Here is a 72,089-nt window from a genome sequence, read left to right as displayed (position 1 = left end):
GGGGTGTCACTTTGACACCCTCTAGCACCCCCAAAAAAGGTTCGGGGGCCATATGGCAGGCATACCTGCCCTAAGGGCAGGTCTGCCTGTCATATGGCACAGGTGTGCATGCACACATGTGCATGCACACCTGAATCGGTATTTCACCATCAAATTGAATTTGATGGTAAAATACCGATTTCTTAGGCCTTGTGGGACTCATAAGAGTCCCACCTACATATCGATTTTACCGATTCTGTGAAAATACCGGTCGGTAAATTTACCGAACGGTAAATTTACCGATTCTGCCCCCTACATCTCAAATTCCTTTTACCGGTCGGTAACGGCCGAATTCGGCCGTTACCGACCGGTAAAACCCTACCTACATCTGGCCCTAAGGGCCAGATGTAGGTAGGGTTTTACCGGATGTAGGTAGGGTTTTACCGGTCGGTAACGGCCGAATTCGGCCGTTACCGACCGGTAAAACCCTACCTACATCTGGCCCTTAGTTTAGTTAAAAGAAATGGCACAAGAAAGCCCTAAAAATATTTTATGAAACAAATGAGCATCGTATGGCCCTGACAGAATACAATACTGAGGCCAAATTTCCAAATATTGATTTCTGTAGAGACCAAACAAGAGAAGTAATAAAGTGACAAAAATAAGGGATATGCATGCTGAATGATACACTAGTCAATATATTTTGGAAAATGGAAAACTCACATTTCGTAGTAGAATGTTATCACAAGCAGCCTGAGAATCAATGTTAAATAGATTACATTATAATCTCCATGGCCCCAGGTTTAAAGCAGAACATTAATGATTATAGATTACCCAGATATGTCTTATGGTATCGAGAAAATGGTGGAATAATGAAAAGTATGTTCAGAAAAACTTAAAGTGACCAAATATACGCATCATGGTCAAAAACACTTTTACATTACAATTGAAATGCTGTGGATAGTTTAGATGGGAATATTGTTTGTTTCTTGTGGGAGTACTTACCAAAGTATTTGAAGGTACCCAGAATACAGGCTCAAGAGCTCATCGTAGGTGTTTAATTCGAATCAGAACATCCAGATATAAAAATGGTTCATGCTCATGAACTGTACTCCAACATGGACATACGCTCTTTTTACTAAATGAGGAACACATCCTTCATTAAGGTCCAGGATATTCACAGTTAAACATTAAGGGCCAGATGTAGGTAGCCAAATACCGGTCGGTAACAGCCGAATTCGGCCGTTACCGACCGGTATTTGGCTACCGAGATGTAGGGGCAGGTAAACTGGGCAAATCGGTAATTTTACCGATTCTGTAAATATACCGGTCGGTAAATTTACCGACCGCTATTTTTACAGAATTGGTAAAATTGATATGTAGGTGGGACTCTTCTGAGTCCCACAAGGCCTACGAAATCGGTATTTTACCATCAAATTCAATTTGATGGTGAAATACCGATTCAGGTGTGCATGCACATGTGTGCATGCACACCTGTGCCATATGACAGGCAGACCTGCCCTTAGGGCAGGTCTGACTGCCATATGGCCCCGAACCTTTTTTGGGGGTGCTAGAGGGTGTCAAAGTGACACCCCCTGCACCCTTGCCAAAATCGGTATTTACCGAATCGGTAAATACCGACCGGTAATGCCCCAATCATTCCTATGGGCTTCAAAGCCCATAGGAATGAATGGAGCATTACCAGTCGGTATTTACCGATTCGGTAAATACAGATATTTACCGAATCGGTAAATGGAACATCTGGATGTTCCTACATACCCCCCCTTCTTCTTTACCGATTCTTAATTACCGAATCGGTAAAATTCGGTAATTAAGAATCGGTAAATAAGTTTTACCTACATCTGGCCCTAAGACTGTTAGGATAATGAAGACTGTGGGAAACATATTTGGGAAGTGACTTTTCGAATGAGCCTTGCTTAGTTCTCGAAAAGATGCAAAACAATAAGACTATTTCTTGGGAAAATACATAGTGCACGGAGCATACCTCACCTCAGCAAAAATTAACCACTACTTCTGGTGAACAGATGTCGACTGTCCCCGTTGCTCTCCCGTAGATTGCCTGCACAGGACGCTTGGAGATGCACGCTTGAGAGGTGTGCATTCTTGGGCTCTATCTTAGGACCAAGAAAAACAGTGTCACGACGCCTTTCCTTGATCTGGGGCTGATCACGGTCAAACGCCTCATCACTTCTGCTGCTCAGTTGGCCCCCACATCAGATACAAATTTGCCACTGCATCGATCAGACTAAACAAGGCACTAAACGCCCTGCTGGTCTATTGGAACGTTAGGGACTACACAACACATTCTCCGCACGCGGTTCAAGGTTACCGACTGAGCTGCTTAAAATGAGAGAAGAAGATTTGCTATGGGGAGGAGGGGTACGAGCGAGGGGGAAAGTCAGGGATCTTTGTTGATATTAATGTCTTCTTTTTATTCAGTTCACCTGTTTGTTGCTAAATACACAATCGACCCTATTGTAGGATAGCATTGGTTATTACGCACACAATTTGTCTGAATCCATAAAGCTTACATTATTGCAGGGATACCTGATAGGATTAAGAAGTAATCAGACGACTCTGGCAACAGATGAATATAACAGCAGGTAAAGCACTATATTGTACTTCGTCCCATTACCACAATGCATGTTGAGTATTATTTCGCACCACATGTGCTAACAATGTATGCAACTTGTAAAACAAACTTCAATAAACAGATTTTCTTTTGTTAAAAAAGACAATTTCTTGGTTACACAGTATGTACCTTCACATTAAATGATGGAGAGAATATTGGGAAGCATATTACCAGTAGTTGGTCAATTGTTGCTCCCATGAGTCCTGGAAAAAGCTCACCAAAAGAAGAGTCAGATGCAATACTACAAGTGAGGTGTGAAAGAATTTCCAACTGTGGTACTCCTGGCTGCGAATGATATTGGAAAAACAGGCATCACCCCGTGAGAGACCGAGCAGTCAATATCAAGTCAAAAAGACAGCAGACACAAAACTGGGCAGTTCCTCTAAGCAGAGTGTATACAGGTCTGTGAAAGAGACGACCTGGGCCCAGATGTAGGTAAAACTTATTTACCGATTCTTAATTACCGAATTTTACCGATTCGGTAATTAAGAATCGGTAAATAAGAAGTGGGGGTATGTAGGAACATCCAGATGTTCCATTTACCGAATCGTTAAGAATCGGTATTTACCGATTCGGTAAATACCGACCGGTAATGCCCCATTCATTCCTATGGGCTTTGAAGCCCATAGGAATGAATGGGGCATTACCGGTCGGTATTTACCGATCGGTAAATACCGATTTTTGGCAAGGGTGCAGGGGGTGTCACTTTGACACCCTCTAGCACCCCCAAAAAAGGTTCGGGGGCCATATGGCAGGCATACCTGCCCTAAGGGCAGGTCTGCCTGTCATATGGCACAGGTGTGCATGCACACATGTGCATGCACACCTGAATCGGTATTTCACCATCAAATTGAATTTGATGGTAAAATACCGATTTCTTAGGCCTTGTGGGACTCATAAGAGTCCCACCTACATATCGATTTTACAGATTCTGTAAATATACCGGTCGGTAAATTTACCGACCGGTAAATTTACCGATTCTGCCCCCTACATCTCAAATTCCTTTTACCGGTCGGTAACGGCCGAATTCGGCCGTTACCGACCGGTAAAACCCTACCTACATCTGGCCCCTGGTTTCCAGAGTCAATAACAAGTCCCTGAAGCATAACAAGTCCAAATCCAAGACTTCTGCGCATATTGAGAGAAGTACTTGTGGGGGACCAAAGGAGAGTGGAGATGTCTGCTAAGTTTCAAATTATGTTTCAAAGTAATAGTATTCCAGAGTGCCTTGTATTACTACATGGATAGAAGACACTCTTGAATATCTTAAATTAATGCCATCAATCGGTGTTCATGAAATATTGCAAGATATTTGAAATATTGGGACAATTCAATAGAGAAGAGGTGGTGTACGTTACTGTTCCTTTAAGAATGACTATGCATGAGTCATACGAACTGGAAGAAGGAGTAGCTGGGAATCGTCTATGAAGACCGTGTACACCTTTATAACAACCAATGAGCTACATGCTTTACCAATCAATAGCCTGAATCTGTCCACTGTCTCGAGCTTGTGAAACCTCGATGCATCATAGAGATGCCACTATATAAAGGTATAACAGACAGGGACATCTTAAGAATTGTGGGGGCCCCGGGCCAAACGTATTTGGGGGCACCTGTTTGGAACAGTTTTGACTTTACGATCCAGTTTCAACTCTTTCATGCCCTCTTTGGCCAGGTCACTGACAGTGCAAGGGCACACTGGTCCAAATTCTAAATGTGTTTGTATCACATATACATGGATAATGACCTGTGTTTTCAATATTGTACACAGCACCTCACTAATATTGCAAATAACTACCGTGACATCCACCCACTTCTCATAGGCCGGTCTCGTTTTGATCTAATAGATACTTTTTTTAATGGATGTTGCATGCAACATACACAACGTTTTTCTGCGAAAGTCTGTGTAGACTCGCAAACACTTCCCACATTCAAAATAAATGAAAGATAAACGGTATTTAAAACAATTTATTTTAAAATTATTCAAGGTAATCAGGGCAAAACTCTGCAGAACAGAACTGGGTCTATCAGGGGCCCCCCTGAATGTCTGGGGCGTTGGACTAGAGCCCACTTTGCCTCTGCCTTAAAACGTCTCTGATAACAGAGGCATCATCCTCAATAGGTGTACAACAAACATGTTCTGAGCATTTGCCTTAGAGACTACCCTAGAATTAGTCTTCGCCCATCAAAAGAAAGTGTTATATCACTGTTTTTGAAAAGATGCACAAATGTTACCACAACTAACATCGGTGAAGATTAAGTCTGACTCACAGTATTTTGATTTCACACCTCCCACCATCTTAACTCCGGGGCACACAACTTCCTCTGCTCGCCGCACGTGTCTTCTCCGGTAGTAAGGGACCTCATACGTACTATATCACTGTAGTTGTGTTTATCCAACACAGCACACACATCTGTCTCTCCTAATTCTTAATAGACCGGGAATCTAAAATTAGGAATGCATGCAGGGACCGGAAGTTCAATGTTTTGTGTTGTGCTAGGTGGGGCCCTTCCGGAATTTTCATCACAACAAATAGACACATTGTGGTTATTTTGTTTGATTGTATATGTAATTACCTTATCACAAAAAACAGAACCTTTTAATTATAAAAAAAGTTGCTTCTCTTTATTTGTACCCATTAAAGAGGCATGCTTTCCATGACACTACACAGCATACACCAGTGGATCTTAATCTTATCAGTTCTGTGGATCCCCGCGGAACCATTACTGGAATCCGTAGACTCCCTATTTCAATATTGGAAAGCGGGGACCCCAGGGCTAAACAATTTCTATGATATGAACCACAAAACAGTACACAAAAATAAAAAAATAGTCATCAATCAAATGTTCAAATATTGAAATATTTTGCATTGCATTCAAAATCAACATAGAGAAAGTTTTCAAATTTGCAGTTTTGCTTCTTTATTTGTATATACATTATTGATTGTAATTGATTAATTTTAATATTATTTCATTTTGTAGAACAGACGCAGACCCTCTGAGTTGGCCTCGCTGACCCATAGGGGTTGTAGGACCAAAGGCTAAGGACCACTGCCACCCTTTATAAAATAGAAACTACTCCTTCAAGTCATGTAAGCTTTCTTAACTTATACCCAAAATGGAGTACTGAGAAACTAAGGGGCATATTTGCAAGAACCTCGTTAAAATTATCGCTGATAATGGGCTTGCTGATATGCATTATAGAATTCCTTGTGTTGTGAGTGGACCACCAGTTCCTGTTTTAAATTTCACATCCCTACACATCATTATCACCTACACTGACCTAGGGCCCTCACACGCACTGCAGCCTACAGCATAAGGAATAAAGATCTCCGCCAAGAAGGCCCCATCACGGATGCCGATCGGGCATTGGAGCGCCAACCCGATAAGGAGCCGACCCGATGATGAAGCAAGACACCTAGCTGGCTGGGTGTGTGAGGGTCTTTTTCCGAAAGGAGGAAACTCTTCTCCTGTCTATTGATCATACATTTCCATGTACACCCCCAGATCACATACAACTACCTGCGTTGTACAATAGGAACTGCATACCACTATTGTAAAGATATATTGATGGGCATGTATGCTGGACGTGGATAGAAAAGCCCTAGCTTCCCTTCCTTTGATTAACAGTATGATGTGGTCTCATGCCCAATTAACGTGTAAAATGATTTCAATCAATTGTTATCATTACCAGGGTCTTTGCGAAGGATTATTTGCCAGTATATAAAACAGATCTCCTGTGTCTCTGATGTAAGAGCTTACATTCTTGACTACTGGATGCCAATCATGGCTTGATGATCATTTAACTATGCTGGCCAAAGTGAAAAACAACCCTCCATATTGGATTGACAATGCAAAATATCTACCACTTTATGCCAATGCTTGGTAATGCAAAACAAGGCAAGTCGCTGAATATCATGTTTGCAGGGTGGACGTTTCAGAATCAGAAACATGGATTTATTTGTTGAGGGGCTTTTAAAGGACTTACTGGTATCTGCTCAGTTTGTAGTAGGCACACACCCTGTCACATATACTCGTGTAAAAAACACATAAAAATGTTGACACCTTATAAAGGCAACCTAGCATTTCAGGTTGCTTGGGTCATGATGTTAACTAATAATAGAGCAAAATAATAAACTGCTTGTTAGTCACTTGTTGAGGATGAGAAGATTTTTTAGAGAAAGTAAATTGAACTAAGCTATCTTGTACTCTGAAAGGTTGCATATAGAATAAACTGGCAAGTCTCAAATGTTTTGGTACTCATGAGTTAGAAGCTGAGTTTATTGAGAGAAGCATCAGGTGGAGGCACAGTTTGAACAGTAGCACTCCTATACACCAATCCTTGTTTTCCAGTGACTCCTGGTAATTGGACACTGGAACTTTGGCTCTCTAAAATTAGTTAATATTTTTTATAAATAGGGAAACACAATTCATGTTTGACTAGTGATAATGCGTGCTTTAAAAATAGTTTTCTGAGCTATGAGCGATTTTCAGGCACTCCATGTCTATGCCTCTTTGAAAAACATTATCCATTTCACTTATTAATATTTTGATAGTGGTGGCTTGCTCTGTAAGCACAGTTACATTGTTTGAAACTATATCTAAGCTGGGGCCAACTGTTTTGTTTTGATAAACACCATTTAACTGACCTACAGGTCCTACTTGTAAAGAAGGGCCTCTTATTTTCTTTAAAAAACAGCTCAGCTAGACATCAGGATTAGTTTGTGCAATTACATTGTCAAACTATCTGAATTTCAAATCTGCTACTACTTCTTAAATTAAGCCTTGCGCGCTCAACATTGCTACTTTAGGTGTACTAAGTATATAACGGACATAACTTGGTTATCCAATTGGATTCCAATACTCCCAAAAGATATTGGACACAGTGTTAAACAACCGTATCATAACTTACAAAACAGAAGTGGTAGAGTTAAGAGTTATTTTAGAAGTTGGAAGGTCTAGGATTTAATCCAGAAAAGTATTACAGTTAACATTCCTTAAAAATCACTTAGCTCAATATTGATACTGTTTACCCATGTCACTACCTTATAAATAACATTATATGAAAGGTTTGCGGTACAGCAATTCCCTCATGAAAAGATTGTTGACTGATTTAGGAATGGTTTGAGGAAATCTATCTAAATATAGCTGAACAACGTGAAGACAAAAGGCTCCCTCTTATTGACACCAGCGAGAGCCCCAGGAGCTCGTTGCAGGTCCCATATACACCATTGGAGAAATGGCCGGATCTCAATCCATCTTCATTTTCGTTACATCTGGCTAAAATTAAATCTGGCTCCCCAAATGACCCTTTACCAGTCTCCGTGCTCAGACTGTTGGAAGAGCCTCAGCTCGACTGGATTTGCTCCACGCTTAATGCCTTAATACATCAGGCCAGCGTTCCGACATGCTGGAAGCATGCCATGGTTTCTCCCTTCCTAAAGAAACCTATGGCAGACCCTAAAATCTCTGCCAACTTTAGGCCGATTTCCTTACTCCCTATCTTTTCCAAAATTTTGGAGCGGCACATTTACCAACATATGGCATGGTTCGTTGCGGATAACAATCTGCTGCATGACTCGCAATCAGGGTTTCGCCCTGGTTTCTCGACGGAGACGACTCTCTTAGGTGTCATTGAGAATCTCCGCTTGATGCTTGACAGAGGGGACACAGCCGCGCTGATCCTATTAGATCTCAGTGCGGCCTTCGATAACATCTCCCATGCCATCTTACTTAGAGCACTGAGTTCTTTAGGCATCGGCGGAAAGGCTCTGAAATGGATTGAATCTTTTTTGTCGGACAGGTCTTTCCAAGTCTTCTCTCACTCCTCGACATCTAACGTCCATGCCTCTCCATTTGGAGTCCCTCAGGGCTCTATCCTCAGCCCTCTTCTTTTTAATCTGTATGTCATCCCATTAGCCCTTATTGCAAAACGTGCTGGCCTCACGTTATTTTCCTATGCGGACGACTCACAGATAGTCTTTTCCCTCACACAATCAGATAGGTCCCCCACCTCTCATCTTCAAGCTGGGCTTAGCGAAATAGCCTCCTGGATGAGTCAAAATCTGTTGAAGCTCAATGGGGAAAAAACAGAGATTCTTATTCTTGGAGGTATGCCTGAACTGAGGGGCATCAAACATTGGCCGGCGGAAATGGGACCTATCCCCCCAGCATCAACACACGCTCGCAACCTGGGGGTCATCATAGATCAGGGCCTAACAATACAGACGCAAGTAACAAAAGAAGCGGCTACCTGCTTTTCAATCTTGCGCTGGTTGCGTAAGAGACTGTGGATGCTGCCACCGGAAACTCAGAGGTCCGTAGTCAACGCCTTGGTGACCTCCCGGCTGGACTACGGTAATGTGCTCTATCTGGGAGTTACTAAGGCGGTTACCCGCCGCCTTCAAATGGTCCAAAATGCTGCGGCGCGTCTACTCTGTGGCTGCAAGAGGAATGAACCCATGACACGACATCTTAGGGAACTCCACTGGCTCCGAGTGGAGAATTGTGTGAAGTTTAAAGCTTTATGTTACATGCATAAAAAAAAAGATGGCACGGCACCAAGATATCTTCAGGACTTGGTGTCAACATATTCCCCTGCCCGCACATTGAGATCATCCACCCAAGAACTTTTTTGTGTGCCCAAGGTTAAATTTGTCAGGATGGGCGGGAGGTCCTTTGCCTCTATGGGTCCTAGACTCTGGAACTCCCTCCCTCTGGTCATTCGTGCAGAACGCTGTCTTAACCGTTTCCGAAGGGCAGTTAAGACCTGGTTATTTAACCAGTAATCTCTCCTTTTACCCTACGCTAGGTTAGCCTTCATTTTAGCTCCGGGAAACCCTTTTTGGGTAGCTGTCGCGCTTTACAAACTGAAAAAATAAATAAATAAAATAAATAAATAAAATGGTGGAATTACTAGATTCATTCATACGCTGGAGATTTCCTCTGAACGCATTCTAAGGAGAGTCTGTTAATATGTGCTCTCCAGTCACTGTAATGAAAAGTATTTCCCCTATTTCTACTGAATAATACGGGCAATATCTTAAATGTGGAATCTTTATCATTCTCAGTGTTTGCTCTTAATTTGTGTAGCAAAATGTGATTTCTATCTATTTTACTTTAATCATTAATGTCATCTCATTTGACCTAGGAAATTCACAGATAGGAGCCATCTTGTGAATGTTACCTCCTTTTCCTGCTTTTATACACACACAAGAATAAAGACAAGAAATGAAGTAAGCACCACGGACACAGTGTGTGCATTCAATGACCCGTTTTTGTCCTGTGTAGTGGACATTCTATGACCTATCTGACCCTGAATCAGGCCATGGTTAGAGGAATCAGACAAAGCTGAAGCACCATTAAAGAGGATCTCCTACAAAACATATCTTTAGTGCAGCGTGTTAATCTAAAAAACGAATTATTTAGAAACCTCCAAGAGCTTTATTGGACTAGAATAATTGCTAATTAAAAAGGGGTTGTATTGTGATATTGTCAGTGTTGGTACACTATTCCATGCAGTAGGTGCAAATATTCATTAATTACTTGGTTTATTCCTGTACCATTCCTACACCTTTGTTTCTAAAGAATAACTTTTCTGAAAATCTCTTTCACATAATGTTGCTTGCAGTATTTGACATCAATAATCATCTGTATGTTCAATGGAATGGGTGTTCTGTCTGTGTGCAACTATGAAGTTTCCCAACTAGTAATATAAATGTCCTCCGAACTACTTTGGTTTTGTACAATATGTGTAAAAATGACAGAAAACATCATGAACACTGCCCAGACCATACAGATAGCTCTAGTACAGGGGTCTCCAACCTTTTCTGTATTGAGAGCTACTTCTGATCAGTTGAAATCGCTGTGAGCTACTGAAGGCCAAGGTACTCACGCGTTGCTACCAGGCACCCTCTCGCCCACCTTTAAACATAACATCCATGGAGCCTAATACTATGGTTTGAACAAAATAATGTGACATGGGGTACTATGATAAGGCTGCCATGTGCTTCAGTGAGTGCATGGTCTGTAGGGATGTATGAACATGTATGTGAATGAATAGGATATATGTGAATGGGTGACTGAGAGCCTGGGTCATATCTACTTGTGGGACAGGGCATACCCTTCGCCATGTGTGGCACTGTTGCATGTACAACACAAACATACATCCTTTTTTAAATAGGAGAAATTTAAAGTGTAGAAAAATGTTCTGCCATATTTTTCTGCACTTTAAGGGCCCGATGTAGGTCGGTCGGTAACGGCCGAAAATCGGTATTTTCGGCCGTTACGATCGGTATCGAGCAATCGGGATGTAGCAGTCCGAAAACCGCCCAAATCGGGGAAAATACCGATTCGGAAAAGTTACCGAATCGTTAGAATACCGAATCGGACATTACACAGATTCGGTAAATATACCGAATCGGTAACAAACCGAATCGGTAAAAATAGGGAATCGGAAAAATCACCGATTTGGTAGAATACCGAATCGGAAAAAATACTGAATCGGAAAAAAAACGATTCGGTAAAGTCATCAAATCGGTAGAATTACCGATTCGGTATAAATCCGATTTTGTGTGAAAAACTGAAGATTGAGATGTAGGAAAGCTCTGAAATACCGAATTTGCGTCAAATTCGGTATTTAAGAATCGGTAGTTACCATAGATTGGAATCAGGTGGTAACCAGGTGCAACCTATAAAAATGGATCCAAAATGCAATTCTTCTTGCACCATGGCGGCATTTTATGTCATTGCAAGACGGCTACGGCTACAGCAGGAAGGAGAGAGGGAATGGCTGAGAGAGGAGCAGGTCTACAGAGAGAGGATCACCCTGGCAATGCTGACAGATGCAGAGATCCTACAGAGGTACAGGCTGGACTCAGAGACCATCTTAGAGCTCATTAGGGACCTCCAACCCCTGTTGCAGCACCCCACCCCAAGGGCACACGCAATCCCAGTGCACGTGCAGGTGCTATGCAGCCTACACCTGCTTGCGTTTGGCAGCTATCAAAGTGTAGTTGCTGTGGCAGGAGGGGTGACCCAGAGCAGCCTGTCAAGGTTCTTCCACAAGTTCCTTGACGCCATGATACAAAGGATGGACCAATACATTTCCTTCCCTGCAACCCATGCAGAACTGGTACAGACAAAAGCAGACTTCTACCAGATGGCAGGATTCCCCCACATCATTGGCTGCATAGATGGCACACACATTCCGAGTTGCCCTCCTGCTGACACGGAATACGTATACCGCAATCGGAAGTCACGGCACACCATAAATGTGCAGGTGATTTGTAATGCGAAGTGTGTCATCACTGACGTGGTAGCAAAATTTCCAGGGAGTACCCATGACTCCTACATCTTTCAAAATAGCGGAATTTATGCACGGCTGATGGCAGGGGGATTCAGTGAAGGATACCTCCTAGGTAAGACAGTGTCAGACCCCCAAAACCTCAATAGCAGTGTGAAGTACATGTATGCATGTGAGTAATGTTACCCCTTTTCCTTCTAGGTGACAGTGCATATGCCCTCCGCTCATTCATTCTCACCCCCTACCTCAACCCCTCAACACCCAGCCAAAGGAGGTATAACCGTGCGCACAAAAGCACAAGGAATGTAGTCGAACGGACCTTCGGCATCTGGAAAAGCAGGTTCAGATGCTTGCACAAGAGCGGAGGTGCAAGGCAATATACCCCCATCACCTGCTGCAAGATAATTGCTGTCTGTGCAATGTTGCACAACCTTGCGGTCAAGAAGGGCACAGAGGTAGAGTTGTCTGACTACGAGGACCCTGACGATGACATTGCTGTGCCACAAACACAACCTGCTGGAGTGTCTACACCAAGTGATGGCAGGTTCAGACGTGAGGAGATAACAGACAACTATTTCTGCGTGGATACAGATGCACAGACACGTTATGTATGTGAAGTAAAGCAAATTTAAATTTTTGGTACAACGTTACAGCACTGATGTGCAACAAATGAAAAGATAAACTACAATGTGGGGACAGGAAAAGGGCCGGGTTGCGTCACCCACACTGGCAGTGTCATTTCCTGCTGCGCTTTGCAGACCCACTGGGATGCGTCTCCCCCCCTTCTGCATGTCCGGCTGCCTCTGCGGAGCGCCTGGAGCTCCGGCGCGGCTCGGACACTGTGCTGGCCGGACTGCTGCGGCTGCTGCTGACCCCAGCCTCGGCCACGTCCAGGGCAGGATTCACCACTGTGTTGGAAATTATGAGTGTCTCCATGGCACTGGTGATGCGGGCCATGCCCCTGGTCACCTCCGCAGTGTTTTGAGTGAGGCACTCTTCCATATTTGCCCCTCTGCGGCATAGCAGGGCTGTTGCTGCAGCAAGCCGGTTAATTGCCCGGTTTTGTACACGGGCATCCCTGCGCCTTATGTGCTCATGCTGGTCCATCTTGGCACACAGCTGTGTCATGGCAGTTGTCATTCGACCCATTCCTGTAGCAATTTCCTGGTTACTTGCCACTAAATCAACAATTCCCTTTGCCAACTTCCCCATCTGCAGGTTATGTTGACGCAATTGCCGGTGGCAAGCGAGGATGGACTTGGCCTGCATCCGCTGTATTCGGACCATGCTCCCCTCAAGCCCTTGGAAGACGCTGCCCTCCCGTGATGGAATTGCACTGCTGGAAGTGCGTGGAGGGGGCCGATCGGTGCTGGTCTGCTGGGTGGCCTGCTGTGCCACAGGTGTCACAGGTGTGGGTGTGGGTGCTGGTGCCTGACCCGCAGCTCCCTCCATGATGGACAATGGGGCCACAATACTCCTCCTGGCTGGAGCTGTGTCAGGTGCTGGCTGGGACCGTGTGGGTGAGTTCTCTGGTGAGAACTGCAATGTTGGGGATTGTGACAATTGGGGGGAGTGGGGAAATAAGAGGGCATGTCCTGAGTCATCCTCATTAGCCATGGCACTGCTCCGACAGATCCCTGCCCTCACCACGTCTTCAACAAGGCCGACGCTGTCATCGCACCCCACCTGCGGGACATCTTCAACACCTCCTTCGACACCGCCACTTTCCCGGAGAGCTGGAAGCACGCTGAACTCAGCGCCCTTCTCAAGAAACCTACAGCGGACCCCACCGAACTCAAGAATTACCGCCCCATCTCGCTCCTCCCGTTTCCAGCCAAAGTCATCGAGAAGACCGTCAACAAACAGCTGGCCGCCTTCCTCGAGACGAATGGATCCCTCGACCGCTCACAGTCTGGCTTCCGAGTCAACCACAGCACCGAGACCGCCCTCATCGCTGCCACCGATGACATCCGAGCCCTGATGGACAACGGAGAAACAGCGGCCCTCATCCTCCTAGACCTCTCCGCGGCATTCAACACCGTCTGCCACCGCACCCTAGTGCAGCGCCTCAGCAACGTCGGAATCCAGGAGAAGGCACTGGAATGGATCGTCTCCTTCCTCGACGGAAGAACACAGAGAGTCCGTCTACCACCGTACAAGTCAGAGGCCACCGAAGTCATCTGCGGCGTCCCTCAAGGGTCCTCGCTGGGCCCCACCCTCTTCAACGTCTACATGAGCCCCCTCGCGGCCATCGCACGCCAACACAACCTCAACATCATCTCCTACGCTGACGACACCCAGCTGATCCTCTCCCTGACCAACGACCCCGCCGCCGCCAGAGCCGACCTCCACGAAGGGATGAAAAACGTAGCCGAGTGGATGACGACCAGCCGCCTGAAACTGAACTCGGACAAGACGGAAGTCCTCATCCTGGGCTCCTCGCCCTCCGCCTGGGACGACTCCTGGTGGCCCCCCGCCCTGGGCACCGCACCCAAACCGACAGACCACGCACGCAACCTGGGCTTCATCCTGGACTCCTCCCTCTCCATGACCAGACAAGTCAACGCCGTCTCCTCGTCGTGCTTCAACATCCTGCGCATGCTACGGAAGATCTTCCGGTGGATCCCAACCGAGACCCGGAAGACGGTCACCCAGGCCCTCGTCACCAGCCGACTGGACTACGGCAACTCCCTCTACGCCGGAACCACCGCCAAGCTACAGAAAAGACTCCAGCGGATCCAGAACACCTCGGCCAGACTCATCCTCGACATCCCACGACACAGCCACATCTCCGGACATCTAAGAAACCTGCATTGGCTCCCCGTCAACAAAAGAATCACCTTCCGTCTCCTCACCCACGCACACAAATCCCTACACGATCAAGGCCCGAGCTACCTCAACAACCGCATAAACTTCTACGCTCCCAAACGCCATCTCCGATCAGCCAATCACGCCCTCGCCGCCGTCCCCCGCATCCGAAGAACGACAACAGGAGGAAGGTCCTTCTCCTACCTGGCCGCCAAGACCTGGAACTCCCGACCGACCGACCTACGACTGACCCAAGACCACCTCTCCTTCAGGAAGAAGCTCAAGACCTGGCTGTTCGAGCAGTAGCAGCACCCCCCCCAAGCGCCTTGAGACCCTCCGGGTGAGTAGTGCGCTATACAAATGCCTTGATTGATTGATTGACTGCTGTCCTCCACCTCCTGCGAGTCATCCATGCTGCTTGGCCCTGCCACCGCACTGTCCGCTGTTGCTGGAGCTGACACTTGTGCAGCTGCTGCTCCACTACCTGATGGCGCCCCTAGGAATAAAGTAGCATTTGTCAACTGAGTGGAAATGTCTTCCTGTCACTACAATAAATGCATTGCACATGTCATTTTCATTACTCTGATTCTTTCGTAAGGTGCATTGCAGTTTTATGTGCACTGTTAAATGTTCCTACATTAGCTGTCTACATTTCCCATCATGCATTGCTCATTTATTTTGCTAGCTGTACTGGACTGGGGTTTGGCTGTACATGGGGGCCAATGGGGAGGTGTCTGGTAGGGTGTGTCATGCTGTGCATGCTTCTTACCTTTAGCTTTGGCTCTGGCTGAGCTGTCCATGTCCCCAACTCCAACCACACTCTCCCTCTCAATCGTTGTGGACGCCAGTTCCTCCAGTTCCGTGAGGGGGGCGCGGGGTTCCTGCCGCCACCGGTCAGTCCTGCCTGCTTGTTGATCTCCGCCAATTTCCTCTTGGTGAGGCTCCGGATATCATAGAACCTCTTCTTGAGGTCATCCATGCTCCTGGGGGTCACACCGACAGCATTGACCCTCTCACTGATGGCACTCCACAGTTTCCTCTTTGTTGACTCAGGGACTGAGAGGGACAGCCTCCCATACAGCTGCCTGTGGACCCTCACCACCTCCTCCACCAATACTTGCAGCTCCATGCTGCTGAACTTGACCTTGCGCTTTCTGTCAGCCTTCCGGCTCTCAGAGCTGCTTGCCATTTCCACTGTGTTCACAGATCTCCAAACACTCTCTCTGCTACTCACTCTCACTGCTCAGCTCTGGCTGCCTCTCCAGAAAGGTCTGATGAGTTGCACCTGCCTGGGTTGCCACTCCCTGCTAGGGTGGGGGAGGGAGCTTCCACCTCATTGGCTGCTTTCATTAGTTTCACTTCCTTGTTTGCCGATCACGTGTTTAGCGATTCGGTATTTCCCGAATCGGGAAATACCGATTCGGGAAATACCGATTCGGTAAATACAGATTCGGTTTTGCCAATGCATTCCTATGGGCCTTTTGGCCCATACGGTTGTATTGCCATTACCGAATCGGTATCTACCGATTCGGTCAATACCGATTCAGTAAGTGCCGAAACACGATATCGAATGTTACCGAATCGGTATTTTTCCAATTTTTTTTATCTACATATAATTTTCCGATTTCAGAATACCGATTCGGTAAAAATCGGTATTTTAAAATCGGTAAATGACATTTACCTACATCGGGCCCCTAAATGTCTCCCATTTAAAAGAAATAGCTGTATTTTTCTTTTATAAATATAGCACTGGGTCTACCAATCACGAGGAGCAATATGCCTGCTGTTTGTAAATGTGACACTTTAAAAAGGGAAAAAGTTAAAATGAAGAGTTAACCTAATTATTATGTTAACTCTTCATTTTAATGTTATCTCATTTAAAAGCACTCAGAAACATCATGTTGTTCTCCTGCTACACTACTGAGTTAAGAACAACTTATATTTAAGAGTTAAATACCTCAGTGCTTCACTTCCTAACCTATGTGACCCACATGGGTCACAAATCTGAGTGGAGCACTGATCATTATCAGGTTTTTCTGTCTGCACATGATAATAATGTAAAATAAACATCGACTTTTCCTATGATTAAAAGGAAAACACAACACTTATTTATTGCAGTTCTTAGTTAAAAATGACCTCAAGGATGGGAGCTGTACTGAAGGCTTCTGCAAGCTTCTAGTAGCTCGCAATTGCCTGGATGGACACCTGCTCTAGTATCTTGAGAGCATACCTCATATTCAGAAATTGTGTACAGTTGTCATTAGTCCTTTAAGGAACTTTAAACTTGGCCTCTTGCAATCATCTCTTGCTTGCAGTAATTTTCTATTTCCTTTTTTTATTGAGATCCATCAAAAAGGTACCTATTCATCCATATAATGCAATATAAATATCTGATAATAAACTTCATAATAGCGAAATGCGGCATAAAAAGTCAACAAGAAAAGTACACAGTCAGAATAAAATCCAGAATGGCCTTGGACAAGTGAAGATATTAGAGACCAAATATAGCATCATTTCAACTTTGAACAAACAATGATTAAAGTGCCCATAGTGCATTAAGATGAAAATCCGAGTAAAACTACAAAGTATAGCCAAAAATAAAAGGCTGCAAAAAGTTTTTTTACATAAAAAAAGGACCAAATGCAATGTCACCTGCCTGTTTTAGAAGGAGCTACGGTGTCTATAGTGTAATAGGTACATTAGAGTATACAAAAATATCGACATGTGTGGCATTAGATAATGTTTTGTCATATTAACACGCCATCGGCTGCCTGTTAAAAAGGAGCTAAAGTGACTATAGTGGAATAAACTGCACTAAAATGAATGTCTATCGCGCAATCAAGTACAATAGGATATACAAATATGTCAACACATGAAACATCAGATAAATGTTAGCATATTAGAAGTAGCTTTAGAATTTAAGCTGGTGTTTGGAATTTAGTTGAAATAAGTCTCTCAGACTTTTTCAAGTTTTCTAATCCCCCCACTTCACAGTGCAAACAAGCGCTCACTATTTCTAACCTGCTTCATTTTCCGTACGCACTCATGTTTCGTCAGTACCTGGCCAGATTGCCATCTTTGAAGCAGGGGTGACCTTACAACCGCCATTGCAATATATAATAGTTTAGCCACCTTATCAGATAGGGGTAGAGAGGGATCATAGCCCAGGATTTTCAGCCAATTGTTAGAATCCAATTTAATTAGGCGTTCAGCCTCCAGATGGCAAAAAACATCATTCCAGAACCCCTGAATTAAAGGGCACTATGATATGATATGCATCCAATTGGCTGTCAGGTGTTTTGAGCAGCGAAAACACTGACTAGTTAGGCTAGGATAGACCTTGGATAAAAAATTAGGTTCTATATAGAAGCCATTTACTGAAGAATAGCATCCGGCGCCGGTTTGCGCCCTGTAACATACTGAAGTTAAGCTTATTTACTTCGGACCACATACTTGCTGTGACATCCAATCCTTCGTGTTTTTCCCATTTTATTATTGCTTTCTGAGCGAGATCCAGACCTTTGGTAGGGGCTTAAAAAAATTTACACTCCCCTGGTTTTCTCACTGCGATTTCTTCGAATACTACGTACACCAGATTTTTACGTTCATTGGTTCACCGAAAGGTTGAGGAAATGTAGGCAGGTTTGCCGACAGCAGGAAATAATATGGTGCCGTGAGCTTACCTCAGCCGAAAGGGACGTGCATTAACTCAGACTGAAGGAATATAGGCTAGCTATTAACGAGGAAAAGGTCAACTATTATTCCATGATTGACTGAATCCATCAAATCCCAGAGGGAACTCTTCACTATGATTAACTCGCTCTTAGCCCCCGCGGCCTCTGCAAACACTGAGGTCTCCCAGGAGCTATGTGATAAATCAAGGACATATATTCCTCCCTGGAGATATCCAATATTGGAGGGTACAAGGTTGATCTTCCCTCGGATTCTCTGGTAGCTCCTTCAAAGGATTGCTGCTTGAGCGCCTTTCCCCCTATACTTCAAGACACGGAGCGGATGTTAAGAGGAATTAGTTCTGGCTCCCCTATGGAGCCCTGTCCCCTGAAGATCCTGAAACTAGGAATAGAGGCCAGTGTGCCTCCTTTGACCGGAGTTCTTAATGCCGCTATTACTTCTGGCCAGTATCCCATCGCCTGGGAAACGGCTGTGGTCAAACCTCTCTTAAAGAAGCCCTCTCTGGATTCGGCAGAACTAAAGAACTACCGGCCTATTTCCCTGTTGCCCGTCTCAGCTAAAATCTTGGAGAAACACCTGAACCTCCACCTTAGCACCTATTTGGGGGATCATCCGTTGCTAGATGGCTCGCAACATGGGTTCAGAAGTGAGCATAATACTGAGACGGCGTTAACCGTTGTTTTTAACAAGATTCGACCACAGGTCAACGCAGCTCACACCACCTTACTGATCCTTCTGGACCTAACGGCAGCCTTCGATACAATCTCTCCCCTTAGATTGGCTGGGAGGCTCTGGGAAATAGGGATTTAGGGCTCTGCCCTCTACTTGCTTACATCTTTCCTTATGGAACGGTCTCAAAGGGTTAAAATGGGTCAATTCCTTTCTGCTCCAAAACGGCTGTTCTGCCGACTTCCCCAGGGATCCTCATTGAGTCCCACCCTTTTTAACCTTTATGTAGCACAGCTTGGTAGGGTTGTAAGATCTTTTGGCCTAGAAGTGTTATCCTATGCTGATGACACTCTCATGATTACCATCACCGAGAGTGTTGAAGCTTCAGCAGCAAATTTTAAAAGCTGCATGCAGGTAGTAGCTGCATGGATGGTAGAGAACTTTTTAAGACTCAATGGGGATAAAACTGAGATTTTAATTTTCGGAGACAATCAGGAGATTTGGTCCAGGGCCTGGTTGCCAGATACACTTGGACCTAGCCCTTGTCCTGGCCTCAGTGCCAAAAATCTGGGCATCATAGTTGATATCTCCCTCTCCTGGGGCCCTCAAATAAATTGAACAGTCTCCACTTGCTTCGGAATGATAAGTACCCTTGGAAAGATTTGTCAATTTCTCTCCCTCTCCGCGTGGAAACAGGCAGTGGTCTCCCCTGTGTTGTCCAGATTGGACTACTGTAATGCCCTTTATGTAGGGATAAATAAGGGCCTCCTACACCGACTCCAACTTGTGCAGAATGCTGCTGCAAGGCTGGTGAGGTGTCTTCCTAAATTCCACACTGTTGCAGCAACCATCAGGAGCCTTCATTTGCTTCCTTTGGGTCGGAGAATTGAGTTGTTTGGTGCCCAAGGCCTTTTACAATATGGGATCCGGAGGAATTAAAAAACTGTTTCGAGATATGTCCCTGGCAAGCAGTTAAGATCTTCCAGCAAGAATCTGGTGATTGTGCCTAGATTAAGGAAATCTAGAAGGGGGAAGGTCCTTCTCGCTGGCTGCGGCCAATTTGTGGATCTCCCTTCCTCTCTCAATTTCGAGTCTGGAAACGCATTCCTCATTCCGGAAGGCCTTGAAGACCTGGTTTTTCCCAATACGCATCAGTAACCCCTCTATCTATGGATCATGATCTCTATCCATAGCGCCCTGATGCCCATGGGCTAAGTTCGCGCTTTATAAGTCCTATATTCATTCACTCATTCATTAATCTGTATCAAATCCAGATTACTATGGAACTTGATAGGATAGTATAGGACCCGAGATGAAGAAAATCATTTGGAATTAGCTCATACATTTCTGAAATGTTTAGCCACCTATCTATTGTTATAAAATCTGATATTTTCCGAAAGCCTGCCTTGGCCCATTTTTGAGTAATTTCAGACGATTCTCTAAACCCGAATACTGAAGTGAGTCCAGATAAAGGGGTTTAGGTAATAAATACTGGGATTGAGTATCTTATATAGAAGTCCTGACGTTTACGAAAGAACCACTGTATACACTTATAGCATACTAATTTGGGTGATTTCGAGATTTTTTATGGACCGCGTACCTGGTGCTCTTTGCAGATTAAATTCATTAAAAAATGTATGAATAGTCCTGTATGCAATTCCGACTTAAACCTAGGCATATATTGCGCAAAGTATGAAAAATATTAATCCCTGAGATTAGGGAGGGCTAACCCACCATTCTCCAACTCCTCATATAAAGTGCTAAGTGCAATTTAGTTTTTTTCCGCAAAGGAAAGATGTAAACTTGGACTCTAATTTAACAAAGAAAGGTGCTATACAAGCACACTGAATTGCTAGAAAAAAATGTTAAACAATGGGAGAACAGACATCTTGATCAGTGAGACCCTCCCCATGATAGTTAACGGGAGCGAGTTCCAGCGGTGCAATAATTGCTGTACTTTTGACAGAAGCAGAGCAAAAATTAAGTCGTACAGGTTGGAGAATCATGACAAAAAATTTGCCCCCCACATATCTTTTGGGTTTAGAATTTATATATGACAAAATATCAGTGTGTAGGACATCGGGCTTGTATCCGCACTGGAATATTTTTGTTTTCATTTTATTAATTTTATACTCGCCGAACGATTCAAACTGGTCAAAGACCTCAAAGACTTTTGTATGAAACCCCTTATCTGTCAAGGTTTTATTCCAAACTCCCAGGATCGGCGTGTTGCTCAAATGGGTCCACCTCTCAATCATTCCACCCTCTAATGCTATAACAGCGCAGAGGGTAGGAATGATTAAGCGAGGGAAGGGAAGGGTGGGGACAGCGGAGAGGGAGACCTACAACACAAAAAAACACAATTAAAGGGCTGTTCCAATTCCTGTAGCAAATGCTCTGAGATACTAAACATATACTAAGCTTTAACTATCTGTAAAAACAAAGCCTCAATCATTGATGTAGGCATTGTATCATAGAAAGGCTTTTTATATGCAAAAGAAGAAAAGACACCATTCCATAAGTATCAAACACACCTTGGGCACTCACAACACACACACTATTCTCACCCCACACAGTACCCACCACAATGAATGTAGGAACTTGGGTCACAGGGGGGGTTGATACTCAACTCACACCAGAAGCCCCTGCTAGGAAGAAAAATCACAAGAGCCTCAAAGAGTCTTCAGTAATACATATCACCATAAACTAGATGAATGGTACTGGCATTAACCTCTCATGCCCTGCACATAGTTGGTTGTTTAAGCACAGCAATTGTCATAAGTGGAGAATCCAGTAAGGAATCACATCTTCTGTTTGTAACCGATATATCACACACACTGGAACTTTGGCGGTAGTAAAATCCCCCCTCCTGATTGTAATAGTCAAAAGAATGAGCACAGTGTTCCTCGATCACTTCACTTGAAGTGGTAATACTTGTGCACGAGTGGTGACAACGGCACCCTTCCGCCCTGGTAGTAAGCGTCCAAATGCCAAGGATTCCTCTCCAGCGTAGCTCTCACTCTCTTCGGCGTCTGCTAATTCCGAATTTGCAATACCGCACGACCGCCCGGATTAAGAGGCTTCCGGGTAGGCGCGTCATCATTGCACGTGCGCGTCTACCCGGAAGTAACAATCATGGGAGTTGTAGTTTTGGGCATGAAACGAGACTCTTCAACCACGTTTGTTTCACGCCAGGGAGTTAAATGGCTGTTCGGTGCCGGGGAAGTGTGACATTATCGCAATCGATAATGAGCATAACATAGTCAGAATATAATTTAATTTCCCCATAAGAGGTAAAGGGAGATGAATATATGCATTATCTCGGATGGCAATGGCCAAAGGCTCAATAAAAAAAGTGAATAAAACTAGGGGATAGTGGACAACCTTGTCTGGTCCCACGTTTAAGACTAATTTGTCCAACTTCTGAAGCGTTGACAATAATATTGATACATTCTCTGAATCAACCCTGTGATCAGGGGGTATACCAAACCTAAAATGATGTGCAATAAGGTCTTCCAGATCACGAGGTCAAAAGCCTTCTCTGCGTCTAACAGAAGGACCAAGGCTGGTATTTTATTAGTCTCGAAATAATCTAGTGCTTCTGCTAAATAATGGGTGTTCGTCCCAAGCTGTCTCTCTGCGATAAAACCATTTTGATCTGAATGGATCAGGTTTGAGGCTATTGTATTAAATCTGTTGGCTAAAAGTTTAGTGATGATCTTATAATAAGAGTTCAAAAGTGTGATTGGGCGATATGAGTTAGGGTCTTCAAAGTCTTTTCTCTTTTTAAAAAAAAGCTAACTCCATTCCCTTTTTGGAACAAGACCGGTATCGGGCTCCCTCCAGGATTGAATTAGCGATCAGCGAAAAATATTCTAAAACAGCCCCTGAGAATGTTTTAAAAAACTCCACCGGGAGACCATCCGGTCCACTGGCTTTACCATCGGGAGGTTTTTATAACATCCCCCAGTTCTTCTTTAGAGAAGGGGTGCATCATATTAGTTTTATTGGTCTCTGAGAGAACCGGAATTTCCTGTTCCCAAAGGAAGATGTCCAGGGATGCGTTATCGATTGCTTGTTGTTGACCATAAATACGCCTAAAATGTTGCAACATTATGTCCCCTATACTAGGGTCCTCACTTTGAGCTCCAGTTACGGGACATCTCAATATGCTAATCCTGTTACTTGCGGCCTGATGCCAATCCTGCCATGCTAGGAACCTCCCAGCAAAATTACTCTCTTCATATACCTTTTGCCTATAATTACTATTAGAGGTTTCACATTTTAAATAATAGGCCTCGCTAAGAGCCCGTTTGGCCTGATCAAGTTTTCATTGGTTGGGCACCACTGGGCTTCTAAGTAGGGTATCATAACACCTCTGAACCATCTGTTCTGAGATTTGCTTTTTTTCTTTCTCTTCTCTAAAACTTTCAGCATTTTTAGTTATTGCCTGACCACGAATATATGCCTTGAGGGAGTCCCAGACAAAATGGGGAGGAGCTGTCCCATAATTTCTTGCAAAAATTCCTTTATCTCTGTTTTACGGAATAGCCCCCAACTCTCATCCAATTGGTATTGCTTTAGAGTCCATCTCTTAGAATGAACCGAGATTTTGCCTAACTCGATCTCTAAAATAATCATGGCATAATCCAAAAATCTGTTCGGAAGCATTCTTTGCTGACCAAAATATAAGGTCTTGGATATAAGAAAAAAAATAATACGTGAGAAAGTGCAGAATCTGCCCAAAAAACAAGTATATGCGACTTTAGTTGGAAATGCTTCCCTGCAGGGGTCGATTATATCCAGTCTTACTTTAATTTTGAATCATTTTAAAAGTTTTAGGTTTTAATTGCTTTTTGGAAGTAACTGAGGAATCAATTTTTGGGTTTGCTAGAAACTTAAAATCCCCACCTATGATAACTTCACTGGGAATTTGTATTAAGGATTGAAGAAGCTCTTTGTATGACACAGGATTATCCTCTACTGGGGCATATATTCTAGCAAAGGTGAGGTATCTGTTCCCCAGCTTACAGGTCGTCCAACACCACTTTCCTCTCTAATCACTCACAAAATTCAGCACCTCTGCTTGAAAATTTTTACCCAAAAAGATCACCGTGATGTGTTGGGGAAGAAGAGGAGAAGCCCCAATATGCTGCCCAGGATCTAAACATAGAGAAATCTGCTAACTTTCCATCCGGTATATGTGTCTCTTGAATTAAAATTGCAGATGGGTTTTCCGTCTTAATCCATGATTCAATAGCCCACATTTTCTTATTATTATGGAGGCAGTTGACATTAAAAGAGACCACCTTTAGGATTTCCTTTTTACCCATTAGCATGCTGCGCTGTTTGATCTTAGAAGGGTAGCAAAAGTAAATTGACCTTTGCTGAGGGGCCCATCAAGATATATCGTTAATACCGAACTTGCTCTTACAGGGTATGGATTTACGGATAGAATTCGGATGTGTCTAGATTTTAAAAATTGATCTCTTTTTTCCCTCTTACTTGCCATTCCAACACACCCCCTCCACCGTACACCCTGTGACGCCCCCCTCCCCCAGAAAAGCCATGGTGAGCAGTTCACCCTTCCTGCTCACGCCTGACAGGCGTATCCCGCTCCCCAATAGTAGAAAAAAAAAAAACAACCCCGCCCAGTGGATATATGGAGGTCCTTTTAAAGAATCCTTTTCATTACACAAAGAGTGACACTCAAGGGTAGGAGCCAGAAACACATGAATGTCTATCAATTAATTTTATTGATCTATTGCTTTTTCGGGTTCATTCTGATACAAAAAGAATCTCATGATGATTTTCATAAAAACTTTTTTTTCACACAATAAATATAGGTCATGTCAACAGTTTCAAGAGAAAAGTTAGCGGTCCCACACACACCGTACCACATTCAGATCACATCACATTCAGATCTATCATACAGTCATTCACACAAGGTTTCTCTCATTTATACAAATAGTACACTGGAGCCAATTAAATGCAACCAGGATGGATACGGTTGAGAAGACAAAAGTATAGGGGGGCACACTTAGGTGTTCAATCGTCTTGTTCAGATGAAAAACTGCCTCCCTTGGGGAAAGCGCCAACGCGCGTTTCGGTGTGGGCCCAATTGGGGCCGCACCTTCGTCAGGGCACAGCGGTACCACAGGTGGGGGGACACATAACACTGAAAGATAGAAGTACAAGGCCCATCAACCCCTGGAATCAATCACAAAGTCTACACGTCAATAAACAGGGGTGGCTGCTGTAAAGGATAATAAAAAGGTTTCACATTTTATATTTTAAACAAAACAACACAGAAACAAAGTCCGAGGTAAGACTGTTGGGGGGGGGGGGAAGCCAGCCAATGAGGCTGATCTAAGGAAGGATAAATCCTAAGGGGGTGGAAAGAAGGGCCAAGAGTGGATCAGCAGACTGTGTGGTATAGGAGAAGGATGCACGGAGTGCGAGGTCACGGAGACAGAGGGACAGTAGCGGGATCTACGGAGGGGGGGGTACAAATCTCTCCTCGATATGCATTCCACTGACACCACACCTTCCCCCACTTCCTAGGCCTACCACGGGCGATATACACCGTTTTCTCCCTAAACATACACCAATCCATGCATTCCATCCATGCCGACGCCGAGGGCGCCCTCTGGGACCCCCACAATTGAGCTATGTCCCTTTTGGCAATCATGTTGCCGAGGGTAGCCCACCGAGTCTGCGCCACGCTATAGTCATTGGGCTCCCAGACGTTCAGAAGGCACCTCCTAGCCTCCGGCATTAAAGACACACCCGTCACCTCTTCCATAATGTCATGCACGCTTCTCCAAAAAGACACCACATCCGGACACTCCCATATGATATGGAGAAAAGTAGCAAGCATATCACAGCCACGCCTGCACAACCCATCCAATGAATAACCCATCCTCATCAGGCGTGGACCCGTGACATAGACGCGGTGTAAAATCTTCAATTGCACTAGCCGTAGACGCGCCGGAATCGCTACTTCCTTTGGAGACGACACCGCGGCCTGCCAGTCTTCGTCATCCAACTCAAGCCCATCCGCGGTCCAGGCATTACGAAGCTGCACAAGGAGGTCAGAACGGTCGTTAATACGCTTCTTATATATAAGAGAGATGGTACTATCAGGGACATGTCCATCGAGCACCCTATCTTCCAGGGGGGAGGATTCCGGGACAACGGCACCAGCCGGAAATACCGAAGCAAATGCATGGCGAATCTGAAGATAGCGGTAGTATTCCCTATCGCTCAGGCTATATTCCCGCTGGAGTTCAGCAAAAGTCTTGATCCTGTCCTTGATCAGGAGGTCCCCTACTCGACTGATACCTATAAGATCCCACTTGTCAAACCCCTTCGTCGCCCAGAGATTCCCCAGCCATTCAGCCGCATAAAGCGGAGTTGCTCTAGTCAGCTTGTCCATCCATCCCGTGGCAGCCGTCGCACTAATCCAAACTCGCACTGCGACCCCAGTAGGACCAGTAAGTTTCTTCCTAGCCGTTTTAGAATAAAGCGCCCTATTGTAGTCGCCACCCGGTAGCTGCCATTTGTCCATCTCGAATGCAGGGTTAGGGATAGGACCATACATGGCATGGTTGATAGCACTCAACTGAGATGCCCAGTAATAGCGCTTGATGTCGGGCAGCGCTATACCGCCATCATACCAAGGCAGAGTCAGTTTCGATAACGCAATGCGAGGCCGCCCGCCCCATACCAGTTGCATCTGGAGGCCCTCAACCTCACGGAAATAACTAGCAGGGACCAGATCGAGCGTGTTTTGAAGGGCATAAAGGAATCGGGGGAGAGACATCATTTTAAACAGGGCGGCCCTCCCCAACGGGGACAGCGGCAAGCCACACCAACCCGCGACGTCCGACCGCAGCCGACGAAGTGGCGGCAGTAAATACCTCTCATACCGCACCGCTGAGTCCAAGGAGATATAAATCCCCAAATACTTAAAGCCGTCACGTACTACCGGTATCGGGCAGACACGGTTCAGCAAGGGCAGTTCTCCAGTGAGCTGATAAATACAGGATTTGGTCCAATTGATGGACAAGCCGGAATTTCTCCCGAAGGAGCGCAACACGTCAAACAACACTCCCAGTGATTTACGAGGGGAAGTCAAGTACAACAAGATATCATCCGCATACAATGAAAAACGATCTTCATATCCCGGGGACCATCTAATGCCCTTGAGCAATGGCTCCCATCGAAGCCAAGCGGCAAGGGGTTCAAGAGCAAGTGCGAAGAGCAACGGTGACAAAGGGCAGCCCTATCGCGTGCCTCTGCCAAGAACAAAGGACTCCGAGGCCCTGCCATTCACCACCACTTAAGCCAACGGTTGTTCGTAAAGGAGCTGAACCCACCCAATGAAATGCGGGCCGAAACCGAACTTCGCGAGAGCTGCCCATAAATACGGCCACTCTATTGTGTCAAAGGCCATCGAGGCGTCCACAGAAACCAAGATGGCCGGCTCACGAAGTGATCCCGCCCGCGCCAGAACGCCATTAAGACGGCGAAGGTTGAGCGCAGTATTACGGTGGGGGATAAATCCCGACTGGTCTGGATGTACTAAGTCACCAATCACTGTAACTAGACGATTCGCCAATACTTTCGCCAGAACCTTAGGCTCAACATTCAGAAGCGAGATCGGTCTATACGACGAACACCACTCACGGGGCTTCCCATCTTTATGAAGTACCACAATGGACGCCAATCTCTGATCCCGGGGAAGAAGTTCGAGATCTCGCGACTCCAAGAACATGTGACGTAGATGCGGCGCCATTTTATCCGGGCACAGCTTATACAGCTCTACCGGAATACCATTCGGGCCAGTGGCCTTGCCTGAACGAAGGGAACGGATAGCAAGCTGGGATACTCTAGGGTTACTACGCGCTCTATAAAACCTTAAATAAATGAATAAATAAATATTTCATCAGCGGAAAAGTCCGCTTCCATAAGCTCATGGTCAGACTCCGAGAGGCTAGGCAGCGCGATATCTCTCAGTAGTAAATGTGAGTCCTCCTCCGGCCTGTCCGAGACCGGCGCGTAAACTTTCTGGAAGTGCTGAGCAAAAGCCGCGACTATCTCAACAGGGTCCACAACCCGCGAACCATCCACCCCTTCCACAACGGGCACAACTCTACTTAAACATTCCCTCTTGTCCAACCAAGCAATCAACTTCCCAGCTTTATCACCAACATCATACATTCGCCCCTGTTGCACACGAAACATCATCCTGGCTGCATCCGTCACCAGAGCCTTGTAGTCAGCCTGTTTAAGGGCCAAAACATGCAACTTCTCAGTGGTATCCCCAGATCCCAAATCTTCCTCCAAAGCTGTGATGTCATTTTCAAGGCAAACAACCTCCTCATTCTTGCTTTTCCTCGCGCTAGGAATCAAAGATAGGGCCTGACCCCGAATCACAGTCTTATAGGCCTCCCAGAGGGAAATGGAAGAGGACACCGATCCCACGTTCTCACTGAAGTAGTGGTCCATGCATTGAACCACTGCAGCCCTAGTTTTGGGGTTGCGTAGGTGCCAGGGGTTAATCGGGGCAACACGGCCCTCCGCTCCCAAGGACAAATCAATCCCAAGCCAAAGTGGAGAGTGATCCGAAATCCCCCTAGCCAGGTGACGCACTTCCGTTACGGAGACCATCTGCACCGCTGGCACTAGGATATAGTCAAGCCTCGAAAAACTGCCATGCGCTCCCGAGTGAAAGGTGTACTGTAATTGTCCATGGTGCAAGTGCCTCCAGCTATCCGCTAGACCCGTCAAATCCAGGAAATCACTCAACCATGACTGCGATCTCAAGAGAGTCCTGGGGGGGTTACGATCATCATCACCACTGACTACTGAATTGGAGTCGCCACCCATTATTAACATGCCTTCGGGGAAGCTCAAGACCACCCCACCTAAATCAGAGAACGTAGTGGACTGTAGACCTGGAGGGACATAGACAGAGAGGATGGAAATCGTCTTCCCCTCCCAGCGCCCCGTGATGGCTGAGTATCGGCCACGATCGACAAGCACGACGTCATCTATCTCCAAGGGGAGGGAGTTACGAACCAAGACGCCCGCCCCCCTAGAACCCGTGGTGAAACCTGAGTGCGCTACCAGACGATACCCCCTCCTATTCAGCGCATGGCAAGTGTTCCCTATCAAATGAGTTTCTTGAAGCAACACAACATCGGGTGAAAGACGTTTCAAATACTGCAAAACTATCCCCCGCTTGATCCTATCACCCAGCTCGTTCACATTCCAACTCAACACCCTCAGCCCCCTACCCCCATTGCAAAAGTGTACCCAGCGTCCCCCCCGCATAAGGACAGTCACATCCAGCAAATCGTGTATTGAAATGAAACCTCGGAATAAACAAAGAACCAGAAACCCCCCCACCCCCAAAAGAGTACTTAACACACACACCCCCACCCTGCACCCCTGCGTCGATCCAAAGAACCACCCCAACTTGCAGTGTGCCTGTCACCCCATTAAACTAATCTACGAAAAGAAAGAAGAACCCCTTAGAGGAGGAAGAGACCCGAACCCTCCCATCCCCGGGTAGACAATATACATGCGCTCAATAGTAGTCAAACCGCTGCTGCAAGTCCATAGAGCCGGCCCTCCGGTGGGGACTCACTCCACCAGTTCCTCCAGGCCACCTCCAGCACCGCCGGAGTGTTCAGATCGATCACGCAGCGTCGGCAGAGTATCAAGCCAGTCACTAGCAACCTCCGGGCGATCAAAAAAGAAAGTGCGCTCCTCATATTCGACCCTCAAGCGGGCCGGGAACAGCATAGCGTACTTTAGGCCCATATCACGGAGGCGTCGTTTCACACCCGTGAAGCTCATGCGCTGTTTTTTAACTGACTGCGTGAAGTCCGGGTAAAAACTGATGGATGCATTGTCAAATTTCGTGGGCCCACCAGTGCGCGATGCCTGGAGAATAGCGTCTCTATCCTGAAAGTTGAAGATCCTGGCTATAATGGGCCGCGGCGTCGCTCCCAATTTAGGCTTCCCACCTGGGACTCTGTGGGCGCGCTCCACAGTGAAAAAGTTACTGAGGCCCTTAGGTGCCAGGTGGTTCCGCACGAGGTCCTCAACCAGAAGATCCATAGACACTGCTTCGGAACGCTCCGGAACGCCAATGATGCGGACGTTGTTCCGCCTGGCACGGCTCTCGTAATCAACCAGCCGACGAGCAAACAAGTCATTAAATTTCCGGAGATTGTGGACTTCAGCCTGAAGGTCCGAGACATCAGTAGTGAGACTTGTTGTTTTAATGTCCAGCGATTTCACCCGCTCATTAGTCTTTGCAAGATCCGTTCTGATGAGGTTAACCTCGATAGCCACCGTGTCTATCTTCGAGGCCAGTGTCTCGTACTGCTGGCCCATGGAGGTCTTTACACTAGCAATGGCGCCCATGACGTCTCTCAGCGTCAGGTCATCTGTCGCAGGAAGGTCCTCTCCAGATTCACCCGGGGCTTTTTCCAGCCCCCCAGGGGTGCCTTTCGGGCGGGTGAAGCGATCAAGGGTATTAGACTGAGTGGAACCGCCTCGGTTCGTAATCCTAGTGGCCCGCTTCTCGCTCTCAGGTTTACCCGACATGGTGGACCACGGAGTCCTGGCAGACCCCTGAGAGGGTACAGCGGAGGCAACCCCCCAGAGATCCGCCGTGTATAGTCGAGAAATACGAGAGACAGGAGATGCGCTGGGGGCGGGCTGCGAGGTGTGGGCCAGCAGTACTGGCAGGCAGGAAGCCACGGAGGACGGCGACCAAAAACAAAACCGAAAGTAGCACGAGGGTTGCGATCAAGTCTCAGTGACCGTTGTTATTCGATTACCACTCGGGTATTTCGGCAACTCGAGACCATGGGCATCCGCCGGTGTAGGCCATAAAGTTCGAGATGCAGCAAGTCCGGTGTCCGGCGGCCAAATCGAAGTTTGAAAGACAATTTCGTATCGGACCCGTCGTCTAAATCAGGATATTGAACAGGATAGCCGTAGGAGGTGGAAGGGGTCTCGGGAGCCCTGTGCTCACGCATCCATCTTGGATCCGCGCGTAGCTCCTCCTCATGAGATTCTTTTTGTATCAGAATGAACCCGAAAAAGCAATAGATCAATAAAATGAATTGATAGACATTCATGTGTTTCTGGCTCCTACCCTTGAGTGTCCCTCTTTGTGTAATGAAAAGGATCCTTTAAAAGGACCTCCATATATCCACTGGGCGGGGTTGTTTGTTCTTTTTCTATTGTTGTACCCCACTGCCTGCCCATTATCCGTAAATCCCGTCGGGGAACCCCCTTCTTTATTGTTGTATCCCGCTCCCCAAAACTGGCACCTTGACCTTGTGCCAGATGCTATCGGCCTACCTACCGCACCCCCCTCACCCCAGGACATGGAGCAAAGAAAGAAAAGAACTCGAAAAGGAAAAAAAGAAGAATGAAGCCCAAGAAAGCTGTCTAAAAAACAAATTCACAAAGGGAGAAAAACAGACATGTAAAAATATACCACTAGTCACAGCAACTTCCTAAGAGCCATGAACTAAAAAATTAGGACTTGTTAGAGGAAATTTGATGCAGTAGTTCCTGAACTTCAGGGGCATTGCAGAATACATGAAATATACGTTGTACAAGCACTTTTAATTTACTTTGTTGTGCGATCATTGCCTGTGCCCCTTGTTCTTTAAATAAAGGCAACATTTTAACAAATTCTTTCTGGCTTTTGGCTGCGAAGGCAGACATATCAGGGAAAATACGACATAATGGTAAATCCGAGGTGGTGAACTGTCGCTGCTGCACTGCCTTGGATAGGATTTGTCATTTGACACATAATCACCAAAATTAACAAGGATTGTCTGCGAGAATTTGGCATTGGGAGGAAGATTCAAAACTGGCACCTTGACCTTGTGCCAGATGCTATCGGCCTACCTACCGCACCCCCCTCATCCCAGGACATGGAGCAAAGAAAGAAAAGAACTCGAAAAGGAAAAAAAGAAGAATGAAGCCCAAGAAAGCTGTCTAAAAAACTAATTCACAAAGGGAGAAAAACAGACATGTAAAAATATACCACTAGTCACAGCAACTACCTAAGAGCCATGAACTAAAAAATTAGGACTTGTTAGAGGAAATTTGATGCAGTAGTTCCTGAACTTCAGGGGCATTGCAGAATACATGAAATATACGTTGTACAAGCACTTTTAATTTACTTTGTTGTGCGATCATTGCCTGTGCCCCTTGTTCTTTAAATAAATGCAACATTTTAACAAATTCTTTCTGGCTTTTGGCTGCGAAGGCAGACATATCAGGGAAAATACGACATAATGGTAAATCCGAGGTGGTGAACTGTCGCTGCTGCACTGCATTGGATAGGATTTGTCATTTGACACATAATCACCAAAATTAACAAGGATTGTCAGCGAGAATTTGGCATTGGGAGGAAGATTCAAATCCCCATTATATTCTGGGAGGACATTTTTTTGATGAAAGAGTCGACCCATTGTAGTGTCTGCTGCCCCTAAGGCCTTCTGGAATACCAAGGATACAGAGATTAGAGCGTCTAGAGTGATTCTCCAATTCCTCCAATTTATACTCCATTGCAGATTTTTGGCTCTGATAGGCGACAACCTTGTCATTTTATTTATAAAGTTTTATAATAGAGACTTGGTCCTCCAGCTGCGATATCCTAGTTTCTGCCTCATTAAGTTGCACTGGAACCCGGGCCATGCTAGCTTTGATTTTAGTAAGCTGGGCATGTCTAGCAGCATTTTCCATAGATTGAGAGGCTTTGAGCTCCCTGATCTCCTCCAGAATTAGGTTGAGCAAGCCCTTAGCATCCCATTACAAAATAAAGGATCTATGGTCCTGGGAGGAGCCTTCCTGAATTGATTGAAGCCCAGATTTAGATTGCGCTTTAGGTGCTACAGATGCCACAGTGTTATCATGTACCGTCTGCCCTGTATTTACCGGCATGGGTAATCCAGGTAGACTCTGTGAGAGAGACAGCGGGATTGTGGTGGAAGTTGTAAGAAGGCATTACTGTCGCCACTGGGAGACGCACCCTTGATTGAGCCAGGAGACTGTCCAGCTGCTGGTGGGGCACTCTCCAGCACCATTTTCCATTTCCAATTAATGTTAAGTGTGGCTCCTTCCTGGGGCTATAAAAACCTATTCATTGATGGCACACTCTGGTCGCACATTTTAGTAAAATGTTTACATCGACTTCAAAGTTGTCTCCTTGTGGCTATGTCTAGGTTCCCTCATTTTATATTTGTCATAAGTAGTATAGCAAGGAGACCATGGGCCCTGGTGTTAGCAAAGAAAATGGTTCCTTTGACTACTGATAGAGTAGTATAATACAGCAATGGTCAGGGTTCAATGAACCTCCTCAGAGCTCTGGCCCCAATGCCACTGCACCTGCTGCATCTATGGTAGCTACTGCTTTTTTTCCAAATCTCTTTGATTGAAATTTTAAATGAAGCAATACAGCAACAAGCACACAGAAAAAAGGGAAAATCAGAGGACTAAAAAAGGGGGGGTGAGGAGGGCGAGATGGGAAGACCAAGTGAAACAGTAAATTGGTAGCATTGGAAACTCAGGAATATTAACATACTAGAGCAAAAACATAAAGCGATTGCATGTCACAAATCTTCAACTGGTGGGGAAAGTAATTTCAGAGTGAAAGCATTAAACAGGTAAGAAAAAATTAAATGATGCAAAAAAACTGGGCAACATCTGGGAAGGGCAGATAAACCTAAATGTTCTGTAATGAAAAGGAGAACCCTTGTGATAGGAGGAGCCAACAGAGTGGAGGGGGACCCCTAGAAAATCAAAGCCAAACAGATGACTAATGCCATGTAAGGTATATTTTAAGTGATATATCTGTTCAGCCCCCAAAGTCCATCTGCCCAAGATGGGAGGATGTTATCTTCGAAGAGGTGTAGGACCCAGAGTTTCGGAGGCTGAAGATTGGCGTGTTCAATCATGCAAAAGTAATCTATCAATGGTTGCCAAGTGTTTGCGAATTTGGCCTTATGTGACTGAAGCCGTGCTGTGAAGAGTTCCATTGCCATGGTGTGCCACAGGCGAGTGAACCACACAGTCACTGGGGTTATCTCAGCCTTCTTTCACTACACCGCTATTGTCTGGTTAGCCGTGCCAAGCATGTGTAGGATTAAGCGCCAGTCCGCATGCGTCATGGCAAGAAGATTCAAAGGTCTGACTCCCAAAATAAGTACAGTCAGGGTTTCGGGTATATGGTAACCAATCACCCTTTTAATGTGACTAAGGGCCAGATGTAGGTAGGCATTTACCGGTAAATGGATTTTGAGATGTAGGGGGCATATGTTGACAGAATCGGTAAATTTACCGTTCGGTTAATTTACAGATTCTGTAAATTTACCGATCAGTATTTTTACTGATTCGGTAAATATGATATGTAGGTGGGACTCTTCTGAGTCCCACAAGCCTTACAGAATCGGTATTTTACCATCAAATTCAATTTGATGGTAAAATACAGATTCCGGTGTGCATGCACATGTGTGCATGCACACCTGTGCCATATGACAGGCAGACCTGCCCTTAGGGCAGGTATGCCTGCCACATGGCACCCGAACCTGTTTTGGGGGTGCTAGAGGGTGTCAAAGTGACACCCCCTGCACCCATATGAAATTCGGTATTTACCGATTCGGTAAATACCGAATCGGTAATGCCCATTCATTCCTACGGGCTTCAAAGCCCATAGGAATGAATGGCCATTACCGGTCGGTATTTACCGAATCGGTAAATACCGACTTTTACAGATTCGGTAAATCCACATCTGGATTTACCTACATCTCCCTCCTTATATTTTACCGATTCATAAATACCGAATCGGTAAAATTCGGTATTTATGAGTCGGTAAAATATATTTACCTACGTCTGGCCCCTAGTGTCTCCTTCCAGTAAGTGGCCAGTAGTGGACAGTGCCACCAAATGTGGAAAAAATCCCCAATAGCACTCGCACAAAGCCAACAAACTGGAGGGAAGTTGGAAACATTTTGTCAAGTGTGAGACCAGCCACTCACTTGAAATCCATGTTCGTCTGTGGGGGCGATGGTAGTTCCTAAGCACACTCAGTTCAACTCTCAGCACTACCGATTTACACATGAGCCCTGGCAGATGTCCCAAGAGGGAAGGGGATTGGGAAGAGAGAAAAACAATGAAGAGAAGACACTGCCACCGTCTGCCACATGGACCAGCCAGGATCCAAGTTCTCATGAGCAGGGTAGTGATAGTCTTCAAACTATAAGTAAGAGGAGAAATTGTTAACTATTGAACACAATGCACAATATGTGTAATAATCTATTTCACTTTCGCAGGTTTAGGAATTACCTCTATAGTTTTGCTGTTAAGTATGCACTCAATGACACTAATGTCTAAAATAGCTTTCCTCTCAGGAACTTTGATATTTATGCAGGAGCAAAACGGTATAATGATCTATAAAACATAAAACAGTGTATTGCACATTCATGTTACTTTTCCTGATACCAACGTGAATATTTTGAATTACTCTCACCTTAGGTATGCTATGATTTGTACCCAAATTCTTTTTTTTTTTGTAATAATTTTTCTTGGTATTTTTAGAATACAGTATGTGACAACAAACACAGTAAAAGGAACTTTCTGGGCTTCATAAATACTCAGCAACTTAACTCAAATGCCAAGAATGTTGTTTCAGAAAGTCTAATATCCACTCAAAATTTAAATTGTCAAAGTTAAATTGTCACAAGCGTAAAAGCATTTCACCCAAGGGTAAATTGTTGTGAGCGTATGTCCACAACAGAGCTTTCCAAAAAAGAACGTTATTCCACTGAGAATAATAACCGGAAAGCAATTGTTTTTAAGAGGTACTTGAAGATTCCACAAACACGCGCCCAAACGGTGGAATCAGGAGCTCCATTTGACTTTATGATTTGTCATACAGGCCTTTGGGTGTGTCTGGCTCTCTTGCTCGGATGGTAAACGCTACCAGCTGTGTCACAATTGTGAACATAAAAATGTACCTTCAAACTGTGTTTAAACTACATAGTTTTGGCTCTTAGTAAGCATTAATATGTACTGGTGGTCATTTTTAGTTATGTTTGGTTTACAGGGTACTTGCGCAGTGCTTGCAAACTCTTGTAATGAAAAAAACCTTAAAGGTGTTTTGACTGCCCATTGCTTAACTTTGATTGGCTCCCACATCACTTTCAATCCCTTTCTTCCTGTTGGTCAGTGCCTCAGGCTGCCTCCAGTTTCCAGCTCAGCTTCAGGTTTTAGTCATTGCTGTGGAGCGTGTCTTTACACTGGCCACGCACTTGTAACAAACGTAATTTTTGTTTTTTAATTTCCAACATCCGCATTCTGTTCATTGCTTGCCCGTCCCTACCACCACCTCACTTCCATCACTGCATGCCCCTTCCCTCAAGCCCCTTCCCCGTTCTTTGCTGACCCGTCCCTCCCACACCTAGCTCTCTTCACTGCATTCCCCTTTCCCACCCTGTCACTAGTCACAGACTCCCCCCATAATCGGGGCAAGTTTTTATCTATTGGACTGGAATGGGTTTGGCCCAAGAGCAGGTCCTTGTAGCCCCTTTCTCATGGTCGTCTTGCCTCCCGCTTGCTGCGGTCCTTCCATGCTTGTAATCCTGCTAAGCCCCAGCCGGTTCAGCCTGCTTTGGGAGTTGTTTAGGAGGGGGAAGTCACTTGCGTTAGTCCTGCTTCCCTGTTTACCCTCCTGTCCTGCCCTCCTTGTCCCCCATTCATTTAGGGCTTCTTAGAACACCTTCTTCGTTACTCCCACACCCTCCCCCAGTACCTCCTTCATCTCAGCCCCGAGCACTGTCCAGATAGGCATGGACACACCTTGGTCACCCGGTTTCATGAAGGGTAACAAAGGGCACTTGGTACCACTCACACCATTATAATTATTGCATGCTCGTGCTATTGTGCTTTTGTAGAATGTATCAAAGTCTCCTCTTACCGCGAGGCTCTGACAAAATCCCGGCAGCCATATTAGGCACAGTTCTATTTAAACCACGCCAAAATCTGTGTGCTTTGCCTCATGGTATCTGCACAGGGGAGGTAGAGACTTCTGCACCAGACAACAGTTACCTCCTGGAAGCCGCTCATGTTCTCTGTCATACCACAACCATCTTGCTGCATCCAATGTTTTCACCGTCTCCTCTTGAGATCCTCTCTGTTCCATAATCTACATGGAAAAAAAGGTTGGTATGAAAAGCAAAAGGAAACAAGAACACCTCCATCAGGCACTTTTAGACTTTACTTTAAGCTCATGCAAAAAAAACTTTAAACATTTAAGGAAAAACCTAAGAAGATGTTCATGAGCACACAAGAATTGAAAAAGACAACACTTGACTCCATTGTGTGAAGCAACACAGTTCTAAGACTATGTAACCTCAAATTGTATAGGTAATTAGAAATTCGAGTGGTATTTCTTTCAGTCATAGTAAAGGAGCATGTGGTTTGATGGAATTTGTTAACTGATATATGTGTATTTAAGGTGTAACCATATTTTGGGGAGAAAATAAATCTAAATTATGGATCCCTCTTTTGGATCAACGGGAAACTGGTTGAAGTACTCCAAGGACATGATACATGAATCACAATCTTCTTCACCCCATCTGCTTCGCAGGTATAATACATCTCTGTACTTACAGAGACTCATAGGGTATGTGGGGGGTCTAACACACCATTGACAAAGTACCTTTTACTTGCTTTTTGTTTAAAGGTCAACGGCTGTCAACTACGGAATATTCCCCAAGAACAAAGTCTCTTCCAGGGTTCTAATCCCTCTGCTTGAAGTTTAACTGAAATTTCAGGTAGGGACGGTTGGATCTCAGGAGGTGGGTCCCTATTGTCTCCGCAAAGCCACAGTGTGGGCCGTACAAGGTGAGAGCCTATTGGGCATATTTACAAGGGCATCGCACCACCAGAGCATCAATGTTTATGCATCGAAAAAATAGTCAACATACAACTGGCCCATCACCTCGAAGACAACAACATCCTAGACCCCTTCCAGTCCGGATTCAGACGAAACCACAGCACCGAGACAGCCCTCATCGCCGCCACAGACGACATCAGGCACCAACTAGACAACTGAGAAACCTCAGCCCTCATCCTTCTGGACCTGTCAGCTGCCTTCGACACAGTCTGCCACCCCACTTTAATGACACGCCTCCAAGAAGCCGGGATCCAAGAGAAGGCCCTCGACTGGACCACGTCCTTCCTCTCCGGCAGAACACAGAGCATCCGCCTCCCTCCCTTCCGATCCGCAGCCACCAATATCATCTGCGGCGTCCCCCAAGGCTCATCCCTCAGCCCTACACTGTTCAACGTCTATATGGCCCCCTCGCACAAGTGGCCCACCAGCGCGTCCTAAACGTCATCTCCTACGCCGATGACAACCAGCTCATCCTCTCCTTCACCAAAGATTCTCACACCGCCAAAACCAACCTCCACGAGGAAATGAAAGCCGTCGCCGACTGGATGAGGAGCAGATGTCTGAAGCTGAACTCGGACAAGATGGAGGTTCTCATCCTCGGGCCCACCCCCTCAGCCTGGGACGATTCCTGGTGGCCGACCACGCTGGGTACACCACTGACAGCGACCGACCACGCACGCAACCTAGGATTCGTCCTCGACACCTCCCTCTCCATGTCTAAACAGGTTGGCGCCGTCTCCTCCTCCTGCTACAACACCCTCCGCATGCTCCGCAGGATCTACAAGTGGATCCCACCGAAACTAGAAGAACAGTGACACAGGCCCTCGTCAGCAGCAGGCTGGACTACGGCAACGCACTCTACGCAGGAATCCCAGCCAAACACCTGCGCTGACTACAACGCATCCAAAACGTCTCGCCCGACTAACCCTCAACGTCCCCCGCCACAGCCACATCACCCCACACCTGAGAGGCTTACACTGGCTCACCGTCGACAAGAGGATCACCTTCAAGCTCCTCACCACCGCACAAAAAGCTCTCCACAATGTCGGACCAGCCTACCTGAACAGCAGACTCAGCTTCTACACCCCCACCCGCCAGCTCCGCTTCGCCAGCCTCACCCTTCCCACCGTCACCCGCATCCAACGAACGACCTCCGGCGGCAGATCTTTCTCCTACCTCGCCGCCAAGACCTGGAACACCCTCCCAACCCACCTTTCGCAGACCCAAGACCTTCTCACCTTCAGAAGACTCCTTAACACCTGGCTCTTCGAATAGTAGCAGCACCCCACCCCCCTCAGCGCCTTGAGACCCTCACGGGTATGTAGTGTGCTATACAAATACTATGATTGATTGATTGATTGATTTGGTGGCACAATGCCCTGCTCCATATTTACAAAATGGCACTAAGCCACTTTGCATGGATGGCTTAACGCTACATTGTAAATATCGTATACTTTCATGCAGTTTTCTGTGTCAATGGGACGTGCAAAGGGTGTTGCTGTGGGCGTTCCACCGTAACAGCCATTGCTTTTTGACACTGCCCCAGATTTACAAGGATTGTTAAACTGAGGCAGCGCCTAAAACTAACGCCATTGAAAAGCAGATATTACAGTGGCGCAATGAAAAGAATAACTTTTATTTTGTGAATTGTGAATATGGCACATCCCTGCCTTTTTGGAATGACGAAGCATGGCGCTGCTAAATAGTTTGCAGTGCTGCTTCATTTCTTTGTAAATATGTCCCTGCGTTGCTATTTCTGACAATCACACAAAGAAATATTCATTTTTACAGGCACAAGGAGATGTAGTGATTTGCCCAGAAACACAGGATGTTGAACTAGTGCAGAGACTCAAACCTGATTCCCCATTTCCAAAGTCAGCAGCTCTGTCTGTAATGCCACCTCCTCTCCATGCTCAGTGTTCCAGCTAGCTACACTTTGTCACACTGTTGATAACTGCAATTGCCATTTGTTCAAGAATATTAAATGCATATTAAGTACAATGAAAATAACAATTTTAATTTGTTTGTAGGTGCAGGTGTAGGTTTAAGTTAAAATAACAACATGAAAAAGCACTATTATACGTCTGCCACGTCATATCCTTTTTTTTTCTTTAAGCAGCAGCTCGCACCGCTGAGCAAAATTTAAAAAATACATTGTCAATACCAATAGATCTCTCATAGGTAAACCCTATTGGCTTTGCCAATGCTTGTAACAGCTAAGACTTGGTGGTATCATACATTAAAGGGTCTTACATTTGGCACAATAACATAATATACATTTGAATTCATTGTATATTTGAAATCCGTCCTCATGCTACCTTGCTGACCATCCTCCACTTCAGAAGGCACAGAAATTATGCATTGCAATTATCAGAAATATATGTTCACTGCGCTCCGTGATTCAGAAAATCCAGAAAGTGGCTATTGTGGGTAAAAGCAGAAAGATTAGGGACGGACAAGACTTTTAGTCCACCGGGCATTGTAGTGGGGGTGGGGCCGCTCGCGTACGTGGCAACAGCGCCGCGGCAGCAATGATTTCTCGGGACACCTTTCTCTGATTTCCTCGTGCCTCCGACTGCCTCGCCGGGCCACGCCTCCTTTATACGTAGCTGGCGCGTGACGACATGCACCAGCGCTAACGTGACCTCTCCGGTGCGGGTAGACTGCACCGCTACCCTGCACCGGAGGATATTACATTCCTTCTAACCTTTATTAAACAAACAAGCAAAACAACACAAATAGTGTCATTTGGATCTGTTACCAGTCACTAGAATTCCTGTCCCAGGATCGTCACACCATGAAGTCGTCTAGCCTGGAGGATGGAGCCGTGTTTCTTCTCAGTCTATACCTGGAGTGTTCTCCCTGTGATGATGGCAATGATGGGGTAATTCCTTGCGAAACTTCACTCTCCTGGGATCTCGCAGGAGGGCTCGGCAGACTCCCAGCTGGCATTACCGGCAGTGGCAGAATGTCATGATCTAACAGGTTCTCATCCTCAGTGGGGGCCATCTCTTGCCCCTCTGGGCCCTCTTCTGCCGCCGGTTGACGCGGCCTGGCCTCCGGGTAGTCTGACTCGTGCAGGTCCGGAGTTCCGGTGTGCACTGTCTTGAAGAAAGAGATGTTGCGAGTGACTACTTCTGTTCGCCTCCGGGCTGTTACCATGATGCCAGTTCTGCAGATGACTGTCCAAGGCTTATGCTCGAATGGAAGCCGGAATTTGTCCCCGGGTATCTGTCCTTGATGTATACCTTGTCTCTCACTTGAATGACAGACTTCCGGGCCCGCCGTCTTTCACTGGCTTGGTCATTGGAGTTGGTCCGGTTGACTAGGGTCTTTCCAGCTTTAATCTGGGATGGGGTCCAGCTTGGGTGATGCGGGATGGTATCTCTCACTACTCGGCCCATGGTCGCCGGTCCCGGGCTGCCTCGGTTGTGAGATGGGGCGTCAGATGGTATTCCCGCAGGAAACTGTATATGGCCTTCTCCAGTGGTGATCCATCGGCATGCGCAATGCGTATTGTTTTGTTGAGAGTACCTATGAACCTCTCTACTTCCCCATTGGCTTGGGGCCAGCGCAGGGTCACCTTCCAGTGCTGAATTCCCCAGGTCTTTAGATAGTCCGCGAACTCTTGTCCATGGAAGGGAGGACCGTTGTCTGTCTTCACCACTTCGAATATTCCGTGGGTAGCAATGGTCTTCTCGAACTTGGTAATGCCCTCCGTTGCCGTCTGACTCCCCACAATTTCCACTTCCGGGTACTTTGTGAAATTGTCGATGATTACCAGTGCATAGCGTTCATCTGGGAGGTGTCCAAAATCTACACTTACGCACTCCCATGGTCGTTGGGGGTTGTTTCCGTGGTGACAGGGTGAGGGGGATCTGGTTGCCCCGCTGCTTGGCACCAGGTGCATGTTCTGACGGTCTGTTCAACCAGTGTATCCATTCCTGGGAACCACACCTTGGCTCTCAGCCGGCTCTTGGTCTTTACCATGCCTTGATGTCCCCGGTGTGTGAGGTCTACTGCTTGCTGAGTCAGGCTAAACGGCATCACCAGTCGTGGCCCTCGGAGCAGACAGCCTCGGCTGTCAACTGAAAGTTCCTCTCTGACCCGCATCATTGATTCCAAAACGGTCTTTGCTTGCGGCGGCCGTCTGATCATGGTGGACTGAATGGGGCGCCAGTCATTCGATTGGACTGCGTTTACGGTCAGTTGTAGGCATTCATCATTCCGGGTGGCTTCGACAATAGTCTCAAGGCTCATAGGCAGAGGTCGGGATCTTTCTAATACAAGCCGGACATATTCTTCAGTGTCTTTCGCATCCTCTTCCTCGGCTTTGGTGGACGGTAGGGGATGCCTCGAGAGGTAGTCCGCTGGATTGGACGAGCCCGGTTTGTACTCCACCCGATAGTCATATCCCTGCAGTTGAAGGCTCCACTTCTCAATCCTTGGTGTAGGTTTGGACGCTGACCCTTGAAACAGGGGGATGAGGGGTTTGTGGTCCGTGGATACTGTGAATGGGTGGCCATAGACGTGGAAGTGCCGACAGGCCCAGTGGATGGCAATCGCTTCTTGCTCTATTTGTGAGTATCTCTGTTCCGTGTCCGTCAGTGAATGGCTGGCGTACGCTATCGGGCCCATTCCCATTCCCTTGCAATTGTGTGAGCACAGCTCCGAGCCCATGTGGGCAGGCGTCCACTGCGACGTTGGTGAATCTGGTAGGGTTGTAGTATGACAGTGTCGTATCTGTCGATAGGGCTGATTTAGTAGCCTTGAAGGCTTGTTCCTGTTCGGGGCCCCACTGCCAAGTGGTGGAGGACTTCGTCAGTTCCCTGAGGGGCTTCGTGAGGTTGGACAGGTCGGGGACGAAGCATCCGCAAAAGTTCACCATTCCCAGGAAACTTCTTATCTCCGAGATATTTGATGGTGCAGGGGCTTCTTGTACATCTCACACCTTGTCGGGATCTGGGGCCACTCCTTGGTCCGAGAAGGTGTAGCCAAAAAAGCTGATCTTGTTCTTCAAGAACTGGCACTTCTCTCTGTGTAGTCAATCCAGATTCTTTGATCCTTTGGAGAATCCCCACCAGTCTCCTGTGATGGTCTTCTATTGATGACGCGTAAATGAGTTGATCATTACTTATATTTAAAACCCCTGGGAGTTCGCTGAGGACTTCACGGATGTCTGCGGCACTCAAGATTCCGAAATTGAGGCGTCGGTATGTCCTGAGTCCGACGTGTGTAGAGAAGGTGGTGATGTATCGGGAGTCCGGGTGTAGTGGTAGTTGGTGATAACCGGACTAGAGGTCCATCTTCAAGAACCACCTCGCACTGTTCAGTTCTCCCAGTATGTCGTCGATGGTCGGGGTTAGGTGACGTTCCCACTTCACAGCGGCATTTGGGGGGCGCTTGTCCACACAGATGCAGACTTGCACCGGCTGTTTTGGTTTCCGTGCCACTACGATCGGGGACACCCACGGGGTGGGTCCGCTGACCTTTTCGATAATACCTTGCTTCTCTAGTGCCTCCAATTCTTCCTCAACCTTCTTCCGCAGGAGGAATGCAATGTGCCTGTGCCTCAGCGCCACCGGTTGGACTGACGGGTTGATATGGAGAGAGACTTCCTTCCCCTTCAGGCATCCAATACCTTTGAAGACGTTTTCGAGCTCCTCCATGATGGCCTCTAGATGCTCTTCTTGTACTGCCATGGTGAATGATAGTAGCCTCAGCTCTTCAGCTGATTGTCCACTTATCAGCATGCCGCTGCCTTCCTTTGTTACGTACACTGTAGTGGGGATCTTAAGATCTTGGTGTTGCAGTTCAGTCTTGAAGAATCCCATGAGCGGGATGGGTGTCTTATGGCCATACGCAAATACTCTGATCCTTGCCTCGTGTAGGGGTGGGCGTGTACTTAGTTGGTTGTATACATTGGCGGCCATCGTTCAATCGAGGCCCCAGTGTCAATAGTGGCTCTCACTTCCTGATGGAGGACTTTGATTTCACACTTTGGAAGTCATCGTCTCTTCCGTCATGGCTGATCAACTGCAAACACATAGTGGACCGGGTAGTCACCCGCGTCATCATCCATATCTTCACTGTCTCGTTCTTCAGCTACAGTCTGTGCTGCTTCCTTCTTTGATTTCGCATGCGATGGGGTGGGCCTCCGCAATAGCCGCATTCCTTCTTCTTGTCCTGCTGTCTTCTCCCTGCGTTTTGGCGCACTTTCGGCCTCACCACGTGCGCCTTCTCCGCATATTGACTTGCACCGTCTTGATGGGTCGGTGGAGGGCTGCTTGCATGTGAGAAGCTCTGGCTTGCGACAGTTCCTTTGATCGGCCCATGGTGAGATGTCTGCTAGTGGCTTGCGTCTTCTTGAAGAATGTTTACTCTGAGTTTGGACGAGTAGCACCCTTGAATTACCTGACCTCGAATTTCTTCCTGTTCGTCGCGCAATCTGCTTGTGCTGGCCAGCTCCATTAACCGTCTGTGGAACGCGTCCAACGAATCCTCCGCTTCTAGCTTGGCCTGGCAAAAAATTAACCTCTCGTAGTCTCTGTTCGCCATCGGCTCGGAGTGTGCGTTTAGGGCATTGAGAAGCGTGAAATATGTTTTGGGTGTGGCTTCCACTAGGGTTTTGCAGATGCGGTGGATGTCTTTACCACCGAGGTGGTGGAGTAGGGCCCTGTGCCTTTCCTGGGCTATGCCCGCCCCTGCGAAGTAGATCTGGAGGCGATTAGTCCAGCCTCTCCATCGCGGAGCAAGGGAGGAGGGTGCTCCGTCCCACCACGAAAGGCTCAATGGCGGGGATCGACGCCATCTTGGCGCAGACGCAGTCACACCTCGCGGCACGTGCACTGCTTACCCCCTGTGCGCACTAGCAGCCGCCTGGCCGAGGGTGACGATGATGTCATCAGGGTATTCTCCTGTTGTCTGAATGTCCTCAGCCTCACCGTGGTGTCTTTCCTCCCTTCATTTCCTTTCTTCTTCTTTTCTTTTTTTTTTTTTTTTTGCCAGTGTTGGGGCACACTCAGGTGAGGGCTCCTCCAGTTGTGCAGAAAGGGGCCTATCTCCCATTTAAGGCACCTTCTGGGGCGTCAGGGGCTGCCTCAGACACAGCGGACTCTCGCTCTGGGGCACCCAGCAGGTCAGCAAAAGGCCAGGGCACACTCTGTGGGCCCAGAGCCCAGATCAAAGGCACACAAAAGACCCCAATCACCAGTCAAGTAAGGTGATTGTTCAGCACTACAGGGGGTCATTTCTGCCCCTGGTCACCAGTGTAGTGGGGGTGGGGCTGCTCGCGCATGTGGCAACAGCGCCACAGCAGCAATGATTACTTGGGACCCCTTTCTGTGATTTCCTCGTGGCTCCGACTGCCTCGCCGGGCTATGCCTCCTTTATTTGTAGCTGGAACGTGACGACACGTGCCAGCGCTAACGTGACCTCTCCGGCGCGGGTACACTGCACCGCTACCCTGCGCCGGAGGACATTACAGGCATTTTGCGGTAGGATGGGGTTCTTGGGGTCTGTTTTTGAAAGCTGGGTCCCTCTCCTGGTGCCCCTGTCATCTTTCCCACTCCCCGAAGATTACTTCAGCAAGCAAAAGTGACGAAAACAGTGGGGGTGGGAGAGGTCAGGGCCGGCTCTAGGCTCATGGTGGCCCTGGGCAGGGAGCGTAGGTGGGGGACCCGGGCGGGGCGGAGCGCGCAGGCCAGTAAAGAGGGGAGGCGGTCAGGGTGTTTAGAAGTGGAACAGAGCCGGAGGCCGCCAAATCCCTGCCAGGGGCCACCACGCAAATATGTATCCATCCTCAGAGGATTAATATATTAAGGATATATATTGGCGTGGTGGCCCCTGGGGTTTGGTGGCCCTGTGCAGGTGCACAGCTTGCACATGCCTAAAGCCGGCCCTGGAGAGGTAGAGAGAAAGCGAACAGAGAGGAGAAGAGAAAAAGAAAGACTGCGCGAGCAGATGCAGGGAGCAGGGCTGGTCTGAACATTTTTGCCAGGGCTGCTCTTTGGTACCCAGTCCGGCCCCGTTTTAGTTTGTACTCTTTTTTCGGCGTTCAGGTTAATGGGATGGGGCGCCGTGTAGGCAAGTGAAGCTACAAATCTAGTTTCGAGCAAGCGTGTTTCGAACACCAATAACATGGAGGGATATTAATGATAAAAAATAGCTACAGTGGGAGATTTGGGGTAAAGGGAAAATTCTGATTTGTGGTCCTCTGCGGACACCAACAATATAGCAATTGGGCGAGGGAGATATGTTTTGAAGAAAGAGTGGTGGAAACACAAAAGAATCACTCGAAAAGTGAAAAACACAATGTCGACTGTAAGGGAAACATAAACTGAGAATAAGGAGGTACCACTCCACTTACGTGAAGGCTTGAGGAGGATTCTATAGTCATGTGCCAGCACTACCTAAATCACAGGGGGGACCCACAGACACCATCACACACAGAGCTAATATGAATGCCAAAGCTAAGCTGAATGGGAGTGCTTGTGTGAGTAAAGCCAGCAAACGCTGAAGAGATCTAACTATTTTGTTTTACTAAAAAAGCAGAGAAAAAAGTAGAAATTGCCGCCCCAGGTGCAACCAGAAGTAGTGAATTCACATCAGCCGTCACATGCACAACTCTCACGACCACATCAGCTCTGACACTTATCTTGAGTGTCACCACTTCTACTTGGATGGCTGTGAAGGAACCACCAGCTGGTTCTTTTGAACCCTCGAAGAAAAAGGTAATGATGTGTTTTGATATTTGTGAGAGTGTTTTAAAAGGCAGCATGTTCGAGATGTACATCCAATAATAGCAATCGTGTCAAGACAGCGTTTGCAGATTGGATGCCTAAAGGTCACGAATATTAAGGTTAATGGCTAGGACCTTCGAGAGATGACATTTCTATATGCACATGCGTCTGATGTTATTTTTATCAGGAACCCAGCATTTTTCCTTATGTTATTTTGTAACAGAATGCCATCTGCTCCAAGAGACCCCCTCTGGGTAAAGAGCACTAAGATGTAATGAGTCAGTCAGTAAGAAAATAAAATAAAAGGGTGGACTGAGACAGATGTTAAAATTGAGTCCGCCTGTGCAGATAATGTTAAAGTTCAACTTGTGCAAAAGATTAATTTCTTGTTTCGTGCAGTCATTATGTATTTACATCAAAATAATGTCCAGAATACAACTATTTTTCCCTGTTCTTTACCTTTCTGCCTTACTGTCATATGTGGTGTAAAGCACATGATTTTTCATCACCAAAAGGCCTTCTCTTCCACAGGAATGTGAATAAATGTGTGGTTTGTGAGGCTATGCATCATGCAATCCACACTATTAGGAATTGGTGGGGCTCAGACACATTCTCACCGCAGACACCTAAAGACTTCTAGGATACCCAGATTTGTCAGCCCAAAACAAATAAAGAAGGTGGGTCAATAGCCATCGTTAAGAACAAATATTATATTTACCTTTGCAAGGAAAAGTAAGAATACTTATGAGACAGCGTCATGTCACGTCGATGCGCATATGTACATTTATTAAAAAAACTCTACATTTTGTTCACAATGGCACAATTCTTACCTCAAGCATGTGACCTGTTTGATTAACTTCTCTGTTTGATTAATGAATGCATACATGAGCCCTGTGGCAAACATTATCCACACGCATGGCTTCGACATCCTCTCCTACACCGACAACACACAACTCATACTCTTCCTCTCAGAAAACACCCCCAACAGAAGAAACAAGTTCATCACCTGATTGACCAAAGTCACTAACTGGATGAAAGTCAATTGTCTCAAGCTCAACACCAACAAGGAAGAAGTAGTGTTATTTGGCAAGAACACCTCACTGTGGAATTCCAACTGGTGGCCGACCGAACTTGGACCCACACCTAGCACTCATGCCTGGAACTTCAGAATAATCTTCAACAACAAACTGGGCATTACCACACAAGTCAACACCATCACAACATCCTTCTTCCACACTCTGAAAATGCTGAGGAAGCTCTTCATATGGTGACCAAGCAACACTAGAAAAACTGTCACTCACACCCTACTAACAAGCAAGTTGAACTACTGGAACACTCTCTATGCCAGGATCACCTAGCAACTCACTATAAGACTAAAAACCATTCAGAATTCGGCAGCTAAACTCATCCTCAACCACCATACAGAATTCACATCACACTACACCTCAGGGAGCTCCACTGGTTTCCGATACACAAACGGGCTCATTTCAAATTCCTCACACAAGGCACTACACAACTTAGACCCTGTCTACAGTCAAATCTTCTTCCACCAACCACCCAGAGACAAAAACTGTGCAGGGCTCCTGCCCGTACACATCCCATTAGGCAGAACCAGATCAGGAGGACAGGTGTTCTGCTAAATCGCTCCTAAAGAGTGACACAACCTCAAACTCCACATCAGAGCCTCCTCCTCTCTTTTTGAATTCTGCAAGAAGCTGAAGACATAGCTTTTCAATGAACCAAGCTACCTTAGGGCTGGCTAGGCATACACATCTACTCAGCGCCAGGATAACTTCGCGGGTGATAGTGCACTTTACAAATGCACATAACTAACTAAATTGTGTCTTGTTTGATTCTGAAAAATAAACGGAAAAAGTACAAGTCAAATGTGTTTTTCAATAACATCCTTGGGACTTCATGCCATTCTTTTCAAATCTTTCACCATCAGCTATTTTCAGATTCTCCGTATGGTCATTGTATGCCCATTTTACAAAAAGGTTGTGTGGCGTGCATCAAAGTGTGACTATGTTATGCACACTGGAGAAGAAAACACCCCTGCTAGACAGAAGTAGATATCTACAATGAATTTTGAACAAATCAAAGGTTTGCTCTGTTGTGTTTTTGAGGAAACAGGCACAGAGTGTATTTGAATTGTGTATTAACTGCAGAAGCAGTAATAGTATCACAAACCATGTCTTCAATTGAGATGCTTTCCATGGCATATGCACATTGATGGAGTCATGTATTTATCAATTTCTCAAAAAGTACTACCTCCGAGTCCAGTCACTCACCTATACCACATTAGGAAGCCTTGCCAGATAATTTCATGTTAAACTTACGTAAGATATTGACAATGAGATGTAACTCTTGAGTTACCCCAGTAACCCTCCCACTATTACATTGGTGCTTGAAGATAACATGGAAAGACCCCCCTTCAGATGGTGGAACCTCTTACAGGTTTCTCTAAAGAGGGCAGGGATCCTCATCCACATTAAGTGGTGTGCTTCATTATTGGGTCGCTCCTCACCAATGTTCTTAGTGGAAAGGTCCACGCTGAGCTGGAAAGGAGCTCTTAAGATGCAGTTTATTTTGGGAGTCAGGTATTAGTGGTACTTGGTTTTGAATGATTGTCGCATATCAATCTTGGTAGGGAAACACGCAGCAAGATTACAAATGTGTTAAGTGATAGTTTTGTCAAATGTTATTTCTCACCACCCATCACATGATTAGAAATGATATCAGATAAATAGGGCCCCCATTGTCAGTTTGTCATTCCATGTCTACGTGTTTCTGCCTATAGTCTGCTATCCCTTGGTAAAAGGAGGGAGCTTCACTCTTGTAGGCCTGCCCACTACTATTTTACATTCTATCCTTAACTGTAGAAACCGTACAGGAAAAGCTACACAAACATGCATTATGTATGTATATCCCCAAGTTCTGAGCATATAATACCTGTGAAGATGAGATAGGACAGGAAACATAAGGAAAACCATAATCATTTTTCGTCACTTGTTTTCTGATCCCCAAATAGTCAATATACACCTGTATCAGTTAAAACAAATGCAATGCAGCACACTCATTTTTAAGGGTGAGTGCTAAATTTCTTTAGTAAAATCTTATGGTTCATAAAATCTAAACATCCCACACTCCATATAACTGTAGACTCATCGGTAAGTTATGATTGTTCGTCAACCAAGAAAAATGCAGGCGTTATCAAACTGTGGTGTTTGAGCCTCTCCCCTGATGTAATGTTCACTTCCATATTCATAGTGCGTGTGTGAAGCAGGTCTGGTAAAGAGAAGCCCCATTACCAGTTAAGTTGAGGATATGAAAAAAATGCACCTCTTAGTGTGCTGCACAGTGCACAACACCTTGTGTTCTTGGGCATCTAACATGGTGATGGGATGAGCTTGGTGGCTCATTGTCAAGGTTATGTTTTAAACATTGACACAAATTTCCATATTTGAGGACATTTTAGGCCCGATTCAAAGAACTAACTTAAGACAAAATCATAAACTTACTACCATTTTGGTATTCATCAATGAGTAAGTGCCTTCTGTGAATACCAAAATGAGTAGGTGACTTCTGTGAATACCAAAATGAGTAAATGGTAGTAATTTTAGGATTTTGTCTTAAGTTAGTTCACAGATACAGGGACTCCTTAGAAAGATATATATGAAAATCAACTGTAATACTCTTATTTAATGGTGCGATTCACACAATTGTAATGTGCAAAAAGGTGTCGCAAAGAAGGATAGGGCCAAGTGGAATTAGGCCATAGAATGTTTAATGTCTTCATCACAACAGAACAATCAGTATCTCACTCTAATTTACGAGATATTAGTGGAGATGTAGCCTTAGGCCACATCACTCAGTGGGGGCTTATTGAGATTTAACTGACAAAGGAAGTATGTGTTGGTTTTAACACCTTGCCTGCAGCGCCGATTCTCCCCCGGTGCTGAACATTCCAATCGCGGGTGTGGTCATGACGGAACGGTTCCGTCATGAGCACAGCGCGACCGATGCTCATGACAGAATCGTCCCGTCATGAGCACAAAAGGGGTTAAGTTGTGATGGCGAGGGGCTGTTTTTAAGTATTTTTTAAGAGAGGCTGAACACCCATCTCCTCAGGATATGTTGGGCTGTTCGATAATTGTTACCCACCTTTACTCTCTCGATCATAGCCCAAATCAGATCAATCCCACCATGGCCTTTTACCTACAAAGTGAGATACTAGTTAAGTTATACGTTTCCAACATCTGATAATATTTCTGTGTTTGTTAATTCGTGTTTTTATCCTACAGGTGCTCGTGCTTTCAGCACTCATGGGCACCTATGAGATACACAACAAAATCACTATTACAGTTGGTATGCACTCTGTGCTACCAGCGTGTTGTTAGTCCAAGGTTGATTCTTTGCTGTGTGTAGTGATGCTACAAATTCTGCAACTCCCACATTCAAACTGACAAATAAATTTAGCTAGATTACAAAGTGATTACTGAGATTGCATCCCTGCATCCTCCACGGCTCTAGTATGGGCCAATTATCCCTTCAAGGTTCTTGACTCACTTTAGGACATAGAGTGATTTCTGGTAGTGTTGGCCATTGAGATTCATCATTTTCCAATGCCTATAACTACCTTTCTTTTTCCTAGTCAGTATCATCAACTAAATCCATAAACATGTAATTCTGTTTGTTTGTTCTTTAGGTGTGCACCCCAGGTGTGCTTTCCTATTGATGTTTCTTGCACTTTTTTCTGCTTGTTCCATAAAATCGCCACTCTGGACTAATCTTGTAATCAGTGTCTAAGCTTGCTCTTTATACCCTGCATTGTTGGTGCATTTTCTCCTAATTCTTAACATTGTCCAAATGGCAAGTTTGGTCACAGCACTATTGGGTGTTGACTACTAATGTGTAGCAGCAAATTACAATCAGTTGATTTGTTATATACCACACTGAGCTATTTTTTTCACTTTGGACTGCTCATTAAAAATATAAAGTAGAAATGTGAACTATGTGCTTTGATCCAACCTGACAAATTAGATTGCTTGTTGTTCATCCTCTCTTCAAATTTCCCAAACATCATCAATGTAGCATTTCCATGTAATAATATTCTGACGGGAAGGACTGGATGAAGTGTATATTTTAACAGTTTCAAATTTACGTTTGTAAAGACAGCCCAAGTTAATGGTGAAGTTACTCTCCATCAAAGTCCCTCCAACCCGAGAGTAAATCATGTTTTTAAACTTGAAGAAGTTCTTGGTGAGTGTTATTTTGACTAATGCCTTATACTATCAATCAGAGTGCCTAAGTAGTTGATCCACTACCCTCAGGATTTCTTGGTGGGAAATACTGGAGTAGAGGGCCTCCGCATCTATGGTGAGAAGGAACTCCTCTTCAGGTTTCAAAACGATATCCTTAATCAGATTGAGAACCATTTTCTATCCTTGATGGTATTTGTGGCATGTTATGGTGATTCAAAATGAAGTAACACTAACTACTGGCAGATGGCACCCAAAATAAACCTCACTTTAAGAGTTCCTATGGAGCCCACTGTGGAACATTTCACCAAAGGCAATGGGGAGTAGGAACCCAATGATGATGCATGCCACTTAATGTGGGTGAAGGCCACCATTCTCCTTAAAGAAACCTCTAAGGGGTTCACCATTGTGAATGGGTGATCTTAGACTGTTACAAAGCTTACTTTAGTGGCATCCATTTTCCATGTTGGCTTCTAGCTCCACAGTAATTTATGTCATTTTTTGTTGCTTGAAATCTGTTTATTAAAGGTTTTTCATATAACAATACAAGACATGGTCTCAAACCATATATATATATATATATATACCATAACACATTAGTGCTTCTGGAAGCAATGGTACAGAGATATTACAATATGGAGGTAGCAGTTACAGGTTTAGGACCCCAGGCAGGCATGCATGCCACATAACAAAGAATATTGAAAGAAAAGATACAACTGGTGTCAGTTCAAACTGTTTCCCATGGAACCCCAGACCCTTCTTATCACCTCAGGGTATCGCATGTCAGGGCCTCTATTGTGGGGGGGGGGGGCGGCAGGCAAGTGCCTAGCATTATCGTCACTGCTGTGATGACTGGTGAGCTGTCTAGTTAAAGAGCTGTAGCACTTTAAGCTTGGGTGGAGTGATGCAAGCATGCTCAAGGCGAGGAAGATACTCAATTAGTGGCTGCCAGAAAAGTGTACGTTTTGTATCAGTATGAGCCAGTTTATCGGACAGCTGTTCCATTGCTATAACGTGCCAGAGGTGCGTGAATCAAAATGCAATAGGAGGTGTCACAGTCTTCTTTCAGGCAAGAGCTATGAGCAGTTTTGCAGCAACTGAGCCGCCAGTCTGTGTGTGTCATCGCGTCAAGTGTGTGGGGTCGGATACCTAACATGATAGTGGTGTAGGAGGCAGGAATTGGGGATCCTACAGTGCCCCTCATGTGTCCAAGAATCTCTTTCCAGAAAGTGGTGATAAGAGAGCAAGGCCACCAGATGTGGCAGAAGTCTCCTGGTTCTGCTTCGCATCGCAAACAGAGAATAAAAGCTGTAGGGAAATTGGTGCGCAGGTACGTTGGGGTGTAGCACCACTGTGTCATGATTTTATTGGTTGTCTCCCATTGGGATATAGTCTGTATGTCTTTGGAATATTGTGCCAAAGTGTTGGCACTTGGGAGGGCATCTCGTAAAAACAATGGGTTTGTTTTTACAAGATGGCCTCTCAATTGCCAGTATGCCATTGCATTTGGTACGGGTGAGTCCAGGGAGGCATAGAGTATTGAAGTATTTGGTAAGTTCCTAGATATCAGCCCGCTGAAGCCATTATAGGCATGTGTATCTCCCTGAGTATTGGGGTGGTGATTGGCCTAGTGGGACAGCTGACAATATTGCAATCAGGTTAATTCAGGGATTTGGAAGTCCATTTTGCATTGGTCAAAGGCTTGATGTTGTCTGGGGGAACATATGGAGGTTGCAGGCTAGGGTGAAGTCTGGGTTATGAGCAAATGGTGTGTTGGGGGAAGGGAATGTGGTGAGACCCCTCCTAAGTGCCAGTTTTGCCCAAATCTCGAGGACTGTGCGGTAGGAGTGGCGATGTATGCACTTTTCGGTCTGGCATGCTTGGGGAGCGAATGTAGGTCCCATAAAGGGCGATAGCCACCGCTGGGTCCATGTGGAAGCAGTGTTTATCGCTTTCATGGACAACCCATTCAGAGATGAATCTGAGGTGGACTGCCCAATAGAACTCAAGTAGGTTAGGGCAAGTTAGACTCTAGGCACAATTGGATGTATGACATCACAACGCATGCTTTTACTCCACATGCCATTACAACGCAGTTTTTACAATGCAAGTCGTTACAACGACTTGCGTTGGGGGGCGCTGGATAGTGGAATAGTTTAATTTTCTATTCCAACTCCAGTCCCCGTGGATAGTAGGGAAGGTGTTGGATAGAAAATTAAACTATTCCCTATCCTACAGCACCCTCCAGCGCAGGTCGTTGTAACGACTTGCGTTGTAATAGCTGCGTCGTAATGGTAGTGCGGAATGAAAGTTGCGTTGTAAATGATGTTCCCCGGTAGAATTAAGAGAGTTGAATATCCTGGGGAGTTTACTTTGCAGATAAAGGAGCATATGTCTCACCATAAGCGCAAGATATCATCAGGGGGATGGGTGTAGATAAGGATTGAAAAAGGTAGAGAAACCAGGGGAGGACATTCATTTTGGTAACATTGATTCGACCCAACCATGGGATATACAATGGATTCCAGTGACAAAGGTCTTCCAAGATGGATTGTTGATATTCTGGCCAATTAGCTTGCGTCCACGAGGTCAGTATGGGGGTTAAATGAAGACCTAGGTATCGTATTGTGCGGGAAGCCCCCTGAAAGGGAGCTAGCGGTGGAAGGGCATCAAAGAACTGTGTGTTTATGGTAAGGTTCAAGGCGTACGATTTAGCCATGGTAACTTTAAAGCCCGATACAACATCAAAAGCGAAGAGGCAGCGCACAACCGCCATCAGGGAGGTAGCAGGTTTTGTGAGAGTGAGTAGAATTTTAACTGCAAAAAGACTGTTTTTGTGGGATTGACCACCAATAGGTGTGCCCACAATGGCCGACGGCCATTGGAGGGTGATGGATAAGTGTTGGACTGCCAAAGCAAAGAGCAGAGGTGAAAGCGGACACACCTGGCAGTTGCCCCTAGAAAGACAGATGGGCCTCTTATGCTGGCCGTTGAGAAGATTTGAGGCAGTCAGGTCTACATAGAATGCCATGATCTTTGTCATGATACCCTGACCTAGACCAATCTTGCTGAGAACCGCGCGGAGGTAGGCCCAGCTCACCCTTTCAAAAGCCTTCTCTGCGTCAAGCGAGAGTAGGCATGCCAGTATATTGTGACAGTGTGATTTCTCAACAAGGTGTGTAATCTGGCAAATATTATCCACACCCTGCCTGCTGCAATTGAAGCCAACCTGGTCAGGATCTATAAGGTAGGGGAAGGTGCTATTCCAGTCTGTTAGCCAGGATTTTCATAACATTCCTGGTATCTTTGTTCAGGACAGCTATGGGGTGGGATGACGAACACAGTGTGTGATCCTTTCTCATTGTGGGAATGAGGGTGATCTGCGCAGCGGCCATAGGATCATGAGGCCTTTATCTTAGTTGAAGGAGTTAAGCAATGTAAGTAGGCGATGTTGGAGATTTGGGAGGAATGTTCTGTAAAAGTTGATGGGGAGGCTGTGGGGGCCTGGAGTTTTTACCACAGAAAGCTCCCAGTGTGCCCGATGAAGCTCCATGGGTATGGTGGGGGCGTTCAGGAGCTCGACGTGACAAGGATAAATTGGGTCCCAGTCGCAGTCTTGTAAGTAAGCATCTATCAGGGACTGGGAGATTTCATCTTGCATGTAAAGGGTTTGGTAGTAGCTGTGAAATGCTTGTTGCCCAGCTCTCTCAGTGGTGACCCAGGTCGTGTCCCTCACCCAAAGTGTAGATATAAGGGCCTTAAAGTGTTGTTGTCATAGTTTATGACCCAGCAATGAGCCAACCTTGTGCCACCATAGTATTTCTGTTTCAAGGTCATGAGGGAGCGTTCAGCCTTGTTGGTCCTATATGCTGTCCCCGCAGAACCACAACCTGTCACTTGTTAGGTCTGGTAGAATGCCGCCTGATCAAGTCACTTGAAGGCTTCAATCTCTGCTGCCAGGCCCGTCTCTTCCAACCTGGATTTCCTCACTCTAGCGATGGCAATGGTCAAAATAAGCCCCCTTGAATCCATTCCAAAGAGTGTGAGGTGGTGTACCTGGGAGGGCTTTAAACTCAAAATTATCCACAATCCTCTTTTGTATCTGTTTTGTATCTCCACCCCGTGTACTGGGTCTCTGAGTATCTGTGGGGGAGGCTCCAGCGCGGTAGGCCCAGTTGAGGACATGTGCCACCAGACCACACCAGTTCCACATGTGCATGATAAGAGATGGAAATATCCGAGATTGCCACTGCATCAAGGTCTCAAAGTAGGGAGTGTGTGAGGAAGACATAGTCGATGCGGGAGTATGAATGAATGAATGAGTACGCTCTTCTATAGCGCATGGCTACCCTTAGGCATACAAAAGTAAAGACACGAATATGAGGTATGAACATGGGAGTAGAAAGAGTAATCCATTGTGACAGGGTGCCTATAACGCCAGGCATCCACCAATCCCAAGTCTGTCAGGTTGTGTTTAAGTTGAGCGGACATCACAATCGTGCCCTGATAGAAGGCCACAATTCGATATAAGTCCGAATCCCAAATAAGATTGAAATCACCACCCACTATAATGACACCGATCACACATGCTAGCTGGTACCGAAGTATGCCCCCTATGTATGCTTCCTGCACTTGATTGGGGCCATAAATGTTAAGCAGGGTCAGAGGATGTGTGTCCCTCAGGATGCTCAATTTCAATAAGTGCCATTCGTTATTCTTTTGCACCCTTCGCACAGAATAGCTACTCCCAAAGTTTTGGTAGGAGCATGGGTTCAAAAGTGATGGGAGACATGAGGTGGCTGTCCTCCCTCATGGGCTGGTCTCCTGGAGGAAGAAAACATCTGGGTCCTGGTGCAGAACATATCATCAAAATTGTTTGCGCTTATTAGGCGAGTTCGGCCCGAACGCTAAGGGAGAGTACTTTAGTGTGTTGTGTAGTTCCCATAGCTGGTGTGAGTGCATGTAGCTGTCATGCAAAGGGGTGCTCCTGGGGTAGTCCTCAGCAGGGAATAGCCTGGGTGACCTAGCTGGAGGGTACCAACACACACGATGGGTAGATGGGAAACAGTGGTGCTATATTTCATATAGGTACCCTATATAGGCGCAGGTAACACTACAACCTTTCACCGATATCCTTCCCTAAATTACATACATAACGGTTCATAGGGACTGACCTTTTACCTAGATATGACACTGCATTCAGAATGCGGGTTTTCCCTGGTTCGAAACTCATACATTATGCATGAGACTTCTTCGCCTCCCGCCTCCCGCCCTTCTGATCCGAGGCCTCCAACATCATCTGCGGCATCCCCCAGGGCTCATCCCTCAGCCCAACGCTGTTCAACGTCTACATGGCCCCCTCGCACGAGTGGCCCGCCAACACAACCTCAATATCCTCTCCCTTCTCAAGGACCCGCACACCGCCAAAACCAAACTCCACGAGGGAATGAAGGCCATCACCGACTGGATGAGGAAAAGCCGTCTGAAGCTGAACTCAGACAAGATGGAGGCACTCATCCACCCCCTCAGCCTGGGACGACTCCTGGTGACCGGCCACACTGGGAACAGCACCGACACCCACCGACCATGCACGCAACCTAGGATTCATCCTCGACTCCTCCCTCTCCATGTCTAAACAGGTCAACGCCGTCTCCACCTCCTTCTACAACACCCTCCGCATGCTCCACAGGATCTACAAGTGGATCCTAACGAAAACAAGAAGAACAGTGACACAGGCCCTCGTCAGCAGCAGACTGGACTTCGGCAACACACTCTATGCAGGAATCCCAGCCAAACACGACGACTACAACCCATTCAAAGCGCCTCCGCCCGACTGATCGTCAACATCCCCCGCCGCAGCCACATCACCCCCCCACCTGAGAGACCTACACTGGCTCCCCGTCGACAAGAGGATAACCTTCAAGCTCCTCACCCACACATACAAAGCACTCCACAACGCTGGACCAGCCTACCTGAACAGCAGACTCAGCTTCTACACCCCCACTCGCCAGTTCCGCTCCGCCAGCCTCGCCCTCGCCGCTGTTCCTCACATTCAACGAACCACCTCCAGTGGCAGATCCTTCTCTTACCTCGCTGCCAAGACCTGGAACACCCTCCCTACCCATCTATGGCAGACCCAAGACCTACTCGCCTTCAGAAGACTCCTCAAGACCTGGCTCTTCGAGCACTAGCGGCACCCCCTCCCCTCAATGCCTTGAGACCCTCACGGGTAAGTAGCGCGCTTTACAAGTAATCTGACTGATTGATTGATTCGAAGCACAACAAGGTGAACATGTCCTGTACAATATCTATGTTAAAGTTCAAGCCCGATGTCATTCTTTAGGCCGACGAAGTAACACAGTAAGGTAGGACCCCTGGGGAGACCTGTGGGTATACATACATCATGAGTATACGAGTTACGAACATCTGAAGACCAGTTTAGTCAAGTCAAGTCAAGTCAGATAATTTATATAGCGTGCTACATACCCAGAGGGTCTCAAGGCGCTTGAAGAAGGGTGGGGATTTACTTGTCGAATATCCAGGTTTTAAGTTGCTTTCTGAATGCTAGGTGGTTCTGAGTGAGGCGAAGGTGAATGGGAAGTGAGTTCCAGGTTTTAGCCGCTAGGTAGGAGAAGGATCTTCCTCCCATGGTGGTTTTGTTGATGCGAGGTACAGCGGCAAGGGCTTGGTTGGAAGAGCGTAGCTGGCGGGAGGGGGTGTAGAAGGAAAGTCGTGTGTTGAGGCATTCGGGTCCAAGTTCGTAAAGTGCTTTGTGTGCGTGGGTTAGGAGGCGGAATGTTATCCTCTTATTGACGGGGAGCCAGTGGAGGTTTTTTCAGGTGATCAGAAATGTGGTCTTTACGCGGAATGTCTAGTATGAGTCTGGCTGATGCGTTCTGGATGCATTGTAGTTTTTTCGGAAGTTTTGCGGTAGTACCGGCGTATAAGGTGTTTCCGTAGTCCAGGCGGCTTGTAACCAGTGCGTGGGTGACCGTTTTTCTAGTTTCCGTGGGGATCCAGCGAAATGTTTTTTTGAGCATGCGAAGAATATTGAAGCAAGATGATGAAACGGCGTTGACTTGCCTGGTCATCGAGAGTGAGGAGTCCAGGATGACGCCCAGGTTCCGTGCGTGGTTCGTCGGGATGGGTGCTTTTCCAAGGGCTTCTGGCCACCTGGAGTTATCCCAGGCGGAGGGGAGGTACCTAAGATAAGGACTTCTGTTTTGTCTGAATTCAGTTTCAGACGGCTGTGCTTCATCCACTCGGCTACTTCTTTCATTCCTTCATGTAGATTGGTTTTGGCGGTGTTAGGGTCTTTGGTGAGTGAGAGGATCAGTTGAGTGTCATCAGCGTAGGAGATGATGTTGAGGTTGTGTTGTCGTGCGATGGCCGCGAGGGGGCTCATGTATACGTTGAAGAGGGTGGGGCTGAGTGAAGATCCTTGTGGCACGCCGCAAATGACTTCAGTGGCCTCTGACTTGAATGGTGGCAGGCGGACTCTCTGAGTTCTTCCGGCAAGGAACGAGGTGATCCATTCCAGTGCTTTTCCTTGAATTCCGATGTTTCTGAGGCGTTGTAACAGGGTGCTATGACAGACCGTGTCGAAGACTGCTGAGAGGTCGAGGAGGATGAGGGCGACTGTGTCTCCATTGTCCAGTAGAGTTCGAATGTCGTCTGTTGCTGCGATGAGGGCGGTCTCGGTGCTGTGTTTGGCTCGGAAGCCGGACTGTGAGGAGTCCAGGGATTTGTTTGTTTCGAGGAAGGCGGCGAGCTGGCTGTTGACGGCTTTCTCGATGACTTTGGCCGGGAATGGGAGGAGCGACATGGGTCGGTAGTTTTTGAGTTCGGTGGGGTCAGCTGTGGGTTTTTTCAGAAGGGCGCTGAGTTCGGCGTGTTTCCAGCTTTCAGGGAAGGTGGTGGAGTTGAGGGAGCAGTTGTCTCGGAGGTGTGGTGCTATGATGGAATCTGCTTTGTTGAAGATGTGGTGAGGGCATGGGTCTGTGGGGGATCCTGAGTGGATGGAGTTCATCAGGCGGATGGTGTCCTCGGTGGAGATTGGGTTCCAGTCATTAAGGGTGTTCAAGGGGGGTGAAGGTACGGCAGAAGGTTGGGTGGGTTGTTCTCCGGGTTGGTTGTCAAAGCTGTTGTGGATGTCTGCGATTTTGTCATGGAAGAACGAAGCTAGGGAGTCGCAAAGGGCTTGAGAGGGAGTGATGTCGTTGGAGTTGGCAGTGGGGTTGGTAAACTCTTTGACGATGTTGAATAATTCCTTGCTGTTGTGGGCGTTGTTGTCAAGTCGGTCTTTGAAGGCGGCTTTCTTGGCGGACCGGATCAGTTGGTGGTGTATGCGGATGGCGTTTTTGAAGGCGTCCCTGGTGTTGGTGTTTGGGTCTTTTTTCCATGCCTTCTCAAGGGAGCGACAGAGTTTCTTGGATTTCTTAAGATCATCGTTGAACCAGGGGGCGTTTTTGCTGCCTAGTTTGATTTGACGTTTTTTCAGGGGTGCTAGGCTGTCGGCGCTGTTGGTTAGCCATTGAGTGAAGTTAATGGCTGCTTGGTTGGGGTTCGAAGAGTGGGCAGGGGGGTTTTGAAGAAGCGATGAGGAGATCTGGTCGATGGTGATTTTGTTCCAGTTTCTTCGCAGAGTAGGTTGAGGATGGTTGTGGGTTGTGGTCTTTTTGTAGATAAAGTGAACGCAGCTGTGGTCCGTCCAATGGAGAGCTGTGGTGTGACTGAAGGAGATATGTTTGCTGGAGGTGAAGATAGGGTCGAGTGTGTGACCTGCGTAGTGAGTGGGGGTATTAACAAGTTGTTTGAGTCCGAGGTTGGCGAGATTGTCCAGCAGGGTGGTGGTGTTGCTGTCGTTGCTTTTTTCCAGGTGAAAATTGAGGTCTCCCAATAGAATGTATTCCTCGGAGGGGAGGGCGTGTGGGGTGATAAAGTCAGTGATGTCTTCACTGAATTGAGCACGGGGTCCTGGTGGTCTGTAGAGGAGGGTGCCTCTGAGTGTGGTCTTGGGGTCGGTGTGAATCTGGAAGTGAAGGTGCTCGGCGCTAGCGGGGTTGACGTCTGAGTTGGTTTAGAGCGCGTTGCGTTCATTATCGCAGTACCGCCAGCTTCTCATGCGTTTGATCGTATTTTAATAATTCCCGTTTTGTATTTTATTTTAACCTGTGTTGCCTTCACCCCTGATTTTAAATCATTGCCCACTTGCCTGCACGATAATGTTGTAAAGCACCGCGTTTTGCGGGCCCTTGTCCCGGTTGCTTGCACTTTGGCGGCCATATTGGGTGAGTAGGACGCCTGGCGGCGCCATTTCGTTTTGACGGTCTAGACGTCATAAGTACGCTAGACCTCTACATAAGGAGGGTAAATTAGGGGCCTGGCCTTACGAGTTACGAACATCTGAAGACCAGTTTAGAGCGCGTTGCGTTCATTATCGCAGTACCGCCAGCTTCTCATGCGTTTGATCGTATTTTAATAATTCCGGTTTTGTATTTTATTTTAACCTGTGTTGCCTTCACCCCTGATTTTAAATCATTGCCCACTTGCCTGCACGATAATTTTGTAAACACCGCGTTTTGCGGGCCCTTGTCCCGGTTGCTCGCACTTTGGCGGCCATATTGGGTGAGTAGGACGCCTGGCGGCGCCATTTCGTTTTGACGGTCTAGACGTCATAAGGACGCTAGACCTCTACATAAGGAGGTCATGCAGACGTGCAGCGGATACGCGCAGCGGGGACGGCGGATTTCCGCCTGAGTTCAGCCCGTCTGCGCCCGTCCGCGCCGGAAGGGGTCCAGGGGCCATGACCGCTATATCTAACTCGGCGGTTTGCTCCGGAATTCACTCTTACACCGGTGAGGCTCTAAAGTCCTTATGCCCTCCCATATACTCTGACTGCACTTTCTGCATTTTACAGACTCATAATTTTAATTGCACAAGCTGCAATTTCCTTACTGGTAAAATGTCCAGATGTAAAGCAATGTGTCAGGTTCGAACACGAGGTAGACGGAGGAGAACAAAAAACCTCTTAGCTGCCCCACACTCCTGTTTTGGAGTATTAATTGCAGGTCCCACCCGAAACATAAACAAAATATTCATGACTTCATTGTTGATGAGCAGCCTGACGCTATATTTTTCACTGAAACTTGGCTTCAGGAAAGCTCCGGTCCTGACATTGCCACTGCAGTTCCCAACAATTATGTTATAGTGAGGCAGGACAGAGACTCCGGAAAAGGGGGGGGCATTGCTATAATTTTTAAGTCTACTTATAGCTGTAAGCTTGAAGCCTTTCCCTTGTCCGGATGCGAAGCTGCTTTTTTCAAATTAGCAATTAATCCCCAACTTACTTTGTCGGGCCTCCTGGTTTATGTCCATGCTCACACCTGGACATCCTCATTTGTCGAGACTATAGCTCCTCTACTACTCAGGGCTACAAACTTCACCATCTTAGGTGATCTCAACTTGCATCTTGAAGATCCTTTATGCACCACCAGCAAACACTTCCTATCTGATCTGGAGGTTCTCAACCTTTCGTTGCGTAATTCTGGATCCACTCACTCCGCTGGACATCAATTGGATTCCATTCTATCCAATCTTCCCTTTGATTGTTCACAGAGTGCCCGCCCGTTGGAGTGGTCCGACCACTTCGCAGTTCATTTTTCTTTATCTCATACTAAGAACCTGGTAAAGAGTAGGTGCGGTAAGGGCGAATTAATCCACCGGTGGGGTAAACTTGATGTCTCATGAATTTAAACCAGCACCTCTCGGATACCTGCCCTGAGGACAATGATGCTCCGGTTTTGGAACGGAACACCGTTGTATCACACTGGCTTACTAATGCTGTAACCACTCTTCTTCCTTTAACGCCGAAACATTTTAGGTCTCATCGTTCCCCGGCACCCTGGTTGTCTTCTGATTTGAAGATCTTACAAACCAATTGCAAGGCCCTGGAAAGGAAATGGAGGCGTTCTTACTCGGTTTCCCGCAAGGCCGGCTATAAAGAGGCTTTGAAGGGATACCACTCTCAATGTAAAATTGCGAAAGCTGCATACACTGTGAGCACAGTGACGCAAGCACAGAACTGCCCACGTACCCTTTTCTCTGTTGTCAAGAAGTTGACAGGAGCGGACACTGTCCCAATTCCTCACGCTTTGGAGGAAGTCCAGTGTAATTCTATTGCTGAATTCTTTATTGCCAAAGTTGAGCGCATATATGACTCTATGAGAGCTCCCCCGACTGTAAATGAACTCCGATCAGGACAGGCTGCGGCGACCAAACAACCACTCCCAATGGCGAAAGTTACAAACTGGCAACTGTTTGATGACATCTCTTTCCTCTCCTGCTTGAGCAGTGTTAGATCTGGTTCACCTCGTGATCCTGTTCCCGCGAAAATTCTAAAGCTACTGGACCTTGAACCCCGGCGGGTTCTCATGAGACTCCTTAATGCATCCTTAACTGAGTCTCACGTGTTACAGGAATGGAAGCATGCAATGGTTGTCCCTCTTCTAAAGAAGGCAGGAGCCGATGTGTCCAACCTCGCCAACTTTAGACCTATATCCTGGTTGCCTGTTCTCTCAAAAGTGCTGGAAAGTAATGTTAACACTCAGTTAAACCGTCTTGCGGAAAGCTCGGGATTTTTACATTTCTCCCAGTCCGGCTTTCGAGCGCATTATTCCACAGAGACCGCGCTCCTTGGGGTGACGGAGAGTTTGCGGCACGGTATCGACCGCGGGGAGACATCTGCACTCATCCTTCTGGATTTGAGCGCAGCGTTCGATACCGTGTCCCATTTCATTCTATTGAATTCTCTCCGGTCCCTGGGAGTAGATGGTCCTGCGTTAGCCTGGATTGCCTCCTTTTTAAGTGAGCGCACTTTCCAGGTTTTCTCAACGAAAGCCGCATCTGCCACTCATCAATCGGCGTATGGCGTTCCCCAGGGGTCCATACTCAGCCCCTTACTATTCAATTTCTATGTTAGACCCCTGGCCACCATTGTAGAGGACGCTGGGCTGACTATATTTTCATACGCCGACGACACTCAGATTGTTTTCTCCCTTTCCAGCAGTGAGTGTAACAGTGTCTCAATCCTGAAGGTTGGACTGTCACGTGTAGCTGAGTGGATGCAGAGGCATCTCCTCAAGTTAAACGGTGACAAGACCGAGATTGTCATCTTGGGGAAGAATAAAGATCTTTGGGGCCCTCAGCGAGATGGGACCCCTCCCCCGGCCGGCCTCTGTGGTTCGTAACCTCGGATTTCTTATAGACGACAAACTCTCTATGAGACAGCAGGCCACTAAGGTGACCGCCATCTGTTTTGCCACCTTGGGATGGCTCCAGAAAATGTTATGGATGCTGCCCCATGACACCAGGAGAACCGTTGTCCAGGCGTTAGTAATTTCTCGCCTGGACTACGGAAATGTCCTCTATCTCGGCGCCGACGCTGCTAACATTAACAAACTCCAGGTAGTACAAAATTCGTCGGCCTGACTTCTTTGTAACATTCCGAGGAGATCTTCGGCCTCACAGGCTCTCTGTGATCTACACTGGCTTAGGGTCCCAAGCCGTATCAAATTTAAAGCCCTGTGTTATCTTTTTAAAATTAAGCAGGGCTCGGCCCCTAAATATCTACAGAATCTTGTCCAACCTTATAAAGCCAGTCGCATATTAAGATCTTCTGCAAACGGCGATTTTGTTGTTCCAAGATTAAAACTTGTAAAGATGGGGGGGTCGGTCCTTCTCCCATCTAGGCTCCAAATTCTGGAATGCATTACTTATTGCCCTGAAATCAGAGACTGACTTACTTTGTTTTCGAAAAAAACTTAAGACCCTACTCTTCCAATAGATCTATCTTGTCGCTCTAGCTGGTCCATTTTTCTGTTGTTGTGCTCCTTTTTCTACTTTTGTCTATCCCTGGCGCCGGGAAACCCACTGCGGGTAGCTGTTGCGCATTATAAGTTCAAATAAATAAATAATAAATGTCTTACTTAGACAGGTTGAGGAGACCGTGACTTCCTGGCTGACACATTGACCAGAGATGCTCAGGTTCCTGCAGGCAGACACTCAAGCTCTCAGTGGTCTAACATCCCTTGTGGGGTGTCCAACTCGAGATCAGGACAGGGTCCCATAGTCTCTCCTTTCTCAGGTAATGGGGTTGATTAAACCTTAGAGGTAATCTTGGCATAACACCTACACCAATGCTAGGTACATTTAGGGACATCTCGTTATGGAGACATCGTAGGACAATGCACTTTCTTATCATGTGTTTTATGTACTTGTATATATCCATGATTACCGCAAAATGGTATAACTGTATCATCCTTTTACTTTCGTAGTACTGCTAATCATATATCTCTGCTATCGGACATGAATGCTCTACAGGACCCGATAATTGCCCATGTTCTGCAATGTCCTCAGAGTATTCCAATGTTGATGGCGGCATCCCTTGAGCCACCGCAGGTAATAACTCCACCTCTTGGTATGGAAACCGGCTCCTCCACTGACACCCAGGCTTTGGGCGGTGCACAGGCTGCCCCAGCACCGGCTGCAGACAGTGTGGAACATCATCTGTGCTCAATTGACGTACTCTGCAAGGTGTTACAGGGGCTGTCTACTGCAGTAAGCAACAAGATTATTGCGTCTACCAGCCAGACCACATAAACAATTAACTCATTTTTAGCTCATCATGTGTTGGTAGAAATTTGCCCTTTTTAATTACAAGCTCAATTTGGAACTCTGTGACATAATTGACATTACTTTTCATTAATTGGGCATAAATGGCTTTCTAATGCTTATAGTGGTTTGGCCTATATCAACGGACACTTTTAGAGCTAGGGCCTGCTACAAATTTTCTTTTTACATTTTTAAATCTTTTTAGAAGTTTTTGAGACGTTTAAAAAAAAATGTAGCTAAAGAAATGTTTTTTACCCTTTGTGCGTACCAATGTCTGTTAGAGTAATAGTACAATTATAGGTTACATATGTCGTCCAGTCGGAAGAGGAGTGGGTGTTATATTCCAAAAGGGTACCCTATATAGGCGCAGGTAACACTGCAACCTTTCACCTATACCCGAGCCTACATTACATACATAACAGTTCATAGGGACTGACTTTTACCTAGATACGACACTGCATTCAGAAAGCGGGTTTTTCCCTGGTTCAAAACTCATACATTATGCATGAGACTTCTTTTAAGCACAGCAGGACGAACATCTCCTGTATAATATCTATGTTAAAGTTCAAGCCAGACGTCATCCTTTAGGCTGACACAGTAACACAGCAACCTAGGATCCCTGGGGAGACCTGTGGGTATATATACATCATGTCTTGCTTAGACAGGCAGAGGATACCGTGACTTCCCAGCTGACACACTGACCAGAGATGCTGAGGTTCTTGCATCCAGACACTCCAGCTCGCAGTGTTCTAACATCCCTCACAGGGTGGCCAACTCGAGACCAGGACGGGGTCCCATATTCTCTCCTTTTTCAGGTAATTGGGTTGACTAGTATGAGTATGAGTATGAAAAAGGCTTTATTTCGATAAAGTTACACAAAAAGGGGGTTAAACCCATATAGTCACGGGGACCTGGGTGCTATGTGATACATGTATAGGAGGGGGTCCCCGTAAAAAAAGGTGTATGCCAACGAGCCACACTCAGGGTGATTAATTACAATTTAGGAAAAATATATATGCAACCAAGTTTCCATTGGTAAATTTATTTTATTACCAAAGGATAGAGGATAACAAAATATCTGTTTCAATACAAGGTTTCATATATTAACAAAGCCCCATAGGGGAGGGGAGAAGGAAGGGAAAGAGGAAACTGAAGAAGAAAAGTTAAAGAAGCAAATAGACACAGTAAGGATGGTAACCTAATTATTACAAGATTAATAACAATGTACAAAAAATTGACAATACAAAGACCATAATACGGCCAAAAATCACAAATAATAAGTAGTCCAAAACATCCAGCACATGAGATAATTCAAATTAATAAGGGATATGCCTGGTGTATCAACAAAAAACAAACAGTCGACGTTTCGACCCCTAATAACAGGCTGGGTGAAGTCCTTTCACGGGGTCTTCATCAGGACGTCATACGGGGAGAGGGGAGGGGCCACACTGTAGGGAGAGAAACTTATGACTTTAATTCATAGTAAAGGCGGCGGGTTGTCCAACAATCTAAACCAATTAAATTGATGTGAAACTATTTTAAAGTTGAATTACCATGGAGTACGGCCTGCAGAGGCTCTGTACATAGGGTGGGCGCCACGCAGTTAAGTCGCGGTCGATCACTAATGATAGAGAAATCAACAGAGGAGGAGAAAATTACCAGTTGACTCAGTACACGTGCTGCATCAGATCACATCTTGTAGTTGGTAAAAAGAAAGCCTTGGAGGGCTTCTATTTAGCATTTAGGACGGACAAGGAGCCGAACCTCAAATCTTATTGCCACCATCATACATAAGATAATAATTTTTATTGCTTAAATACCTCGAAGAGCTGGCGAAATTATTCCACCAGGGAAACGGAGAGAGGCGCTCTTAATGAAATGTCACCATTCAGGCGCGCTAGAATTAAATAAGTAAAAACACTCGTGTTACATAATACAAGAATGATGACCCAGTAAAAACGAATTAATTCAGGGCCAATGATGGCAAACTTACAAGAGACTATATTAAACAGGATAGAAAGAGGGCTCCGTCACCGTGATAGCTTGCAGAGCCGTCTGTTTAGGAAAAGCTGTTAACCCGAGAGGCGGTCGGTTTGTGTTTACATCCAACCTGCCGTCGGGGAAATTTAAGAAAAAAACTGAAATGTAAATTTAAGATTGGCGTCATGTCCAAAAGTGCACTATCGTACTGACACTTTTACTCACAAGAAATGGTGGTTGATCTCAGGGCAAAGCCGATGTTTTAACTGCACAGTTCCGCAGAGGAAAGGATAAATATACGGGGCTCGTAGTCCCTTGATTCCTAGAAGGATCGGAATTGTGATTAGTTTCAGGGTTCGGGGGAGCTGATATGCCGCACCCGCTAGAGAGTGACTTACATTTATTTAGCTTGAATGGCGTCTGCACAGGTCAGGCGCGAGCAGTGTCAGCACGAATCTGGACAGCAACTCCGCAAACAGCAATGCGGAGTTTGGGGCGGGGCCAGGTAATGTTGCTTCAATGAAAATGGAAGAAATACTACTTAAGACGACCGCGGTGTGGAATGATAATTTCAAAAAGTAATATTCAATTCATAGGGGGTCCAAAACCGCATATAAAATTTATATTACCATAGGATAAAAAATAAATTTGTGCAGTTCTCATCTATGAGAATATTAGCCACAGCAACAGTTTGCGGACCCTAGCTTGTCGTTTATTACAAAGGGTGCTTCTCTCACACAGGAGGAAGTAGACCCAATTCTTTAATTGAATACCTAACTACAAAATTGAGGGACATCACACATTTTAAGAGAAGTATTCTAAAATTGGGTGCATCTCTCACACAGGAGGATGAAAACCCGTTGAGCAAAAATTTCAGAATTTACAAGAGACAGCACATATGTTGGGACAAATCCTGAACCAATATTTTCAAAGGCCAACACATAATACAACCCAAATCATGAGCCATGGGTGCATCTCACACACAGGAGGATGAAGACCCATTTGAACATAATTCAATGAAAAGTTGCAAAAAAGGGGGGGGGTTCAGTGCCCAAGCATTCAAAAGGGAAGCATAATTTCTGGGGTCAGAGTGTTCCAAACAAAGGGGCATGTAGAGTTCAACCTAGCGCTGCCAATTGTGAAAGACTGCTATCCTGTTCATTCAGTCCGTTTTTTATGGAGTCCAAAAGTGACATCCATTTGGACTCCCGTGTGTTCAGGATAGATGAAAGGTTGCCACCCCTTCTCCCAAGAGTCACCTTTTCAACAGCAAACCAGCGCAGGTCGGTGACCAAATGGCCAGCTGTGAGCCAGTGGTCAACAAGAGGGGCACCTGCAACTTTACATCTCAGTCTGCTGCAGTGCGAAGAAATTCTAGCCTTGATTTTCTGTTGCGTCTGGCCTACATACAATTGACTGCAGGGGCAACGGATGATATATATCACACCTGTAGAATTACAATTGGTGTAGTGTTTGAGGGTGTACGTTCGTCCACGGTGGTCAAAGGTTTTGGTCTGAATAGTAGTATTACAGGCAGTACATCCACCACATCTATAGTGGCCGATCACAGGAGGCAAATTCCAAAGGGATGTTAAAGTGGGTTGGCTCTCGCCTTCAAGAAACGAGTGAACCACCATGTCTCTTATATTTTTGGCTCTCTTAAAAGAGTGAAGGGGCAGCTCTGTTTGGTTGATGACATCGGCCACCAATGGCCAGTTATGATTGATGATCTTCTTAATGTCGTTACTGCGTGTTGAAAAAGTCGTAACGCAAATCACGCGATCAGTTGTCGCACGTGAGACATCACTTGGGTTGAGTAGGGAATCACGGGGATTATACCAAGCACGCTTTCTAGCTCTCTTGACCAACCTACTTGGGTACCCTCGTGCTGTCAAACGTTCACTCAGGACCTCCGATTCTTTGAAATAATCGGCTCTTGTGGAGCAATTTCTCCTGATCCTGAAAAATTGGCCGACTGGCAGGTTATCTTTTAAACCCCTAGGGTGATGACTCTGGTATTGTAAGAGTGAATTACGCTCAGTAGGCTTCCTGAACAAAGTGGTGTGCAAATGGTCTGATTCGGCGTAAATAGAAATGTCTAGGAAAGGTATGATTTTGTTACTTGAATCAAGTAACAGAATCAGACCATTTGCACACCACTTTGTTCAGGAAGCCTACTGAGCGTAATTCACTCTTACAATACCAGAGTCATCACCCTAGGGGTTTAAAAGATAACCTGCCAGTCGGACAATTTTTCAGGATCAGGAGAAATTGCTCCACAAGAGCCGATTATTTCAAAGAATCGGAGGTCCTGAGTGAACGTTTGACAGCACGAGGGTACCCAAGTAGGTTGGTCAAGAGAGCTAGAAAGCGTGCTTGGTATAATCCCCGTGATTCCCTACTCAACCCAAGTGATGTCTCACGTGCGACAACTGATCGCGTGATTTGCGTTACGACTTTTTCAACACGCAGTAACGACATTAAGAAGATCATCAATCATAACTGGCCATTGGTGGCCGATGTCATCAACCAAACAGAGCTGCCCCTTCACTCTTTTAAGAGAGCCAAAAATATAAGAGACATGGTGGTTCACTCGTTTCTTGAAGGCGAGAGCCAACCCACTTTAACATCCCTTTGGAATTTGCCTCCTGTGATCGGCCACTATAGATGTGGTGGATGTACTGCCTGTAATACTACTATTCAGACCAAAACCTTTGACCACCGTGGACGAACGTACACCCTCAAACACTACACCAATTGTAATTCTACAGGTGTGATATATATCATCCGTTGCCCGTGCAGTCAATTGTATGTAGGCCAGACGCAACAGAAAATCAAGGCTAGAATTTCTTCGCACTGCAGCAGACTGAGATGTAAAGTTGCAGGTGCCCCTCTTGTTGACCACTGGCTCACAGCTGGCCATTTGGTCACCGACCTGCGCTGGTTTGCTGTTGAAAAGGTGACTCTTGGGAGAAGGGGTGGCAACCTTTCATCTATCCTGAACACACGGGAGTCCAAATGGATGTCACTTTTGGACTCCATAAAAAACGGACTGAATGAACAGGATAGCAGTCTTTCACAATTGGCAGCGCTAGGTTGAACTCTACATGCCCCTTTGTTTGGAACACTCTGACCCCAGAAATTATGCTTCCCTTTTGAATGCTTGGGCACTGAACCCCCCCCCCTTTTTTGCAACTTTTCATTGAATTATGTTCAAATGGGTCTTCATCCTCCTGTGTGTGAGATGCACCCATGGCTCATGATTTGGGTTGTATTATGTGTTGGCCTTCGAAAATATTGGTTCAGGATTTGTCCCAACATATGTGCTGTCTCTTGTAAATTCTGAAATTTTTGCTCAACGGGTTTTCATCCTCCTGTGTGAGAGATGCACCCAATTTTAGAATACTTCTCTTAAAATGTGTGATGTCCCTCAATTTTGTAGTTAGGTATTCAATTAAAGAATTGGGTCTACTTCCTCCTGTGTGAGAGAAGCATCCTTTGTAATAAACGACAAGCTAGGGTCCGCAAACTGTTGCTGTGGCTAATATTCTCATAGATGAGAACTGCACACATTTATTTTTTATCCTATGGTAATATAAATTTTATATGCGGTTTTGGACCCCCTATGAATTGAATATTACTTTTTGAAATTATCATTCCACACCGCGGTCGTCTTAAGTAGTATTTCTTCCATTTTCATTGAAGCAACATTACCTGGCCCCGCCCCAAACTCCGCATTGCTGTTTGCGGAGTTGCTGTCCAGATTCGTGCTGACACTGCTCGCGCCTGACCTGTGCAGACGCCATTCAAGCTAAATAAATGTAAGTGACTCTCTAGCGGGTGCGGCATATCAGCTCCCCCGAACCCTGAAACTAATCACAATTCCGATCCTTCTAGGAATCAAGGGACTACGAGCCCCGTATATTTATCCTTTCCTCTGCGGAACTGTGCAGTTAAAACATCGGCTTTGCCCTGAGATCAACCACCATTTCTTGTGAGTAAAAGTGTCAGTACGATAGTGCACTTTTGGACATGACGCCAATCTTAAATTTACATTTCAGTTTTTTTCTTAAATTTCTCCGACGGCAGGTTGGATGTAAACACAAACCGACCGCCTCTCGGGTTAACAGCTTTTCCTAAACAGACGGCTCTGCAAGCTATCACGGTGACGGAGCCCTCTTTCTATCCTGTTTAATATAGTCTCTTGTAAGTTTGCCATCATTGGCCCTGAATTAATTCGTTTTTACTGGGTCATCATTCTTGTATTATGTAACACGAGTGTTTTTACTTATTTAATTCTAGCGCGCCTGAATGGTGAGATTTCATTAAG

This window comes from Lissotriton helveticus, chromosome 2_1 (assembly GCF_964261635.1).
Source record: "Lissotriton helveticus chromosome 2_1, aLisHel1.1, whole genome shotgun sequence".
NCBI classification, from domain to species: domain Eukaryota; kingdom Metazoa; phylum Chordata; class Amphibia; order Caudata; family Salamandridae; genus Lissotriton; species Lissotriton helveticus.
This window is presented reverse-complemented; position numbering follows the sequence as displayed.